We start from the raw sequence: 72089 nt of genomic DNA, 5'->3' as shown, positions 1-72089 counted from the left end.
AAAGGAAGACAGCAGTAAAACGCTAAAGGCCCAGAGCCCAAGTACAAAAGGAAAGGAAGGTGGAGCACCAGAGACCCAGGAGGCTCGAGTAAAAAGTCTGGATGAGGACAATTCAGCCTCTCCCAAGACACAACTTGAAAGAGAGGAACCTACAACATTGAAGGAGGATGAAATCCCCCAAGAGTTGGCAGGAGAAGCCAATGACCAACAAAATCCAGCCAAGAAAGGATATGATGCTTCAGTCCCCCAGTCAGGCCTTGAAGAGAAGACACAGATGGACAAAGAGCCCCGTTTTGTGGAGAGGGGTGCAGTCTATGCTAGTCCTCTGTACCAGTACCTGCAAGAAAAGATACTGCAGCAAATGGACATGACCCAAGCAGGGCAGTAAAATCAAGCTCGATCAGCCAGAGCATCAAACCCAGATCATCCTATCTCCTTCGATGACAGCCAAGCATTACATTCCACCAGGGAACATCTGCCTGGTACAGATCCTGCCCATCCACAGCAAACATTAGCCCCCCAGGCCTCAGAAGATAAGCAGGACCACCTTCAGGGAGAGAACCCAGTACTGCAAAGGGAGGCAAGCACCAAAAAGCAATGAATCGTTTTCACGATTGCAGGTGAAGTTCCAAGGAACTTCATGCATCTTAACATGTCCCAGGCTTCTTCCCTCCCAACCACCCTAGTGTTCACATACACACATGCAGATGCAGATTAATAATAATCTTTTAAATTCCCTTCCTGGGTTTCCACAAATGCAAATAAGAAAGTATTCAACAGTGGGAGCTGCCACCAAAGAAATATCACACCAAACATGCTACCATATGATGCTACTTCCAAGTAACAAAATGGATTTTCTCATGACACAATTTATCGCAATTTACCTGTCATTAAAAATAGAAAAATTCCTGGGGCGCCTGGGTGGCGCAGTCGGTTAAGCGGCCGACTTCAGCCAGGTCACGATCTCGCGGTCCATGAGCTCGAGCCCCGCGTCAGGCTCTGGGCTGATGGCTCAGAGCCTGGAGCCTGTTTCCAATTCTGTGTCTCCCTCTCTCTCTGCCCCTCCCCCATTCATGCTCTGTCTCTCTCTGTCCCAAAAATAAATAAACGTTGAAAAAAAAATTTTAAAAAAAATAGAAAAATTCCTTTCATATTTTTAACAGATGATGATTTCCTCAGTTGATTCATTGGCTTTTTATAATGTGACAACAGTGAGTACGAGACTCCTCAATACCACCTTATAATCATAAAATATCACTAATTCATAGATGCAGATTATTCTGCTTCATATTTCCTAACAGATTTCAAGTTTATCCTAAAACTGTATCCTTCAAGATAATCTCAGATATTGCCATAACTTAAAATAATTTTTCTAGCACCCAATCAGAGTAGATTCGTGACTCTTTGCTAATGTCTGAGTGCAACTAAATCTATGCCATAGATTCATTCATTCATTGATTCAGCAAACTTCTATTAAATCCCACTCCTTACACAGAGTTTTCAGAGTGTCTGGCTCAAATAACCAATCAGAATAATTATCAAGGAGAGAGAGTATACAAATCTAACATATGCTTGATTCCATAAGAAGCTCTTAGAACCTATGATCCACTAAGTCTATAAAATGTTTACTGACATATGGTTTGCTGACAGCATTGTATCAAAATTAGCAAATAAATGACCTTATAATCAATATCTTTTGTTCATTCTTCCCCCCCCCCCTTTATTCGCCATCTAGCGCTGAAGACACTGATCAGAAACAAAAACAATCTTAGATTATTTTAAAAGACTGTAATTGGGGCGCCTGAGTGGCTCAGTCGGTTGGGTGTCCCACTTCGGCTCAGGTCATGATCTCACGGTTTGTGAGTTTGATCCCCACATGGGCTTCTGGGCTGACAGCTCAGAGCCTGGAGCCTGCTTCAGATTCTGTGTCCTTCTCTCACTCTGCCTCTCTCTCTCTCTCTCTCTCTCAAGAATAAATTAAAAAAAAAACAAAACATTAGAAAAGACTGTAATTAAAGGATGATGTCTCAGAGGATGAGGCCCAGGAAAGGAATAAAATAGATATCATATTATGTTTCCTGAATCCAAAATGCCCCATCTCCCATTGCGTCCTGCTTTTGAGTTTCTTCCACTTCATCTCACACCTCTTCCATAATTTAAAATTCTCCTATATTTCTTCCGCCTCCAACATCTTCAGCTCTCTTCACTCTACCTTTGAACATGAATGAATATCCCTATCTAAAATTTTTTTTAATGTTTATTTAGTTTTGACAGAGAGAGAGACAGAGCATGAGCGGGGAGGGGCAGAGAGAGGGGGAGACACAGAATCTGAAGCAGGCTCCAGGCTCTGAGCTGTCAGCACGACACGGGGCTCGAACTCACAGACCGCGAGATCATGACCTGAGCCGAAGTCGGACGCTCAACTGACTGAGCCACCCAGGCACCCCATGAATATCCTTATCTAAAAAAATATATATGCACTCTAATGACCAAGAGACATAAGCCAACTCACAAAAAAGAAAGATATATACTAGAGCTTAAACTAACCAGCCTTTTTCACAAGCAACAGGCAATATGTATCAGGAACCACAAAAATGGCAAAGGGTATAAATAATAGATTTGCAAAAGAAGCTATACATATGGCCAATGAATGCATGAAATCCTCACTAGACTTTAAGGAAATGCAAATTAAAAATAGTTTTTTCAAGAGGCACCTGGGTGGCTCAGTCAGTTAAGCGTCTGACTTCAGCTAAGGTCATGATCTCATGTTTTGTGAATTCGAGCCCCACATCAGGCTCTGTGCTGACAGCTCAGAGCTTGGAGCCTGCTTCAGATTCTATGTCTCCCTCCCTCTCTGCCCCTTCCCTGATCTCTCTCTCTCTCTCTCTCAAAAATAAATAAATATTAGAAAAAAATTTTTAAGTAGTTTTTTCACTTGTCAAGTTATTAAACGTTATTTGTTTCTTTTTTTTTTAATTTTTTTTCAACGTTTTTATTTATTTTTGGGACAGAGAGAGACAGAGCATGAACGGGGGAGGGGCAGAGAGAGAGGGAGACACAGAATCGGAAACAGGCTCCAGGCTCGAGCCATCAGCCCAGAGCCTGACGCGGGGCTCGAACTCACGGACCGCAAGATCGTGACCCGGCTGAAGTCGGACGCTTAACCGACTGCGCCACCCAGGTGCCCCATGTTATTTGTTTCTTTTTAATAAACCCCCCAGTGATTAGAGAAACAGGAACTTTGAAATACAAATGGTAGATGTATAAATGAGTAAAACTTTCAAGATGGCAATTCAATAATATGCACAAATAGGGGCTCCTGGGTGGCTCAGTTGGTTCAGCATCTGACTTCAGCTCAGGTCATGATCTTGCAGTCTGTGAGTTCGAGCCCCATGTTGGGTTCTGTGCTGACAGCTTAGAGCCTGGAGCCTGCTTCTGATTCTGTCTCTCTCTCTCTCTCTCTCTCTCTCTCTCTCTGCCCCTCCTCTGCTCATGCGCTGTCTCTCTCACTCTCAAAAAATGAATAAATGTTAAAAAAATAAAAAATAATATGCACAAAAATATTATTAAATATTTCTCAGATGGCATTATAAGGAAATAATCAGGGATGTGTATAAAAATTCATCTACAAAGATATTAGTCATAGTGTGTTACAGACAGAAAAAACAGAAATAACCTAAATGTCCATCATTGTAGGAATGGTTAACTAAATTATGGTTACTGGATACTGTGGAATGCCAAAAAGTGCAACTGGTGGAAACCTAGAGGCATTGACAATAGGGTGTGCAGAAGATTCAAGGGCCAGATCTTGATGCCCAACATTGGTTACGGGAGCAACAAGAAAACAAAGCACATGCTGCCCAGTGGCAGCATTAGAAATTATGAGGTAAGATTTTCTTTAATTGAGAAATGATTCATAAAATACTAAGCTTCGAAGGATTATAAAATTGTATATGGAGTATGATTCTCTTAAAGATTAACAAATAAATAAATAGGCAGACTATGAGATCAAAATCTTAATAGTAGTTATCTCTAAGTAGGGCAACTGTAATGACATTTATTTCCTGATTTAAGATTTTCTTCATTTTCCAAATTTTCTGTAATGAAAACGCAATACATTTGCAATCCCAAAAACAAATGCTATTTTAATAACTAATTATAACCTTTAAATCTAGTCTCAAGAAATAATGTAAAACAGAAAAAAATGTTCTTCAAGATGTTCACAACATCGTTATTTTTGTAATAAAAAATACATAAAACCAAATTTTTAATAGCTTATAAATAGCATCAAATATCCCTTTGATGTTAAAAAAATATCCCTTTGGTGTTAAAAAAATCCTTTTTATAACATTTATTCATTTTTGAGAAACAGAGTGTGAGTGGGCGAGGGGCAGAGAGAGAGGGAGACACAGAATCTGAAGCAGGCTCCAGGCTCTGAGCTGTCAGCACAGAACCCAACGTGGGGCTCGAAATCACAGAACGCAAGATCATGACCTGAGCTGAAGGCAGACGCTTAACTGACTGAGCCACCCAGGCACCCCTGATGTTTATATATACTCTCTAAAATGTGCATTTATGAAGCATCTGCATCATATGGAAAATCCGTTATGTGGAAAAGCATGATACCATCTGTGCTTACAGCAGGATATCCACAATATATATGATGAAGAGAAAATATACCTAAGTATCTACAATGTTCATCTCTTGGTGATAGAATTACAAGTGACTTTTTCCCCTTCTTTCTAAATTTCTATATTTTCTGTGTTGAGTATATCTGATTTATTTTATAAGAAAAAAATTGAAAAAATAAATAATATTTTTTTAAACATTCTCTTCACATTCTAGCAACCATTCAATTTTTCCCTCCCTCTCTCTGCCCTCTGTTCTATCCTTAATACAAAGCAATGCTTTTTTCCATCATCCAATAAAAATTATTCCTCTGAAGAGGGCATTGCCTTCCATCTGACAAGCCTAGAGACCTCTAACCTCCATGTTTTCAGACCTCTTGTGGCTGATAACTGCCTCTCAATTCCCCAGTCCTTCCCCACCTCCTGTGGGTTCTTCTCAACCAATTCACAAGACTATGGGTTATTTCCAAGGGTTTTTTTTTTTCTGGACTTTCTCTCTCTGAGAACCTCTCCCTGGTCCAGTTACTAATGTCTCTTCCACAGTGGTGTTTCAACTCACCTTGTTCAGATTTAACTGTGCAATTCAATCCAGTTTATGCAATTGCTCACAAGCTATGACCCCTGAGACTGCCAACCACTCCCCATTAAACTGGCTTGTCTTCTCAATTTCCCTCATTCTGTCCTCTCCATCCCCATTCTATCAGGCTTCAAAGGCACAAACTTTGGAATCATCATTTACCTTATTTCTCTTATTCTCCATATCTAATCCACTACAATATTTCCAGAGTAGTCCTTAAACCAATTTTCCAGATCCATCTTCCATTCTCTGCTCCCTTTGGGACTTCAAATACCCTCCACCTAAAATAATGTCTCTCCCTCCCCTTTTACTGAATGCCCAAATCCTGCCCATCCCATGAGATCAAACTTCAATGTCACTTCATTCATTCATTCCAAAATTGTTATTAAAAGATTTATGTTAGGGGCGCCTGGGTGGCTCAGTCAGTTAAACCGCCAACTTCGGCTCAGGTCATGATCTCGAGGTCCGTGAGTTCGAGCCCCGCGTGGGGCTCTGTGCTGACAGCTCAGAGCCTGGAGCCTGTTTCAGATTCTGTGTCTCCCTCTCTCTGACCCTCCCCCATTCATGCTCTGTCTCTCTCTGTCTCAAAAATAAATAGATGTTAACCAAAAAAAAAAAAAAAAAAGATTTATGTTAGTACCAAATACTGGGTGAAGAATTTGAAATACATAAATGACAAGACAAGTAGGTACTCTCTACCTTGGAGCTTACATTCTACTGATGGAGGGGAGAGACAAACAGCAGATAAGGACAACCATAAATAAGATAATCCCAGACAATAAAGCAAGGTAGCATGATAGAGAGGAACAAAGGCGCAGGAAGGCAGAGGCAGGTAGAAGTGCTGCTAGAGAAGACTACTTGAACCTTTCCTGACACCCACCCAAACAGACGCTGTCTTCTTACGACTCCATAGTCTTTACTTGTGCCTCTTTTTCAGATTTCCTTCTATGACTCACAATGACGGGTGAACTTCTCTTAGCTCTCCTCTCAGACTATAAGCTCCTTGATGGCAAGGTTCACGATTTACACATCTTGCTATCCTTCATTAGCATGGAGTTTAGCACCAAATGTGTAGTATGACTTCAACAACTGTTAAGGGGCGCTGGGTGGCTCAATCACGTTAAGTGCCCAACTCTTGATTTCGGCCCGGGTCATGGTCTCACAGCTCATGAGATCAAGCCCCACATCATCAGGCTCGTGCTAACAACAGCACAGAGACTGCTTGGGATCCTCTCTCTCCTCTCTCTCTGCTTCCACCACCCCCAGTTCATGTGTTCGCTTGCTCTGTCTCTCAAATAAATAAACTTAAAAAATAAGTGTTTGTTGAATAAGTAAATAAATCCAGATAATCACTGCAACAGCCTCTTTGCTGGGCCCCCTGCTCCCAGTCCATCCCTCATTTAATCACTCATGAATTTTGCAAAACATTGTTTTCATCTTCTCTCTCTCTGTTCAAGACCTGTCAGTGATGCCTCACACTTTCCTCTGTGCCACATCAAGTCTAAACTGATCAGACTCTATAATCTTTCCCTCCAATTATAATTTATCACTAGTTTCTTTAGAAATCCTGCTGAGGACATCAGATTGGTCATCTAATTTAAATCTTCACCTTGATCATTTAAATCCTATTTTACTAAATTCAAAGGAACATTGTTGGGATTGAATGCATTCTTTCATTTCATTTATACGTATTTATTGAACACGTACTATGTGCTGGGCACTATGGTGGGCACTGAACATGCCCTGGTCAATGGAACAGGCATGATCCCTGCCCTCATGAAGGATGTAGTCCTGCATAAGACAACTGTAAAGTCCTGCAAAGAACTATCCAAAAGCAAGGTGTTAGTCACATTATTTCATCCATTTCCATGCCTGCCTCTGCTTCTGTGGTTCACCTTCCCTGAAATGTGTTTTCATTTCCTCTACTTCCTCAATTACACCAGTCCTTGATGTACTAGACTAAATCCTACCTCTACCAGGAAGCTCACACTGATCCTTTAATTACTGTCATTCATAGCCTATACCACCCACACTAATACTTTAATACTTACTAATATTACTCACTAATTTTTCTCTGAGTGTTATTTCCCCAACTAAATAGATTATAAGTCACTAGAGAGAAAGAATAATTCTTATATTCTAATACCCAACATGTCTCTCAGCAAGTGACTTAACCCCTCTGACCTCAGTACCTGTAATTTTAATAATTCACAGGGCTATTGTAAAGAATTTTTTTAAAAATCCAGAGCTAATATCCAGAATACAGAATATACAAAGAATGCTTATAAGTCAATGAGAAAAAGACAACTTTCTAAACAAATAAAAAAACAAACAAAAGTAAGACATGAACAGGCACTTCAGAAAACAGTGTATCAAAAAGAGCCAATGAAAAGGCACTCAACCTTATCGGATATCAGGTAAGAGCCAGTTAAGCCACACTGAGAACAATTTATATCTACCAAATGTCTGAAATTAAAAAGTGATAATATCAAGTGTATGCAAAGAGGTAGAACAACTAGAACTCTCACCCTGGTAGCAGGAGCATAAGTTGATACACTAGTCATTGAGATAACTATAGGGCAATATCTACGAAAGCTGAATATATACAAGCCTATCACCAAGTAATTCCACCCCAGGTATATAACCCAACAGAAATGCACCAAAAGACATGTTCAAAAATATTCATAGTAGTACTGCTTGTAACAGCCCCAAAGAAAAGATAACCTAAATGTCCATCAACTGAGAGTGAGGCAATAATTTGTTCCATATTCATATAAAGGACCACATTTAAAGGATACAGCAAGGAGACTGAAAGAATTACAATCAGTAATGTACAGCATGGTGACGGTGGTTACCAACACTGTATTGTATATTTGAAAGTTGCTAAGGGAGTAGATCTTAAAAGTTCTCATCACGGGGGTGCCTGCATGACTCAGTTGGGTGAGCATCCAACTTTTGACTTTGGCTCAGGTCAAGATCTCACAGTTCATGAGTTTGAGGTCTATGTCCGGCTCTGCATGGATGATGCAGAGCCTGCTTGGGATTCTCTCTCTCCCTTTCTCTCTGCCCCTTCCCTGCTCTCTCTCTCTCTCTCTCTCTCTCTCTAAATATTTATTTATTTATTTGTTTATAAACAAATTTAAAAAAAAGAAAAAAGGTCTCATCACGGGGAAAAAGAATTGTTAACTATGTGTGATGATGCATATTAACTAGACTTACTGTGGTAATCTTTTCACAGCATATACAGGTATTGAATTAGTATGTTGTACACTTGAAACTAAAATATTATATGTCAATTATATCTCAAAAAAAATTATAGCGACACAAAAAAACAACATAAAAGAACTTGATAAGTACGATGTTGAGGAAAATAAAGCCAGACACAAAAGAATTCATACCAAGTGACTGCGTTTACATCGGGATAATGGTACCACTGGTGAGGAGGAGGATGACCCAGTAAGGGCAAGAGAGGGACTTCTGGGGCACTAGTTAATGTTCTGTTTCTTGATTTGGGTGGTGGTACGTGAGAGTGGCCACTTCATGATAATTCATCAAGTGTGCACTTATGATTTGCATATTATACTTCAATAAGAAAGTTTGTTTTAAAAAATAATCAAGAGCAGAAAACATGAATAGACACTTCTCTAAAGAAGACATCCGGATGGCCAACAGGCACATGAAAAGATGCTCAACATCGCTCCTTATTAGGGAAATACAAATCAAAACCACACTCAGATATCACCTCATGCCAGTAAGAGTGGCCAAAATGAACAAATCAGGAGACTATAGATGCTGGAGAGGATGTGGAGAAAAGGGAACCCTCTTGCACTGTTGGTGGGAATGCAAATTGGTGCAGCCACTCTGGAAAACAGTGTGGAGGTTCTTCAAAAAATTAAAAATAGACCTACCCTATGACCCAGCAATAGCACTGCTAGGAATTTACCCAAGGGATACAGGAGTACTGATGCATAGGGGCACTTGTACCCCAATGTTTATAGCAGCACTCTCAACAATAGCCAAATTATGGAAAGAGCCTAAACGTCCATCAATGGATGAATGGATAAAGAAATTGTGGTTTATATACACAATGGAGTACTACATGGCAATGAGAAAGAACGAAATATGGCCCTTTGTAGCAACGTGGATGGAACTGGAGAGTGTGATGCTAAGTGAAATAAGCCATACAGAGAAAGACAGATACCATATGTTTTCACTCTTATGTGGATCCTGAGAAACTTAACAGAAACCCATGGGGGAGGGGAAGGAAAAAAAAAAAAAAGAGGTTAGAGTGGGAGAGAGCCAAAGCATAAGAGACTGTTAAAAACTGAGAACAAACTGAGGGTTGATGGGGGGTGGGAGGGAGGGGAGGGTGGGTGATGGGTATTGAGGAGGACACCTTTTGGGATGAGCATTGGGTGTTGTATGGAAACCAATTTGACAACAAATTTCATATATTGGAAAAAAAAGTAGTATTAGATTATAACGCAAAAAAAAAAATCAAGATAATATACATAAAAGTGCCCAGCAAACTGCTTGGCATTAGTAAGTATTCAATACATATGTACTATTTCCCAGTGGACCTAGAGTAGTACCAAATCCATGGGAGGCACTTTGCTCATCTTTGCTTAATTCAACAACTGACCATCTACTAAACTATGTTTACAGGGTATATAGTGATGAACAAAACGGACATAATTCTTGACCTCATAGAATATAGGGTCTGATGGAGGAAGAGAGTCATTTAAAAAATTAACAAAAAAACAATGCATAATTACAACCTGCACTAAGCGCTATGAAAACAAAAAACAGGGAGTACTAATTTATTTGTTTAATTTTATTTTTTATTTTTTAAAATTTACATCCAAATTAGTTAGCATATAGTGAAACAATGATTTCAGGACTAGATTCCTTAATGCCCCTTACCCATTTAGCCCATCCCCCCTCCCACAACCCCTCCAGCAACCATCAGTTTGTTCTCCATATTTATGAGTCTCTTCTGTTTTGTCCCCCTCCCTGTTTTTATATTATTTTTGCTTCCCTTCCCTTATGTTCATCTGTTTTTTCTCTTAAAGTCCTCATATGAGTGAAGTCATATGATTTTTGTCTTTCTCTGACTAATTTCACTTAGCATAATACCTTCCGGTTCCATCCATGTAGCTGCAAATGGCAGGATTTCATTCTTTTTGATTGCTGAGTAATACTCCATTGTATATATATACCACCTCTTCTTTATCCATTCATCCACCGATGGACATTTGGGCTCTTTCCATACTTTGGCTATTGTTGATAGTGCTGCTATAAACATGGGTGTGCATGTGTCCCTTTGAAACAGCACACCTGTATCCCGTGGATACATGCCTAGTAGTGCAATTGCTGGGTCGTAGGGTAGTTCTATTTTTAGTTTTTTGAGGAACCTCCATACTGTTTTCCAGACTGGCTGCACCAGCTCGCATTGCCACCAACAATGCAAAAGAGATCCTCTTTCTCCTTATCCTCACCAACATCTGTTTTGTTGCCTGAGTTGTTAATGTTAGCCATTCTGACAGGTGTAAGGTGGTATCTCATTGTGATTTTGATTTGTATTTCCCTGATGATGAGTGATGTGGAGCATTTTTTCATGTGTTGATTGGCCATCTGGATGTCTTCTTTGGAAAAGTGTCTCTTCATGTCTTTTGCCCATTTCTTCACTGGATTATTTGTCTTTTGGGTGTTGAGTTTGGTAAGTTCTTTATAGATTTTGGATACTAACCCTTTATCTGATATGTCATTTGCAAATATCTTCTCCTATTCTATCAGTTGCATTTTAGTTTCGCTGATTGTTTCCTTCACTGTGCAGAAACATTTTATTTTGATGAGGTCCCAGTAGTTCATTTTTGCTTTTGTTTCCCTTGCCTCCGGAGATGTATTAAGAAGTTGCTGTGGCCAAGATCAAAGAGCTTTTGCCTGCTTTCTCCTGAGGATTTTAATGGCTTCCTGTCTTACATTGAGGTCTTTCATCCATTTCGAGTTTATTTTTGTGTATGGTGTAAGAAAGTGGTCCAGGTTCATTCTTCTGCATGTCGCTGTCCAGTTTTCTCAGCACCACTTGCTGAAGAGACTGTCTTTATTCCATTGGATATTCTTTCCTGCTTTGTCAAAGATTAGTTGGCCATACATTTGTGGGTACATTTCTGGGTTCTCTATTCTGTTCCATTGATCTGAATGTCTGTTCTTGTGCCAGTACCATACTGCCTTGATGATTACAGCTTTGTAGTATAGCTTGAAGTCTGGGATTGTGATGCCTCCTGCTTTGGTTTTCTTTTTCAAGATTGCTTTGGCTATTCAGGGTCTTTTCTGGTTCCATACAAATTTTAGGATTGTTTGTTCTAGCTCTGTGAAGAATGCTGGTGTTACTTTGATAGGGATTGCATTGAATATGTAGATTGCTTTGGGTAGTATCAACCTTTTAACAATATTTTTTCTTCCTATCCAGGAGCATGGAATCTTTTTCCATTTTTTTGTGTCTTCTTCAATTTCTTTCATAAGCTTTCTATAGTTTTCAGTGTATAGATTTTTCACCTCTTTGGTTAGATTTATTCCTAGGTATTTTATGGTTTTTGGTGCAACTGTAAATAGGATCAATTCCTTGATTTCTCTTTCTGTCACTTCATTGTTGGTGTATAGGAATGCAACCAATTTCTGTATGTTGATTTTATATCCTGCAACTTTGCTGAATTCATGAATCAGTTCTAGCAGTTTTTGGTGGCATCTTTTGGGGTTTTTTTTAATTTTTTTTCAACGTTTATTTATTTTTTGGGGGGGGGAAAGAGAGAGACAGAGCATGAACGGGGGAGGGGCAGAGAGAGAGGGAGACACAGAATCGGAAACAGGCTCCAGGCTCCGAGCCATCAGCCCAGAGCCTGACGCGGGGCTCCAACTCCCGGACCGCGAGATCGTGACCTGGCTGAAGTCGGACGCTTAACCAACTGCGCCACCCAGGCGCCCCTCTTTTGGGTTTTCCATATAGAGTATCGTGTCATCTGCGAAGAGTGAAAGTTTGACCTCCTCCTGGCTGATTTGGATGCCTTTTATTTCTTTGTGTTGTCTGATTGCAGAGGCTAAGACTTCCAATACTATGTTAAATAACAGTGGCGAGAGTGGACATCCCTGTCTTGTTCCTCACTTTAGGGGGAAAGCTCTCATTTTTTCTCCATTGAGGATGGTATTAGCGTTGGGTCGTTCATATATGGCTTTTATAATCTTGAGGTATGATCCTTCTATCCCTACTTTCTTGAGCGTTTTTATCAAAAAAAGGATGCTGTATTTTGTCACTTTCTCTGCATCTATTGAAAGAATCATATGCTTCTTGTCCTTTCTTTTATTGATGTGATGAATCACGTTAATTGTTTTGTGGATATTGAACCAGTCCTGCATCCCAGGTATAAATCCCACTTGGTTGTGGTGAATAATTTTTTTAATGTATTGTTGGATCCAGCTGGCTAATATCTTGTTGAGGATTTTTGCATCCACATTCACCAGGGAAATTGGTCTATAGTTCTCCTTTTTCGTGGGGTCTCTGTGTGGTTTTGGAATCAAGGTAATGCTGGCTTCATAGAAAGAGTTTGGAAGTTTTCCTTCCATTCCTAATTTTTGAAACAGTTTCAAGAGAATCTCTTCCTTAAATATTTGGTAGAATTCCCCTTGGAAAGCCATCTGGCACTGGACTCTTATTTTTTGGCAGATTTTTTATTACTAATTCGATTTCCTTACTGGTTATGCATCTGTTCAAATTTTCTATGTCTTCCTGTTTCAGTATTGGTAGGGTATGTTTCTAGGAATTTGTCCATTTCTTCCAGGTTACCCATTTTATTGGCATATAATTGCTCATAATATTCCTCATTATTGTTTTTATTTCTGTTGTGTTGGTTGTGATTTCTCCTCTTTCATTCTTGATTTTATTTATTTGGGTCCTTTCCTTTTTCTTCTTGATCAAACTGGCACGTGGTTTATCAATTTTGTTAATTCTTTCAAAGAACCATCTTCTGGTTTCATTGATCTGTTCTACTGGGGTTTTTTTTTTTTTGGTTTCAATAGCATTAATTTCTGCTCTAATCTTTATTATTTCCTGTCTTCTGCTGGTTTTGGGTTTTATTTGCTGTTCTTTTTCCAGCTCCTTAAGGTGTAAGGTTAGGTTGTGTATCTGAGATCTTTCTTCCTTCTTTAGGAAGGCCTGGATTGTTATATACTTTCTTCTTATGACCACCTTTGCTGCGTCCCAGAGGTTTTGGGTTGTGGTGTTATCATTTTCATTGACTTCCATATACTTTTCAATTTCCTCTTTAACTGCTTTGTTAGCCCATTCATTCTTTAGTAGGATGTTCTTCAGTCTCCAAGCATTTGTTACATTTCCAAATTTTTTCTTGTGGTTGATTTCAAGTTTCATAGCATTGTGGTCTGAAAATATGCACGGTATGATCTCGATCTTTTTGTATTTAGGGCTGATTTGTGTCCCAATATATTGTCTAGTCTGGAGAACGTTCCATGTGCATTGGAGAAGAATGTATATTTTGCTGCTTTAGGATGAAATGTTCTGAATATATCTGTTAAGTCCATCTGGTCCAGTGTGTCATTCAAAGCCATTGTTTCCTTGTTGATTTTTTGATTAGATGATCTGTCCATTGCTGTGAGTGGGGTGTTGAAGTCTCCTACTATTAAGGTATTACTATCGATGAGTTTCTTTATGTTTGTGATTAATTGATTTATATATTTGGGTGCTCCACATTTGGCACATGAATGTTTACAATTGTTAGGTCTTCTTGCTCTATAGACCCCTTAATTATGATGTAATTCCCTTCTGCATCCCTTGATACAGTCTTTATTTTAAAGTCTAGATTTGGCACAAAAACAGACACATAGACCAATGGAATATAATAGAAACCCCAGAACTAGACCCACAAACGTATAGCCAACTCATCTTTGACAAAGCAGGAAAGAACATCCAATGGAAAAAAGACAGTCTCTTTAACAAATGGTGCTGGGAGAACTGGACAGCAACATGCAGAAGGTTGAAACTAGACCACTTTCTCACACCATTCACAAAAATAAACTCAAAATGGATAAAGGACCTAAATGTGAGACAGGAAACCATCAAAACCTTAGAGGAGAAAGCAGGAAAAGACTTCTCTGACCTCAGCCGTAGCAATCTCTTACTCGACACATCCCCAAAGGCAAGGGAATTAAAAGCAAAAGTGAATTACTGGGACCTTATGAAGATAAAAAGCTTCTGCACAGCAAAGGAAACAACCAACAAAACTAAAAGGCAACCAACGGAATGGGAAAAGATATTCGCAAATGACATATCGGACAAAGGGCTAGTATCCAAAATCTATAAAGAGCTCACCAAACTCCACACCCGGAAAACAAATAACCCAGTGAAGAAATGGGCAGAAAACATGAATAGACACTTCTCTAAAGAAGACATCCGGATAGCCAACAGGCACATGAAAAGATGTTCAGCGTCGCTCCTTATCAGGGAAATACAAATCAAAACCACACTCAGGTATCACCTCACGCCAGTCAGAGTGGCCAAAATGAACAAATCAGGAGACTATAGATGCTGGAGAGGATGTGGAGAAACGGAACCCTCTTGCACTGTTGGTGGGAATGCAAATTGGTGCAGCCGCTCTGGAAAGCAGTGTGGAGGTTCCTCAGAAAATTAAAAATAGACCTACCCTATGACCCAGCAATAGCACTGCTAGGGATTTATCCAAGGGATACAGGAGTACTGATGCATAGGGCCACTTGTACCCCAATGTTCATAGCAGCACTCTCAACAATAGCCAAATTATGGAAAGAGCCTAAATGTCCATCAACTGATGAATGGATAAAGAAATTGTGGTTTATATACACAATGGAATTCTACGTGGCAATGAGAAAAAATGAAATATGGCCTTTTGTAGCAACGTGGATGGAACTGGAGAGTGTGATGCTAAGTGAAATAAGCCATACAGAGAAAGACAGATACCATATGGTTTCACTCTTATGTGGATCCTGAGAAACTTAACAGGAACCCATGGGGGAGGGGAAGGAAAAAAAAAAAAGAGGTTAGAGTGGGAGAGAGCCAAAGCATAAGAGACTGTTAAAAACTGAGAACAAACTGAGGGTTGATGGGGGGTGGGAGGGAGGAGAAGGTGGGTGATGGGTATTGAGGAGGGCACCTTTTGGGATGAGCACTGGGTGTTGTATGGAAACCAATTTGTCAATAAATTTCATATAAAAAAAAAGTCTAGATTGTCTGATATAAGTATGCCTACTCTGGCTTTCTTTTGTTGACCATTAGCATGATAGATGGTTCTCCATCCCCTTATTTTCAATCTGAAGGTGTTTTTAGGTCTAAAGTGGGTCTCTTGTAAATAGTATATAGATGGGTCTTGTTTTCTTATCCATTCTGTTACCCTATGTCTTTTGATTGGAGCATTGAGTCCATTGACATTTAGAGTGAGTACTGAAAAATATGAATTTATTGCCATTATGATGCTTGTAGAGTTGGAATTTCTGGTGATGTTCTCTGGTCCTTTCTAATCTTTTGTTGTTTTTGGTATATATATATGAATATATGTATATTTATGTGTGTGTGTATATATATATATATATATATTTCTTTTTTCATCTTTTCTCCCCTCAGAAAGTCCCCCTTAAAATTTCTTGCAGAGCTGGTTTAGTAGTCACAAACTCCTTTAATTTGTGTTTGTCTGGGAAACTTTTTATCTCTCCTTCTATTTTGAATGACAGCCTTGCTGGATAAAGAATTCTTGGCTGCATATTTTTCTGATTCAGCACACTGAATACATCCCGCCACTCCCTTCTGGCCTGCCAAGTTTCTGTGGATAGGTCTGCTGCAAACCTGATCTATATTCCCTTGTATGTTAGGGACTTTTTTCCCTTGCTGCTTTCATGATTCTCTCCTTGCCTGAATATTTTGTGAATTTGACTATGATATGCCTTGTTGATGGTCAGTTTTTGTTGAATCTAATGGGGGTCCTCTGTGCTTCCTGAATTTCGATGTCTGTGTCTTTCCCCAGGTTAGGAAAGTTTTCCACTATGATTTGCTCACATAACCCTTCTACCCTTATTTCTCTCTCTTCCTCTTCTGGGACCCCTATGATTCTGATGTTCTTTTTTAATGAGTCACTGATTTCCCTAATTCTTAAATCATGCTCTTTTGAATTAATCTCCCTCTTTTTTTCTGCTTCATTATTCTTTATAAGTTTGTCCTCTATATCGCTGATTCTCTGTTCTACTTCATCCATCCTTGGCGCCACTGCATCCATCCATGATTGCAGCTCAGTTATAGCATTTTTTTATTTCATTCTGGCTATTTTTTACTTCTTTTATCTCTGCAGAAAAGGATTCTAATCTATTTTCAACTCCAGCTAGTATTCTTATTATCTTGATTCTAAATTCTGGTTCAGACATCTTGCTTGTATCTGTGTTGGTTAAATCCCTGGCTGTCATTTCTTTGTGCTCTTTCTTTTGGGATGAATTCCTTTCAGGGCTTCTTGCTCCCCAAGTTCAGCTGCCCATGCCATGCACCTGCTGAATTCTGTGGTTCAGGTTGTGCAGATTGTTGTGTTAATCCTCCAATCAGTTTTCTAGGTGTGTAGGATGGTTCAGTGTTGGTCTGGCTGTATTTTATGGACATGAGACACACAAAAAGCTTCCATGCTGTTCTGCCATCTTGGCTCCTCCAGGGAGTCCTAATTTAAATTGAAAATTTACAGGGGCGCCTGGGTGGCTCAGTCAGTTAAGCGTCCGACTTCCACTCAGGTCATGATCTCACAGTTCATGGGTTCAAGCCTCACATCGGGCTCTGTGCTGACAGCTCAGATCCTGGAGCCTGCTTCAGATTCTGTATCTCCCTCTCTGCCCCTACCTTGTTTGTGCTCTGTCTCTCTCAAAAATAATAAACATTAAAAAATAAAAATAAAAATAAAAATAAAAATAAATAAATTGAAGAGTCACAGAAGACCTCTCTGAGAAAGTGGCATGTCTTCATGATTGATTTCTGAATCCTTGGACAGCAAGGATGGGAAGATCAGCCCTTTGAAGTTAATGCCCCACAAAGCACTTGAAGGTGTGTCAATACCATTCAAGAAGCATCACTCCCACGAGTTATTATGGCAAGGCTGAATACAAATTTACACTTCTTCCTCAATATGCTAGGAAAGAAGTATTTAAGAAGTGAGGAAATAGTGGTTAAGAACATGGGGTCAGGAGTCCACTCATACCCAGATTACAATCAAGGTCTGCCACTCATAGTGTGTCCTTGGGCAAGTTACTTAACCTCTTAGTGCTTCTGTTTTTGTAACTGTCAAAAATGTTGAGGGGCGCCTGGGTGGCTCAGTCAGTTGAGAGTCCGACTCTTGATTTTGACTCAGGTCAGAGTGTCACAGTTTGTGAGTTCCAGCCCCACATCAGGCTCCAAGATGACTGTGTGGAGCCTGCTTGGGATTCTCTCCCTTTCTCTCTGCCCCTTCCTTGTGTGCTCTCAATTAAAATAAACTTTAAAAACAAAAGACCCAAAATGCAGCTTCCAGTGACCAAATCCACTGTGTCCTTATGGTCGGTTTCACCCCACCAGGGGCTGCCATCACTGGTCAGCCAGTCAGTGGCAGTTGTTGGCCACACTGTGCTCCACTATTACCAACCTTCAGTCTTTTTATGGGTATGGATAAACAATCACTAATGGAATCCAACAACATTTCAAGTGTTATGTCATTAAAAAAATAAAAATAATAAAATTTGATCTCTATACCCAAATAATTTACAATATAAATGAGTAAATAAGACATTCTTAGGAAACAATTGGAGAACATGCAGTTAAGTGATAAAGGCCTAAATAAGGCATCATCATTCAGCTCTTACAAGTGCCTCATATGGGCCTATCAGACATGGAACAGGCAATCGGTGTAGAAACTATTAAAAAGGACAAAATTATGGTAGTTAGAGTCACTGGTTTATTCATTCAACAAATAGTTGCTGCACACCTACTACCTGGTAGATATTTTCTAGGTACAAACCTTGGTTTGTGAGGTCAATTTGTTCCGGAAACATGTTTGTAATCCAACGCATTTTATATATCAAAGCAAATTTCCCCATAAAAAATGGGGAAAACTCAGATGATTCATTCCACAATCTAAAAATATTCATATAAAAATGATTACAATACTGCAATATAATACAAAATAATAAAGAAAATACAAAATATAAGGAAAACTAAATAAATTAACCTGCACTTACCTCTGAAAACCTTCGTTTTGTGGCTGGTGTGAGAGAGACAAGAGAGAGGAGGATTATTGTGTAGGACAACTTTCATGATCACTAACAGAATCACTACTATCTATTGGCTCAATGGAATTTTGTGCAAGTTTAATAAGGAACCTATGCAATGACATTTGCTTTTGCCTCCTTTTGAGGACTTCACAGAAATGTTACATTGGATTGTCATTAAACTCAGGGGGTGCTTTTCTAAAAAATTTTGCACTGTTTCCCACGTTTTACACATCTCCCTAATCTCCTTTGCAGTGCGGGATTCCTCCACCTTTTTCTCCTTCTCTGCAAACCAGATGCAGACATAGACTTCTTATAAAATCTTGCAATTTCAGCCACTCGTTTGTACTTCCCAATGATTTCTTTCTCAACTTCCACCGTCATTATCTCCTTCTTACCACCTTTCTTTTCAACCTTTTTCTGCACAGGGGCAATAGTATACACTTACATAGATATTGACTACAGTACAGTATTAATAAACTTTTGTTGCATACTGTATTTAATGTAACTGGCAATAAGGCAGGAGAGAAAAGGGTCTCTGTCTGCAGGCAGCCTGACCTAGAATGAAGCAAAGCATTCTTAAGCTCACTCTTGTATGGAAGAGCAAAGGACAGTCCGTAGGTGCTATGAAGTGACAAAAAATACAATAATGTCCAACATTCTGAAACATCACTGTTTCAAACACCATGGCCTGAGACTGAGCATCTGAGCATGGGAGATGATCGCCCACAATCCCACTCATCTTGCAGAACACTCGCAGAACAAGTTACTCACAATCCAAGGTTTCACTGTGTTAGGAATACATCAGTGAACAAAACAGACAAAGTCCCTGCCCTCATGGAGCCTACATTCTAGTGGGGAAAATAGAAAATAAATAAGCACCTATATAATATGTCAGATGGAATCCATGTTAAGGAGAGTAAAAAGCAGAGTGAGGGGAAGAGGGGGAGAGGCCAGGGAAATGAGAGCATTGCCCTTTAAGACAGGGAGATCAGATGATTTTGAGGTAGGGAGGTGAGGAAGGGAGACATGCAACAGTCACTAGAGGATGAGCATTCCACTAGAGGGAACAGCACATGCTAAGGCCCTGAGACAGGCAAGCTTTGCATGTTCAAGGAATAAGGAGGGCTGTATACCAAGAAGAGTGAGCAATGATGGGCACGGTAGAAGAAAATGAAGTCAGAGGCAGTTCAGACTCAATCAAATCCCCAAAAAAGGCTCCTAGAAGAACATAGATTCAGCTAGCAGGGAACTCAGCTGGCTCCTTTCAAGCCAAAGGGAACACCATGAACAAAGGCTTGGAGGCAAGGAAGCACACAGAAAACCCATGGTGCCCAGAGAGCCTAGAGTATGAAGTCAACCTGATTTCAGATGTAAGCAAACATGAGTGAAGCTTGAATGGTGAAGAGAGGGCTGTGATAAAAATTTCTGGGGAACTTTTCAGGAAGCACTCAGGGAGGAATAACAACCCCAGCACTGTCCTTTCCACAGAGACCCAATATGGGCCCTGCCCAGGAACCATTAGCAAAAAAATTAGAAATGAGATGATTTAATGCAAAAATAGAATCCTCCAGGAAATATCATAAACACGTTTTCCTGCTCTTTATAAACCACTGAATGAGAAACTAGGAAGGTTTCAGAGCCAATGCTGAGGTTGGCTGACTAGATGCAACTACTCCTGAAGGGGTCTCCATGAAAATGAAGGATGAGAGTATTCCTTCATGTCTGCTTCTGGGAAACAGACCATGATGAGAACATCCAAGAGGCATGAGGCAGATGAAGAGACAACAGAAAGACTCTTTCATCAGCAATGTTTCAATTCTTTGAAGAGAGTATGAATAAATGTTAATCCCTTTGTGTCAAGCTGAAAGCTCCAGGTATTGTCAAAAAGCCATAAGAGAACATTGTGGTTTCCTTCAGGTGAGGTGGGGTGGTTTTGAAACACACAATCTGGAAGCCTTCCTCATCATTTTACTAACTCGACTGGAATAAAATGTTGTACTATTGTTTCTCTCAAACACCAAGGTTTTAGTTTACTCTTCCTCATCATTCCCTCCCCCCACCCCACCAACACACACACCCCTTGGCCAGGCTTGGGAGTGGAGTGAAGAGGCGTGGAGTCAGAACAAGTAGAAGATGTAGTTCAGTCTGGTTAAGGAGACAAAACTAAACCATGGGGGAAATATGTGGAGACTGGTACACACATCTTCTTGATTTCCTCTATAAAAATGAAAAGTCAAAGAAAAGATCTGAAAGCAAAACACCAACCTGATACTGGTTGTTACCTCTGAGAAGAGCTAAAAGGGACCAGGAGTCATGGTACTTATCAAAGAAATCTTAGATTTTTATCTGTAAGGTTTTAATTTTTTCAAGAATCAAGAATTTATACATTATTTGTATGTAAATAAAAATGACTTTGGGGCATCTGGGTGGCTCACTCGGTTAAGCATCCAATTTCCGCTCAGGTCCTGATCTCGAGGTTCATTAGTTCAAGCCCCATATCAGGCTCTCTGCTGTCAGTGCAGGGCCTGCTTTGGATCCTCTGTCTCTCTCTCTCTGCCCCACCCCAGCTTGCACTTTCTCTCTCTCTCTCTCTCTCTCTCAAAAATAAACATTAAAAAAATGACCTTGAGATCTACAATTATGTTAATACAATTGAATCGCAAGAAAGAAAAACGTATCCTCTACTGATTTGGGTCTTACTTAAAATCCTTAACAAGCATATTTCTGAAACAGGTCCTCATAGATAAGGAAAGTCAATGAAATGTCACCATTCTTTGGTCAATGAGCTCATGATCTTCTTCCAAGAAGATGCAAAGGACAGGAGTTTTATGTTTCTTTTCCATTATCTGGTCAAGAAAAGCTCGTCCAGGCTCTGCAAGAACATGTCAGAACCCTCGGAGTCCACCTCATGCCCCAGTTCATTTAGCTACACTCCTTCCTAATTGTGAACAAGTTTAGAGGAAGTCTTAAATCTCTGTAATTACTGACCCAAGTGTATTTAAAGGAGCCTCATTCAGATGTAAAAAATGCTTCACATTTAATCATGCTGAACCCCATATTAAGGATAATAACTGGGATTTGTAAACAGCTTTTCCCCCAGATGAGTTTAAAATACAGCATTTCCTTGAGCCACACAATATCCTAAGAACACTCCCAGGACATGATGACCACCCTACCTGGCTGCTGAGATTTCATAAGTTGTCTGAGGTTGCACAGCAGGCAGAGTGGGTTAGGCACCCCCAGCCTCCTACAGAGGACTTGATGCCTTAAAATGACCTGGTAGCCACCTCTCATCTGAACCATGACTGTGGACACTCCTAGGAGTTCCTCCCTTGATGCTGAGGGGCCATGGCCACATCACCGGAAGGCTGTCACAAAAGTTATTCTAACATCAGTTGGCCATGAACTCTGGATCAGAAACTGTCTTCTTTATGAAGGAAGCATGGGCAAGTATAGTGGGAAAAGCACAGGCCCTGGCACAGAACAGACCAGGGTTGAAGCCCAGCATCCCTGCTATGTGACTATGGCAGGCTCTCCATATCCTGAGGTGACAGAGCTGATGATCAGTAAATGTCGCTTTCCCTTCTGCTAGCAAGAACACGTCATATCAGTTTTCAGGGTGCTCTGCTTTTATATTCCCTAATGGAAAATAATAAAGCTTTGATCAAGAGGATAAAAGAGAAGACCAAAATTGAGATTTCAGATATTCTGGAAGAAATGGGGTGGCAATGGAGGGAAGGGTTGGAAGACACAGAAGGTAAGAAAATGCACAGAAAGAAAAGGACAAGAAATAGAGATTGAAATGTTGAATGGAGACAAAAGGAAGATAAAAGGAGACAAAAGAGAAGAGATAATCAGAAAATGAGAAAGAGAGAAAGAGTCTGACCCCAGGAACTAGATAAGCCAAGCTCTGAAGAGAAGGTCAGTAGACCTTATGCATCAGCCCCATGAGCACACGCAAATCCCAGAGACAGCCGGTCTGGCTGCCAAAGACTGGTTTACCAAGAGGGTGGAAAGACATTTACACAAAGACAATTCCTCTCCAAAGAAGTTTTTCAAAGGGAGAATTATAATTATTTGTATTACTGCTAATGAATCACCCAACCACGGCAACTACAGTAGGGAACCCATTCATCAGGCCCCTGCCCCTTAGGCACACAGGGTAACTGGCTCCTCCCAGGTCACAGGGAGTGAGTAGCTTAGGGGGTGGGGGAGTATCAGCCTTCCTCTTGCTCCTTCAGTAGCTTTAAAACATTCCAGCCCATGTCTGAGGACCCTCTGAATATGGGCATGACAGTTTCCTACACAAATTCAAAAATAGTGGAATATTATTGAGTTACATATCCAGAATACCTCTTTTCATAAGCTATTTTTCTATTCGTTTGTTTAATAAATAACATACTTAAGGTGTTCCCTGAAATTAATTGCCCACAACCATGGAGGTGTTCAGGGGGAAAAACTGGGTAGAATTGACATTTCATGTTTTTGTTACAGACTTTGGGGGAAGAAAACTCAAGGTGTCTTTATTACACACAGTCCTAGAAATCACATAAGAGACTTAAAAACAAACAAACCAAATAAGATGTGAAAAGATTTGGGACGCAGGCCTGTGATTCACTATGTTTCTTTGGGAAAACAATCACCTCTTATGGCCTCAGTGTTTCCTTCTACTACATGGATATGAAAGTGTCTACTCATGAGGCCATTCTTTTTTTTAATTTTTTTTAATGTCTATTTATTTTTGAGAGAGAGAGAGAGAGAAAGAGTGTGAGCGGAGGAGGGACAGAGAGAGAGAGGGAGACACAGAATCTGAAGCAGGCTCTAGGCTCTGAGCACAACGTGGGGCTCAAATTCACGGACCATGAGATCATGACCTGAGCCAAAGTCAGACGCTTAACCGACTGAGCCATCTAGGCGCCCCTCATGGAATTATTCTTAAAGTCAGTGCAACTAGCAGAAAAGGAACTATCATGCTCCCCAGAAAATAAATTCACCCATATTCTCTTTAACTGATTTTATAGTTCTTATCAGCTTGTCATTTCCACAAGGCTACTATAGGTTTCTCCGATACAGTTTACTTTATAGCCATTAACAAGATTATAGGACTAACGACCTCTAAGAGAAGACTACAAATTTCAGCAATAAAGATGAGTGGAAATTGTTTTTATTGCCATAAAAGATTCTATGAGCACCTCCAACTACACATAATTCCTTTGAAACTAAGGAACAATATGTTTCACAAAGCTGGTGAAATTGAAAATGGTCTTTAATAATGAAAAAAAAAAAAAAACTTCCAGCCTCACGACAGTGAATGAAAGTAAATAGAAGCAAATAGAAAGGGTAGCAGGCTAGTGAAATTCTATAAAAAACAGTGAAATTTCAAAAGACCACCAACTCTGCAGCCCACAGATCCTCTCCTGGGTCCAGGATTTCGCTGCTAGAAAAGCATGAACTCTACCGCAGGACTAGCATCTTATGCTAGTACAGCTCATGGACAGAGAGAGAGGGGTCATGAGAGGACTGCTGCCAGGTTGGGGAACAGGCCAGATGGCAGCAAGGCAGACCTGTGGTTTTATTCACCATCACATGAAGGCAAGCATGTCATGTAACTAGATGTTTAGGCTAACATACCCAAATCAGATGTGCTATCATAAATGGTAAGAAAGACTTTATCGAGGACTAAAACAGCTCAGCTCAAGAATCAATGTATTTTACTTTGAGGAGGTATGGCCACTCTTGGTTCACCAGGTTTTTCATGAGAGCACTTCAGCACACCGTCAGTACACTCTGGTGGTGCTATGGCCTTACAGTGGGTGTGATGTGCACCTGTCCCTCTGGGGCCAAGATGTGGACAGAGAGAGAAGGCAGTAGGAATGGCATCCAAGGAAATATAGAAATTAAAGGCCCACTGGAGAAGAAACAGGTAGAATGGGGTTTGGTTGGCAATGAATCAGTCCATTAGACACCAAGGGCATTGTCTGCAAAAGATGTCTGGCTAAAGGGTGCAATTAAAACTCCTATATAAGTACCAGGATCCCCAAACCAGGATTCCACAAACTCTCAGCCTACGTCCTCCATTTCTCTTGAAAACCTGGGTAAGTCCTTCAAGAAAAAAATCTATTTCCATTGTTATACCTGTTCTTCTTTCTTAGTGCTCTTACATAGACAATTAGGTTGTGCAGATTGTATAATTTTGCCTTTCTGGAGGATTCTATGAGATTCCTAACCATGACATATTCTTATTCGAATGAGAGAAGCAAAATCCTAGTGGACTTCGCTCAAAATCTAATATTTTCAGAATCCTCTATCATCTTCAAGAAAGAGAACATCTGAAGAAAGTTTCCTGTCTTAGTCTCCAGCCACTGGGTGTCCATTACTAGACTGTATTGGTTAACTCTGTAACATCGCCTCCTCCAGGCTTTGAGTTCTTTGAGGATAGGAACACTTTCTTTTTCATCTCACATTCCCAGAATATGCTACTGCACTGGCACAAAAACAAATGCTTGTTGAATCACTTAATGTATTACTTCTGTCCTCATAGCATCTTGTAGCTACAAAGAGGTCAGGTGGCCAGTAGTTCTTGAAGCTACATCAGCATCAGTCAGGAGACTTTTAAATGCAGCATCCAGGGTCCCATCACAGACCTACTCGACCACTATCTCTAGAAGATGGGACCTAGAGTCTGTTTCTCTGAAGAACCCCTGATGATTCTAAAGTATAGCAAGGCTTGGGAACCACAGACCTAATCCAACATACCACTGAAATTAGGAATTATTCATTTGTTCATGCATCCATCCGTCAAACATTTTCTGAACTTCTATATTCTAGGTTCTAGAAAAAAATATATAAAAAAGAAGAAAATATAAAAATAGGTAAGACACAGTCTTGGCCCTCACAAAGCCCCAGCATCCTCTCTAAAGGAGTAAGAAACAAACAGTTCATATACAATGTGACATGAAGCATAACAGGGGTAAGTACAAAGAAAAAGAAAGTCTCATGAAGATGATTCTCTAAAACTGCTCTTGGGCCAGGTAGTCTGGTATAGACAGCACTCTGGAAAATTCCCATCAACACTGTCCACAGAGGACACTTCAGATAGGGAAGGAGAGGCCATACTATCTTTATTCCAGATGACTTCTGTGTGGTGCATTCAGAGTTACAAGGCCAAGGGGGCCTGTTTATTCTGCCCTCTTCTTTTGGGGGATTATAGTAAGAGCATTATCATTGTAAATGAACGATGAAGTAAAAATGCCAAATGCCACAAATTACTCAAGCTAGCCAGACATTTGGCATTACAAATAGGTTGGATTTTTGCAGTGTTATCTGCCTGTAAGAAATGAAGAAAGAGATTGTAGCAATTCAGGAATATGAAACAGTGGGTATTCTTTGTCACATCCCAGGTGTACATCAGTTGGCAAAAACAGATGCCTCACTGTCTTCTGAGGAGCATCATCAGTATCACTGATGTTTTCCACAAGCATGCAAAGAGCAATGGACACTGTCAGAGGCTGACCAAGACAGAATTTAAGAAACTTCTCCAGCAAGAGTTTGGAAATGCTCTGAAGGTAAGAACAGTCACTCTCCTTGCCCACATACTCTGGCACTTGGGACGGTCTTCTTGGCTCTGGTGGCACTACCCTCTCCTGCTTGTCCTCCTACCTTCCCAGCTATTTCTTCTCAGGGTTATTTCAAGTTCCTCTTTCTCTGCCTGTCACTTAAGGGCTGATGTTCCCTGGGAGTTTCTTTTCACTCTGTGTGCTTCCCCCTGGTAATTCTTCTAACTCTCTCTGCTTCAACCATTCTCTGGATGCTGCACCTTTCAGTCAACTCACCAGTCAGGGTCTCTCTCTCCTAAGCATCAAGTATCCCAAACTCAAACTTTGCAAAGCTCCATCATCAAATCTCTTCTCCTTTTACATTCCATATGTCAGCAAAAACAGCAGTGGCACCCATTCATTTGTCTAATCCAAGAATCTGGACACTGGCCTTGAGAGCTCCCTCTCTGACTTATCCTATCATATCAAATTCAATCACCAAGACCTACTTATTCTGACTTCTCAATAAATCTCTCCCAGACCTGGCCACTTTTCTCCTTAACCGCTGCCCCTGCACTGGTTCATGCCACTAGTGTCTCTCCCTGGATTACTGCAAAAGCATTCTAATTGGTTTCCCCACCTTTATTCTTGCCTCTCTTAATCCCCACTAACTATGATCCATTACCTAACTGCAGCCAAAGTAATATGGTTTAGGTATTTGTCTCACCAGCTCCCATTTCCCTCTGTGGAACACAGTGTGTAGTAATTGCCTGTTTACTTGTCTGTAAAGGGAGCAACCATGTCTGCCATCTACCTTCCATAGCACCTGGAATCATTCTGGTACGTATTTATTCATTCACTCATTCAACCAATATTTATTCAGCATCGGTTCTATGCCAAGTATCTTTCTAGACTCTGAGGAAGATTAGTGAGCAAAATAGATATGCTTCTTGCCTTCAAAAAGTTTACAGACAACAAACAAATAATCATAAAACTATTGGTTAAAAAAAATGAAAAATGTTATGTTCTACTGGGGATTCAGGGAAGGTTCTTTGAGAAAGTGACATTTAAGTTAAGACTTGAAGGATGTGTACAAGTTGACAGGGAAAAGAATGGGAAGAAGAGAGTTCTGGAAAACAAAAAGAATATAAAAAGTCCCTGAGGCAGGAAATAGCTTCATGTGTTCAAGGAACTGAAAGAAGGCAAATCTGGCTGGACAGAAAAATGCCAGGAGATGAAGTTTGTGAAAGGAAATGAGACTGAATCATAAAGAGTTTTGTAGATCATGTTAAGGAATTGAAATTTTTTCCCTAAATGTAACAGAAAGCTGTTAAAAAATTCTGAGTGGAGGAATAACAAGATCTATTTTATAGGTTTTTATACATCATTTGACCTCTGAGTGGGGAACAGATTGTAAGTGGGCAAAAGAAGAAGGAAACAGAGCTACGAGGAAGCTACTGTAACAATACAGGCAAAGATGATGGTAGGTTAGGTTGGGATGGAAGCAATGAGAAAGAAAATAAATAGATGAACTGATAATTACATTTGGAAACTGAAGGCTTTGTGGTCAACTGGATTGGAAGGTAAATGAGAGGAAAGAATCAAAAACAGCTACCAAGCTTATGACTTGAAAAACTGGAAGGATGGTGGTGCCATCTACTGAGATGGGAGGATTTGATGAGAAGTAGACATGGGAAGTCAAGAATTCTGAGTTGGACATTGGACCCTGAAGCTGGAAGCTGAATTTCTTCTCTCTGTGATATATCACAGAGAAGATGTCACCAAAGCAGTTGAGTATGGAATTCAGCAGTGGTATGGAATTCAGAAGAGAGATATGATCCAAAGACAAAAATCTGATTATCATCTTCTAATTGATGGTGAAAAGCTATAAGAATGGGTGATAAGGTAACAAGATTAAATCCTGAACAACTCCAATAATTAGAATTCAGGTAGAAGAGGAGAAATGAGAATAAAAAAGGAAAAGTCCAGAGATGCAGGAGGAAAATCAGGAGAGTGGGATGGTCATGGAATCCAAGAGAAGAGAATGTTTCCAAAGGAAGAATTAGTTAGTTGCGTGAATCGAAGCTGAGAGGTCAAATAAAATGATGACTGAAAAGTGTCCATTGTATTTGACATTAAGAAAGCCATTTAATACAGTGGTAAATATAGATTCCAGGGTGACATGGACTAAAGGATGAATGAAGAGTGAAGAAGTGGAGATATTTGTAAGTAATAACTCTTCCAAGAAACCTGGAGATAAATGGTAAGAAGAGATAATGGGTAGTAGGCAGAAAAAAGAAATGTGGTAAGGTGGTACACAGAAGTATTTTTAAATACAATAGCTAATAAAGCATATTGTTTCAGTATGATGGCCAGTGAAGACTAAAATATTGAAAAGTCAAGAGAAAGAGAGATTATCAGGAGGAAATGTCTCCCATCCAAGTACTAACCAGGCCCGACCCTGCTTAGCTTCCGAGATCAGACGAGATCAGGCGCGTTCAGGGTGGTATGACCGTAGACTATCAGGAGGAATTGTGTCGTTAGAAAGTAAATGGAATGGACGACATAGCACAAATAGATGAGTTTACCTTTGATTGAAATAGGTGAACTTCCTCTATTGTCTAGAAAAAGGAATACACAACAAAGAAGATTAGATCTTTTGCTTAGATAGATGAGACAGTTCTATTTTAGTGACTTGAGTTTTATTTTTGAAATATGAATCAGGGTCATCAATGACAGCTGGTAAAAGAGAGAAGGTATAAACGATTAATAAATATTTCATAAAATAATGTTATATCTTAGTAATACTTGTTAGGAATAAATATTTCATTCACTGCGATTTCAAAATATAAAATTATACATAATACTGCCATGAAAAATGTTATCCAATGGGAAAAATATATTCCCCAATGAGGTAACTAACAAAATGAACAAAAAAGAAATACAAAACAAAACAGTTACATGTCTCCTAAGAAATATTCTAGGTAACAAAAAAGACATAAGAAAACAATGACAAATACACTACTTCTTTTCTTGATTTCTTTTCTCATAGAAAACAAATCATTCTGAAACAACAGAAAAAATCTTCCAACAGCTGGATCAAGATGATGACAAAACAGTTGATTTCAGTGAATTCATTTTGCTCATGTTTGGACTGACAAAAGCCTATTATGCATGCATAAAACCTTTTTTCTGTCCTGAATTAAAGGAGAAGGAAAGAAGATCTGAAAGTCAGGGACAACAAGCCACAGAGCTAGAAGACAGGCAATTGCAGAAAGAAAAATTCCAAGGGAGGGAATTCCAAGAGTCCCAGGATAGTCAAGGACATGAAATGAGAGACCAGATGACAATACCCAGTGATAATGAGAATCATGGAGTGAAAGACCAAAGCCTAGAATCACAGCATGTGAGAGACCTGAGCCCTGAACCACAAGATATTTGGAAACACCAGGTGAGAGGTCAAACCCAAACACCAAAGGATGATAGGAAATACCAAGGAAGAAACCAAAGCTTAAAATACCAGGATGTTGGGTAACACCAAGTAAGAGACCCAATGCCAACACCAACGCATGATGGAGAGCATCAAATGAGAGACTGGAACTCAGAATCCCAAGTTGTTCACAGATATTACACAAGAGACCAGATCCCAATACCAAGAGATAATGAGAGTGATCAAGCGAGACCTCAAAGGCAAGATTCCCAGGATGTTCAGAAACACCAAGTGAGAAACCAAATGTCAACAGCAAATGATGATGGGCAACAATTAAAGGACCCAAGCCTAGAATCCCAGGATTCTCAAAGATGCCATGAGAAAGACCAGGACCCCACACAAAATGATTACAGGTGTCTTCAAGTGAGAGACCAGAGGTTGGCATACCAAGATTATTCAAGACAGCCTGGTAAGGAGCAGATCCTAGAACCAACAGTTGATGAATGTCACCACCTAAGTATACAGAGTCCAACACCAGGGGACATTGGGAAGCTTCAAATGAAAGAAGACAATACTCTAGTAACTTGGGATGCTGCAAGCCAACAAGTGAGAAACCAGGTTCCAGCTCCAAGCAATGGTGGGAGATATCAAATGCAGGAGTACAGACCAGAACCACAGGATCAGTCAAAGGAACAAAGTGGTATTCAGACACTAGCATCAAGAGTTGATGAGAATAGCCATGTGGGAGACCAGAACCCAAAACCAATAAATGAGGGGAGCCATCAAGTGAGATACCAGGTTCCAAAACCAAAGGATGTTGGGAGGTATCAAATGAGAGACCACAGCCCAGAATTCCAGTGTATTGCAAGGCAAAAAGGTAGAAAGCAGACTCCAACATCAAAAGCTGCTGAGTGTCACCAGGCAAAAAACCAGAGCCTAGAATTAAGTAACAGTGACTGCAGACTAGAAAGCAAAAACCTTCTCCAAGAAGGAATGAGATACAGGAAGTTAATGATCAGACCAAAATACCAAGAAATGATGAAAGAAGACACCCAGTGAGAGAACAAAGTCCACAACCCAGAGGCGATGAAGCACAACAAACCAGAGAACGAAGACCAGAAGTGAAAGATGATGAAAAACAACAGGTGAATGCTCAGACCTCAGCACCAATGGATGAAGAGAAACATCCAGTCAGAGGGCTGAGCTCAGATATTCAAAAGAGTGCAAAACAGCAAACTAGAGAGGAAAGACCATCTTCAAGAGAGGAGGAGAGACTGGGAGTTAGTGATCAGACTCCACTACCACAAGAAAATGGAAAATACAGGGTGAGGAGTCGTACCTCAGTAACAAAGAATGATGGAAAACACCAAGTGAGAGACCTGAGCCCAGAGCCCAGGATTTATGGGAGACACAAAGTTGAGGAGCAGAGCTTAGAGCCTAGAAATGACGGCAAACAACAAGTAAGAGATGTAGGTCCAGAAAACATGAATAATGGGAGAAGCCACATTAGAGATCAGAGAACAGCTTTAAGAAACTATGAAAGAATCCATTATAGTGACCAAACTGTAGCACCAAGTGATGATGGGAGGCACCAAGTAAGAGACTTGAGCCCAAAACCCAGAAATGATGGGAGACACCAAGTCAAGGAACAGAAATTAGCTCCAACAGAAAACGGGAGACACCAAATGAGAGACCAAACCCCAGGATCAAGGGATGATAAGAGAAGCCAAGCTGGGGATCAGAGACCAGTTCCAAGACAGTGTGAAAGATTCCAACATAAAGACCAGATCCCTGCCTCAAGAGATAGTGAGAAAAGCCAAGTGAGAACCCTGAGCCCTGAGCCCAGAAATGATGAGGGATACCAAGTTAGGGAGCAGAGACCAACTCCAACAGAAGATGAGAGACACCAAGTGGAAGACCAAACTCCAGCACCACAGGATGATGGGAGACACCAAGTGAGAGATGTGAGGCCAAAACTCAGGAATGATGGGAGAAGCCAAGTTAGGGAGCAGAGAACAGCTCCAAGGCAATATGAAAGATTTCAACATAGAGACAAGATCCCTGCACTAACGGATGATGAGAAAACTCAAGTGAGAGACATGAGCCCAGAGCCCAGGAATGATGGGAGATACCCCATTAGGGAACAGAGACCAACTCTAACAGAATATGAGAGATGCCAAGTGAGAGACCAAACCCCAGCATCAAGGGATAATGGGAGATACCACATTACAGAGCAGAGACCAGCTTCAAGACAATATGAAAGAATCCAGCATAGTTACCAGATCCCTCTACCAAGAGATGGTGAGAGAAGCCAAGTGAGAGACCTGAGCCCTGATCCCAAGAATGATAGGAAACACTGGGCTAGAGATCAGAACCCAGAATGCAAGACTGAAGGGAGACAGCAAGTTAGGGAGCAAAGACCAACTCCAACAGAAAATGACAGATATATAGTGAGAAACCAAATCCCAGTCCCAGGAGATGATGGGAGACACCAAGAGAGAGACATGAGACCATAACTGAGGAATGGTAGAAGTCAAGTTAGAAAGCAGAGACCACCTCCAAGATTTCAACACAGAGACCAGATCCTCACACTAAGGGATGATGAGAAAAGTCCAGTGAGAGACCTGAGCCCAGAGCCCAATAAAAATAGGGGACCCCAAGTTAGGGAGCAGAGACTAGAAACCAGGATAGGAAGAAGCCAAATTAGGGAGCAGAGACCAGCTCCAAAATATGAAACATTCCAACATAGAGACCACACCCCAGTACCAAGAGATGATGGAAGACACCAAGAGACAGGCCTGACCTCAGAACCCAACGATAATGGGGGACCTCAAGTAAGAGACCTGAGCCCATAATCAAGGAGTGAGAAGAAACTAGAGGCTAGAGAGCAAAGGCCTCCTTCAAGAAAGGATGAGAGTCATCTTGGGGGCAACAATGAGAGGAAGCTTAGAAAAAGCATGTCTCTAAGGGAACTGGATTCTGAAACAAAAATGCAGCTTGGGAAAGAACAAGATCAAAGGTCTTTTCCCAGACAAGAAAAAGCTGAGCTTGAAGACCTAGATCCTCAGGGATCAGCACGTACCAGAAAAATTGGGCCAATCAGCTGTGAGGTATACTTTTTTCCCAAACAGAAAGGTAACTGGTTGTTATTGCCTACATGACCCATCTGAAAAAGGAAATGGAAGAAACTGGCTCATTTATACAGGTTTGGGTATGCTTAAGGATCATAGGAAAGGAGGAAGCTATGGCTGCTCCCCAACAAGGGATCCAGATGAAGAATGCTTGTACCAAGATACAGAAGAAAGATGGGAACATTGTGTTTATGACCAGCAGGGCAAACCCTACCATGTTTGGAAATCTAGTGACCACAAGTATGATAAGAGCCCTGGAGTCCCAGATGAGCCTGGCTCCACTGAGGATGAATTCTGAAATCCCTTCCAGATACTCCAAGAAATTCCACCTCCCCAGTTGGGTAAGCTGGTTGATTAGGCATTCTTGGCTTTTTCTGTCTCTATAAATCTCAGACATCTAATTTTAATGTATAATGAGTAGAATACCACAAGTTTTGGGTTCTGGGACTCTAACATTTTTTAGAAATGGCTTAGAGTGGAAGGAAGAATTAAATGTTATATAATACCCTCCAATAACCATATTATTTTAACTTTAATGAATCATAACTTTCAAGGCTTATCTGAAGAGCTTACATATTCAAATTATAAATCTTGTATAAATAACAAATAATTAACAAGCATTGATTTCTCCTTGATTTTCTTCTACTTTCTTTTTTTTTTAATGTTTATTTATTTTGAGAAAGAGAGAAACAGAGTGCAAGCAGGGAAGGGGCAGAGAGAGAGGGAGACATAGACATAGACATAGAACCCAAAGCAGACTCCAGGCTCCGAGCTGTGAGCACAGAGCCCCACGCAGGGTTCAAACCCATGAACTAAGAGATCATGACCTGAGTAGAAGTCGGACACTTAACCAACTGTGCCACTCAGGTGCCCCTCTTCTACTTTCTTTTTAAATTCATCACTCTCAGATTGAAAACTGAGATGAAGGTGAAAAATAGAAAATAAGCAAGTTCATAAGAAATTTGTTTGAAGTAGTGGTAAAGACAATGGACTCTAGAGGCAAACAAATCTGGGTTGAACTTCTGGCTCCATCATACTAACTACCTTTAAGATGTTGGATACTAAGCCTCTTTAAGGGGGGATGGGCTAAATGGGTAAGGGTCATTAAGGAATCTACTCCTGAAATCATTGTTGCACCATATGCTAACTAACTTGGATGTAAATTAAAAAATAAATAAATTATTTTTTAAAAATCCTCTTTAAATATTAATTTCTTCATCTGTAAAACAAAAATGATAAAAATAAGATTATCTACTCATATACAGTATTAAACATAATAAAATGCTTCATACAGTACCTAGTTAACCCTTTTTTTAATATTTTTGACTAAATAGGTATATCTGAATCTACACACTTCAGAAAATGCACATATTTTTAAGCACAAATGCATGTCACATTTTTTATGATAATGCTATAAAACTAGAAATTGTGATCATAAAGGAATATATGAAAGTATTTGGAATTTTAAAAACACTCCTCTCAATAACTCAGGTTGAGAAAGAAAGCAAAATTGCAATTAAGATAACTTTTAAAAAGCAATAAAAAGTTCACAAAATGTTTTAAAAGTCACAAAATATTAAAATCTAGAGTTGCAACCTTAAGCACTTTATTTGATTAACAATGAAGAATAGAAAAGGGATAAACTAAGTATTCAATTCAATAACTTAGAAAATTAAATCACAAAACAGACTTAAGAAAAGCAGAAGGAAAAATAAAGATACAAGTAGAAATTCATGACTAGAAAACAGAATAGCCATGTAACTGATTAATAAATGAAGGAACCTAAGATATTTGGAAAATCATTAAAATGATTCAGAAAGAGGGGCACCTGGGTGGCTCAGTCGGTTGAGCGGCTGACTTCAGCTCAGGTCATGATCTCACGGTCTGTGAGTTCGAGCCCTGCATTGGGCTCTGTGCTGACAGTTCGGAGCCTGGAGCCTGCTTCAGATTCTGTGTCCCCCTAGCTCTCTGCCCCTCCCCCGCTCATGCTCTCTCTCTCTCTCTCTCTCTCTCTCTCTCTCTCTGTCTCTCTGTCAAAAATAAATAAACATTAACAAAAAAAAATTTTTTAATGATTCAGAAAGAAAAAAAAGACAATATAATTATCCTGAAGCCAAAAATATTTAGCTACAGATACAGAATAAACTTTCTTTTTATTTTATTTATTTTAACAACTTTATTCTTAGAGAAAAAAGAAAGAAAGAAAAGAAAGTCGGGGGGAGGGGGAATGTATGGTTTTTCTAGTAAAACTGACTCCAAAAAAGGTATAATCATAACCATTGAAAAAATTGAGAAGGTTGTCAAATAACTACCCTCTCAAAAGCTTCAGGCAAGATTGTTTCACAGGTGATTATTTTCAAACATTCATAAAACATATAATTCCTTACGCTATTTAAAACATATCAGAGAATACAAATATAAAGAAATCTTTATCATTGCCTTCAAAGGTAGATTAATTCCAATATCAAAATCTCAAAGTGCCCCAAAACTACAGCCCAACCCCATGTATAAATACAGATGAAAACCTCTAAACAAAATACTCGGCAAGAGTAGTTTTTCCTTCCACTTGGATGCCAGATGTCAGATGGGATGGTAACTTCAGGGAGGTCACAGCTCACTAAGAGAAATCCATTCACACTGATCTTCCTGGAATTTGGCAGAGAAAGCCAGTGTGATCATCTCCAAGGAGATGTAGATTTTTTTTTTTAATCCATGTTTGGTTTTTTTGTAATTTAAAATAGTGAAAGGAAAATTTATCTAAAATCAACACCTGGCATGCTTAACGGTGAAACATAGCAGGCCATCAATGTCAGGAAAGGCCCTTGGTGCCACAAGTAGTTACAGAGCACCTACCATGTGACAGGCAGTGTCAAGGCCCAGGCTACACGGTGATGGGAGAAAACAGCTTGCAGCTCAGAGCTTAGTGAGGATCCTGAGTGAGGACTGCAACACGAGGCGCCAGAAGAGCTTTGCAAGAAAGAGCAGATGCCACAAAATAGAAAAATAAGGAGAACAAAATTCAGATTGGGGAGAGGGTACAAGAAAGCTTGTCTGAAGAAGGGACAATAAGAAAGACCAAGGGGTTTGCACCAAAACAGGGAGATCAGAAATGAAAGGAATAAAGCACATGAACTAGAAAAGAAGAAGAGAAATGATCATTATTTAAGATACCGTAAGATAATATATATACATAATAAATGGGGTGGGGGTGGGAACACGTGTGTATACAAAACACCCCAACTTCATCACAACAACATGAGGTACATAGGAGTAATTAATATGAAATGTGTATGTGATATAAAACTGGCCAAAGGGGGGGCGCCTGCATGGCTCAGTTGGTTAGGCATCAGACTTGGGCTGAGGTCATGACCTGGGGGTTTGTGACTTCGGTCCCCACATCACATTGGGCTCTGTGCTGACAGCTCAAAGCCTGGAGCCTGCTTCAGATTCTGTGTGTGTCTCTCTCTCCCCCTCCCCTGTTCTCTCTCTCTCTCTCTCTCTCTCTCTCAAAAATAAATATATATTAATTTTTTAAATAATAAAACCACCTAAAGGACATAACAGAAACCCCAATGCATAAAGGCAAGTCTTGTTCTTGGATGGGAGGGCTCACTATTATAAAGATGTCAATTTTCCCCTTATTGGTCTATACCTTGAACAAGAATACAGTTTTAAATATTTTTCTATATATATATATATATATATATATTTTTTTTTTTTTTTTTTGAGAGAGAGAGAGAGAGAGACAGAGTGTGAGAGGGCCAGGGCAGAAAGAGAGGGAGACACAGAATCTGAAACAGGTTCCAGGCTCTGAGCTGTCAGCACAGAGCCCAACACTGGGCTCGAACTCACAAACCGGGAGATCATGACCTAAGCCAAAGTCAGATGCTTAACTGACTGAGCCACCCAGGCACCCCAAGCAATGTAGTTTTAAAACTGCATAAAAGTGATTGAATATTTATCAGGAAATATATAGGCAAGAGTAGGCAGGAAAATTTGGGAAAAGATGTTAATAAGAGGGCTTACTGTATGTTATTATGCTACACTATGCTATTATATATTATAGTATATAATATATACTATATATAACATGCTATATTATATATGGTATATATGTAATATATAATAATATATAATACATATAGTAATATGTAATATATATAGTAATATAGTATATAGTACTTACATATTTACATATATAATATATAATATGTAGAGTAATATAGTATATAGAGAGTACACATAATATGTAGCATATATATAGTAATAGTATATATAAATATATTATTATACTATATTACATTATCATATATTAAAAGCATCACAAGCTAAAGTGATTAAAATACTGTGATAGTAGTGGTAATAATGATGAGGCCTGGGGGTGATGGTGGGGTTCGCAGGGTTCAGAGCTGATGGCCAAGAAAGAATTCTTGAAGATGTCTGTGGTGCAAAAAGGTGATTTTATTAAAGCATGGGGACAGGACCTGTGGGCAGGAAGAGCTGTACCAGGGTTGTGAAGAAAGACTGGTTTTATACTATGGAGTTGGGGAAGTAAAGACAAAAGGGAGGCCTCCAAAGGTACTTTGATATGCTAAAGAGGACTCCTAGGATACCTGAGGCCTTGCTATTGTCACAATAAGGTTGTTTTCCCTCTAGTAAGGCATTCACATTAGCACAGTAGGAGGTTCCTGGAGAAATGTTATACTCTGTATTTGCCTCAAGTATAGGTCAATGGGCTGCAGGTTATAAGGAAATTTATATGGAGGAGTGATGTTGGGGCTCCAGGAAACTGAGTCTACAGGTTACTGGAGATTAGGCTATTGATAAGATTGCCTTTTTCTTGTAATTTACTAAGACATTTGTAAACAGATGGAGACTCATGTCCTATATGACTGTGATCTCTATCAGTTGGCCATTTGTTTTCTTTCCTTCATCCTTGGGCAGCCAGGAGTGCCTGAGGAATGTCACACACACTCCATCTGCAAGGGGGGGAGGGGGGAGGAGGTTGGGAAGGTGCTAGCTTGTACTTTGCCTTCAGCCTGCCTTATGCTCCCTCATCAATAAAAATGAAAGCATGGCCAATGGAACACAATAAAAAGTCCATATCCAAGTATAATTATTGAGAATGTAGTATTCTAATGAAGAAGAGATTTTCAAATCTGGATTTTTTTCCAGAAGCTTGGTTGAAAAGAAACAAGAAAGGTGGTATAGCTAAACAGAGCAGAGGGTCAGAAGAGGCCCGGCGGTGGTTAGTTTAGATTAGTTGGTGAGGAGAAGGCAAGAGTAGAAAGTCAGAAAGGTAGGAAGAGAGGGAACAACATGAAATGAAGACCCAGGGGAGAAGGCTGAGTTTGGGGCCCAGGAGCACAGGGGCAAAGCAGCTTTTGGTCAGAGATGGGCTGATGGGAACGTGCACGTGAGGTGAGACAAGGGTGTGAGGGCAGGGAAGAGTCAAAGGAGACTGTGCCTAACAGCTCTGCTTTCTCTGTGGTGATGGAAACAAGCCACCAGCTCAGAGACTGAGCACTGAATCCTGAGGAAAACCGGGGAGTCAGCTTGAGACCCACAACCACCAGGTGGAGCTTCATTCCCAACTCACCCTGCCCTGTCAGGCTATCACCTGAGGAGGGGACCCAGTCTCAAACTTTCTGAGGTCCCTCCAAGTTACATGTGTAACTGTGCCATAAAAAAGATCAAAGTGCATTGAACCGAACCCAAGAATAAGAACCTATTCTACACCTGTCATTTGCAATAATATTCCACAGAAGCTGAAAGTATGACATTAAGTCTTGACTCAGTGAAGGTGATCCTAACATACCCCAAACACCCTCCCAGGAGTCTGGCTATTCAAAGCCAGAACTGTGCTCTGTCAGCACAGAGCCCACTTTGGATCCTCTGTCCCTTTCTCTCTGTCCCTGCCCAACTTGTGCTCTCAAAAATAAATAAATATTAAAAAAAAAGATAACCTTCCCTAAACATCATTTTTCTCTGCTGGGCTTGTATAGGTGATGAATGGCAGGCAATTCAAGGTAACAGTCTCTGATAAAGGGCCAGAAGACCAGCATCCCACAGATGATCTATTCCAAGAGCAAGGAAAACATCAGAACCAATTCTTACTGCTATTCATTACTACGTGCTTAGAATGTGCCAGGCACCAGCTTCACATAAACTGTCTGCTTTGATCAGGTCAACGACTCTGAGGCAGGTAACTGTTTCGGAACCAGGCTGGAACTCTGGCGGAAAAGCCAAGTGGCCCTCAGAGATCTTGGTGAAGATTTATTTTACACCAGCGGGCTCAGAGGAGACTGTTTCTCCAAAGGTCTGAACCTGGAATGCAAGTGGGGAGGGTAATTTATAGCCGACAGCCTCCATATCTGTAGCGGTTTTCGCGCACAGCAAACAAAGGAAGAAGAAACCGGAGGAGGGGTCTTTAAGCTAGAGACCAGAGTTTGTTCTAGTCCAATCAGCCATCTTCGGTGTACTTTATCCACTTCTCCAACATCCCCCACCTTTGATACCTTTTAAAAAAAACTTTTAGTAGGCATCACCTTTCAGTTTTACAGGTTGGTACTCTAGGAAGGCTAAGATATGTGCAGTAGTTTGGCGAACAACAGTGTTTTCAATAAAACGTACCATGGCATTCAGTATACAGGGGCAGATGGATACAAATTATGGAGAGGAGGGGCCCCACCAGGGCAGGAAGCCAGGATGCCCAGTCTGTGAGATCCCATCCTTTCCATTGATTGATATTTTCCTGTTGTCAATGTTGAAGTCTTTCCTTGAATTCCTTAACCTTAGTTGTAACTATTCCTGACTGGTTTATGAACATTCCTCCCCCAGAAAGATGCAGGTCCCTCCTTTTTCTGAAGTGAGGAGGTCGAGGGTTCACCTATTTTGGAGGGTCACTGCCACCAGAGAGTTTATTTGGCTTTGTAAGGTTACCAGAGAATCTGCCACCTGTTCCATGCCTTCATTTAGCTCTTGAGATAGTCTATGGTATAGTCCTACAGATGAACCTATGCCCCCTCTTCCAGTTCCTATTCCTGTTTCAATTCCTGCTCCTATCAGAATGGGTAGCAGGATTGCCCATTTAGCCCAGGAGGTGGGGCTAAAGGTTGTTAGGAGTTGATCTTCAGTGTATACAGATATCTCTGGGGTTAGGAAGATGGAATAACATATCTGAGTCCAGTTGGCCTCTAAGCATGGGTAGGCTGAATTAGAACATAGGTAGAACACCCCAGGGGTTGAACATAGGGTTGTATTCTTCTTTAAGGTTATATTTCTTCTGTATAGAGAGGTACCATTCATACCTTCAGGGACTGTACAGATTAGATTGTTGGCATTTGTGAGATGGACCCCAGTGGCCAGGGGTCCAATTAAGACAGAGGTGTTGGTTTTGAGATTTTCAGGAGCTTCCCAGGTCAAAGGGATGGGAGTGGCTAAATAAGCCCTCTGGCTGAAGGGCAAGCACATCCAGCAGGTTTGGGTGTGATTATCTATTTTATGGAGGACGTGTAGAGTAGTGTTAGTCCAACGTTGGAGTGGGAAATTGGTAAGCATCTGATTGAGGGCTGAAAGGTTCAAACCTTGGTAGGCTGCCAGGGGAGTGGTCACCTTTATGGCTTGTATTCCCCTATCCTGGGTATCCTTTATAACTTTTTGAAGGGCCCTGTCTTGCACCCCTCCCCCGTCCAAGATTCCCCCATTGAGGAAGGTAAGTGTAGCAAGCTTCCCTCTCTGGAGGCCCTTGTTGTAACATGGGTTCCTGACTTTTGGGGTTATCTCTACAGTCCAATACTTAGTCCTTGGGGCACCAGGTGACTGACAGAGAGTGGGTGTTTTTCTCTTGTAGCACTCTTTGTGGAGAGAGGTGAAGGCGCTGAATGCTCTTGACCCCCTTATTGTCATATAACAATCCTGGGGGCAAAGTGGGTAAGCAGCAGTTGTGAGGATGAGAGAAGTTATCATAATATACAGGCAATACTTAATAATCTTCCCATCCAGAGGAGGTATGTGAGACCCAGTGTACATCTTTTGTCCCATGCCCAGCTTGTTGGTGCAATCTCTATCAGCCCAATAGCAAGAAGTAAGATCAGGTCTATGACACCAGTAAGGGACAAGGGCTAGCAGAGTTGCATCCAAACCCCTGGGCTCGGTCCATATGTTGATTCCTCAAGCTTCTGCCGTGTGCAGGCCAGCCAACTTCTGGGGTGTGGCTGGAGCAGGGCTGGAGATCTGAGGGGCTAGTGCCTTTTTGAGGGTCAGTTTAAGTGGGTTGACTGGATCTGGATCACTTCGCCAGATTGAAGGTTCCTCTGAATTGGTCTTCTTAGCTCTGGAGTGATGGACCCATGGGGTGATACCTGAAACTGAATCCTCTATTTGGTTGTATATCTGTAAAGTCCACCTCCAAGTCTTGGAAAGGGGCAGGTTTCCGGTAACTGTCAGATCAGGTTTAGGGAAGATATGGTTTGCATATTTAGAGATCCATCCTGTTTTCCAGTTGTTTAAATAATCATATGCCCATGGGGTCTTATTATTATCCCCATAGAATAACAAGCATAGAAGATTGCCTATACATGAAATACTGTGACAATTTTCTGAAGTTTACCTCAAGTTGTCTAGTTTAGGCAAACAACAAACATTTAAAGACAATCATAAGTAGAATTTAACATCCATAACAGTGCATTGTTGAAACATAGTTGTTCTCTCTAAACCCCCCCCTTTCCAGAGATAGCCAAATTGAGACCAATGCATTTGTAGAACAAATCCAGTCTTAACAAATCTGGCCTAATTATTTACATAAGCTCAGCAAGAATAGCAATTGATCATAAGGATCTTTTAAAGTTTGCTTTGTTGGAACCTTTTATAAGGAATCTCTGGGTTGAACTTTTAGTAGCCTCTCCAGGCCAGAAGCCAAGCCAAATACTTGCCATCAGACTGGCCTGTAATACCTGTAGAATTGAGTGACTTCCTCTTCATGAGGTCCCCAAGATATCCTGAGGTTGCTGCACCTGCCAGGAAGTGACCTTCTTTACTTACCTGGTGAGGCTGCTGGGAACTCTGTAAGCAAGGCACCAGGCCAACATTTCCAAGGGGCTTTATGGCTCCATATTCTATATAGCCAACCCTAATTCCTTAAAGTTGTCTGGTCATATCTGAGTCTACAAACGTCATCCTCAAATATGACATTCCAGTTAAAGCTTTGGTAAAATAACCAGTATTTCCAAATGGTGACCTGTTATAAGATGAACAGATTCTTATTGAACTTATGCAAACAATTGTAATTGCCATGAAATAAAAAATACTCATTGAGAGTTTTGAATTTCAGGGGACTTTTGTAGAGAGAAAAGATAAATGCTTGTTTACAAATGCATACTTTATGACATTTTTGTATATCATAGATATCTTAAGAGAAAGTTTCCTTAATCTGGAAGATGAAACATTACGGACCCAGCAATATTTTCAACAAGAATCACAAAACTATAATCTTCCTCAGTTAATTTAATCCCACGTTCCTAATTCTTGTTCAATTTGAATGCAGCTTTTTAGTTCTGGAAATTTTTACCCATTTTAGTATTAATCTTAAGGATGTCGAATACCTGTATTTATCCCCAAAGTTCTTTTTATAAATCTCCTTGAAGAAGAAACACATTTTGTGAGAGAATAAGAACAATTATAAATGACAAAATCTCAGAAATAGACATCGTTAAAGATCTGAAGAGAGTTCATTATGATGCAATTGACAAAGAAATTCGGTATTTCTGTGACACATAGCATCTCAAGTCATCAGAATATTAAGTGATGACCTTAAAATAAAACATTAAAATTTTAGGAATTGCATATATTAGGGCAGTTACAGTATTTACTTGTGCAATACAATCTAAGGTTTACCATTGTATGACAGAACTTTTCCAAATAACTTAACATCCCAAATAAAAGGACCTAATTGGTCAAGAAGACTTCATTTACCATTTAAATCCTGAAAAGTTTGTTAAAACCCCAGAAGTCATAAGTGTATCCTAAATAAGATTACAGATCATTACCAATCTTACAATTTTATATATTCAACCAAAGTGGCAATAAAAGATCCCAAAGGTGAATGTATAGCATTATACAGTTGTTATCAAAACCTAGCTCCTTTAACATTCAGAAGTTTTAACTAAGTAATCAAAGACCTGATAGAGATGAGACCTAAAACTTTGATTTTCCCGGAGGATAAACCTTTGTTTGCATTGTCTTATCAAGAGCAGATTAACAGGTCAAGAAAACTTTGTTATTTGAGCAGAGAGAAAAGCAGGATTTCAACCTCATACTAGTGTACTTTTAAAATTCCATTCATCTCAACCTTTTATAACTTTCTTTTGCTTCTAAATTTTGTCCCAAAGCCATTTCTTTCTAAATAACCAGTCTCATTTGGGACAAAATTACTTTCTTCTACCCTCAATGAAACTGTATTTCCATTCCTTATATCTTTCTTATATACCTCCTATTTTCCTACATACAGAGTTGCTTTCTTTGTTTTCATCAGTCTTAAGTAAACATTTAGCAGAATTTTAACTCTTAGGAAACCTTAGTCTCCAACTGAGGACTTAGTAACCAATTGGGAGGTGTTTACATCAGAATTTTTTTAGATGGTAAATTCATGAACCAATTAAGTACAAAGCATGTTTTCCAATAGGTTTGAATAGCCTTAATTTCTCAGCAATAAGAAGTTAAAAACACAAACCTATGTTCAATAATCAAAGCTTTAGCATTCCATCCTATTTGGAAAGTTTCAGGTTACCAAGGATCTTGAAAGTTATCTTAGCAATTACCCATGAAAACTTTGAGACAGACAAAATTATCATTAACAAATTGCAACAGAGATAACATGAGCTTATTTGACCTTTGCAGATAACTTTAAAGACAGGTCCAATAAACTTAAATTAGTTTAAACATTGAATATGTTTCACCTGCATCCTCCTAAAAGTCAGTATTCCCCCATTGTCAATCTTCATTTGGGGCACCGGAGATATAGGTGGTCCAAGGGGGGTGCACTTTGCTCTTTGACCTGGAGGGTGGGAAGAGGAACCAATGGTGCTTGAGACACTGAGGATGGTATAGGGCTACACCCAAGTTGGTGCAGAAACATGAGGGGGAGGGGAAGGCAGAAGCAGCAACTGCTTGGGGATATTCCTTAAAGTCCCTGTCCCGAGGTAGACTAACCACAGTTGGCTCCAATTTTGGCTGTTAACCTGGGAAATGAGGGAGAATCCCTCACACCTATTAAGCAGAGGAACAGGGAGAGAGAGTCAGTGTCCCCTTTTAGTCTGGTTCTATCTTGGCTAGACCAATAAGGTGCCCTCCTCGAGGTTCCTTCTGATCTCCGCTGGGTTTTGGGGACTTTCCCTGGTTGGGACATTTATTCTTTTTAATGTCCTTTCCCCTTGCATCTGGGCATATTTATGGCCTTCTCAGCCCCCTGCTCTGATCCCCCTGAGGGCCTCTTGATATCAGCGGATGTGGACCGGCATTTGGAGAGTGCCTGCACCTGGCTGAGGGCTCAATATGGCCACCAGGACTTGTGGGGGAGGGTTTTCTGGCCTGGAAGGGGAGGAGAAATGGGTGGCTGCGGTGGCAGTGTCCTGGCTTCGAGACCAGCAGGGAGTCTGCCAGGGGAGGAGTTTCAAGCTCATGGGAGAGGGGAAGGAGCCTAAAGAGTCAAGAAGAGGGGAACATAAGGGGAGCAGTGGGTCACTTCTTTGGCTCCCTGGGTGAGTCTCTGGATAAAGCGGCTAAAACATTTGCCTGGCTCTCCTGGCTCCATCCTGACCCCACAATGCTCATGTGAGGCAGAGTCACAAAGAGGGACAGGGACGTCCCCTCCAATGAGGAGACCAGCCAGATGCCCGCCTGGCAGTGTCCTGAAGGAACCCAGGTGACGCTCAGCCCCACAGATCCCAGCCCTGCAACCCATGATCAGAAACATTCTGATATCACCACAGACCAAGCTCCATCCATCATGGAATCGCAGATGGGCCCACTCAGACTCCATGGCCCCCTAGTGACCCCAAGGGCACCTGCCTGTGGAGCCACAGAATCTAACTTGGCAGGCAAGCTAGACCGAGTCACACATTCACATTCAGATATACACCAGAGATTATTATATTCCCTACCATAGAATCCCTACCTGTGAGACTTCTGAAGTCTCAGGGAGTAACCAGTCTCCCTTCCACTCTTGCAAGTGGGCCTAACTAGATTGGGCCCCAGCCTTACCGGTTCCAACTTCGGGTCCAGATCCTCACCTGCCAAGTCTCCTCGAGTCCAGCGGGAACGGCAGAGCGGGGCTGACCTGAAGGGGACAGAGAAGGAGACTGCCAAAATTTAGGCAGGGTGCACTCTCTCCCTTGTGACCCCTCATTCCGTCACCGCCTCGCTGTTCTCCCAAACTGGTGGCAACAATGGGCCAGCGCAGTTGGGTTTCCCCAGTCACAGAACCAAGTATGTTACGGAACCAGGCTGGAACACTGGCGGAAAAACCAAGCAGCACTCGGAGATCTTGGTGGATTGGAGATTTGTTTTACACCGGAGGGCTCAGAGGAGACTTTCTCCAAAGGTCTGAGCCCGGAATGCAAGTGGGGAGGGTAACTTATAGCCGACAGACTCCATATCTGTGGCAGTTTTCGTGCGCACAGCAAACAAAGGAAGAAGAAACCTGAGGAGGGGTCTCTAAGCTAGAGACCAGAGTTTGTTTTAGTCCAATCAGCCATCTTTGGTGTACTTTATCCACTTCTCCAACAATAGAGGAGAAAAACTGAGAAAACTTGAAAGTCACACATAGGTACTTGATCCAGGGTTTGAAGCCAAGTCTCCTGTATTCATTTGCTACAGCTGCCATACCAAAATGTCCTGATGCTTTCTTATAAGGACACCAGTCACTGGATTAGGACCCATTCTAATGGCCCATTTTAACCTCATTACCACGCAGTTTTTCCTCCTCCTGTGTTTCTCTCCTGTACTTTTACACAGAACACTTGTGATACTCTGGCCACCAAATGTGTGGGGGTTTACCAAACAACAAGCAATTCTCTGTGACCCCATCGGGGTGTCCTACAATTCAACTCAATTCTATCTACCCAGAGATAGCATCAGATATACAAGTTAAAGGTTCAGTGCTAAAAGACTGCCCTCACCCTCCCACTGCCCGCTTCAAATGTCAACCACAAATGCAGGGTGTCACCCGTGCCTCTGACTGACCAGCTAAAAATCAGAGGTTTCCACAACCTCTTCTTTGGGTTAATTTCATTTGCTAGAGCGGCTCATGGAACCCAGAAAACGTGCTTACTCACTAGATTACCTGTTTAACTCAGGAACGGCCAGATGGAGATGCATGGGGTAAGGCGTGCAGAAAGGGCGAGCAGCTCCTGTGTTGTCTGGATGAGCCACTGTCCCCAAATCTCCAGGTGTTCCCCAACAAAAGCTCTCTGAACCCCACCCTTTTGGGGGCTTCATTACATAGGCACGATTGATTAAATCATTGACATCTGTGATTGATTCGGCTCCTTCTGCCTCCCCACAGGTCTGGGGGTGGGACTAGAAATTCCAGTCCTGTCATCAGCTGGCCCAATCTCAGGTATTTTCCAAAAGTCACCTCATTAATGTAACAAAGGACTTTTTTTAATTTTTTTTAATGTTTATTTATTTTTGAGAGAGACAGAGACAGAGCTCAAGAGGGGAAGGGCCAGAGAGAGAGGGAGTCACAGAATCCGAAGCAGCCTCCAGGGTCCAAGCTGTCAGCACAGAGCCCGATGCGGGGCTCGAACCCACGCACTGCAAGATCATGACCTGAGCCTAAGTCAGGCCCTTAACTGACTGAGCCACCCAGGCGCCCCAACAAAGGACATCTTGATCACTCTGTGCACTTAGAAAATTCCACATGTTTTAGGAAGTCTGTACTAAAAACAGGGACAAGACCCTTCTTATTTTGCATCACAATGTCACAGCTTTTTAAAGGCCTCATCTCCAAAAAAAGTCACGTTCTGAGGTATTGGGGGTTGGGGCTTCAACATATGAATTCAGCCCCAAACAACTCCCAATGACCTTGCTCTTTCCAATGAACCACAGTTAGTTATGTTATACAGTTCGGTTAGCTATGCTAGTACCACAAGGCCACAAACTTGGGGTGGGGGGTGGCACTGTGTTTATTGTTAAAAAGAGAACCCCAGGTCCAAAATGGCATCACTTAGGTTAAGGTCCAAAGTCAGTAAACCAAGTCATCACCCACTTGCCTGTGATTCCTTGTAATTAGGATATTGTTAAGGCTAAGCCCTCAGGCAAAGGGGGGTTCTTAATGTTTTTATCCCTTAGCCATATTTGTCCTGGGAGCCACCTCTATTGACGTAAAATTACAAGTAGAGGCCTTAGCCAAGCATACAGTGGCCACCTTTTAACAAACCGAACATGAAGTTACCCACAAATTTGAAAAATAGCCCCCCAGAACTTAATGGCTCTTGAAATCCTGACTGCAAGTCAAAGATACTATGCTAATATTGAGACTAAATGTTATGAATATATCCCAGATGACTCTGCTAATATGTCCAAAGTTTTAGCAGATAGGCACACCAGATTTAAATGCTAACTTTTTTTTTTTACAATGGGCACATTACATTGAGCTACAAAACCATCTCTATGATGAATTTGTGGCTGACCACCCATATCAAGCAACTCAGGCCTCCCTTGGTGGGTTTCTCTATCACAAGGTATAGATTGGCATTATTTGTATCAATACATAGCTGATATGATACATCACCCCAATACCAGCATATACAGGGATATTTCAGTTACTAAAAAGAATGTTTCTTGCTGGCATATGGTAAATGTTACAATGGACTCTCCAGGCCATAAAAGGCCTTTCTCTTATAACTATCAAAATTTTAACTGAATATGCCAACCTACAGATTGGCTTACAACAAATTCGCGGGATCGAGCCCTGCAGCAGCCACTGCACTGACGCTGATGGCACGGAGTCTGCTTGGGATCCTCTCTCTCTTCCTCTCTCTCTCTGCCCCTTCCATGTGCTCTCTCTCTCTTTCAAAATAAACAGAAAAGCTTTTATATATATATATATATATATATATATATATATATATATATAAAGCTATCTTAACAATTACCCATGAGAACTTTATGAGACAGACAAAATTAACCATCATTTTTTTTAATGTTTATGTATTTTTGAGAGACAGAGAGGCATAGCATGCACAGGGGAGAGGCAGACACACACACACACACACACACACACACACAGATTTCTAAGCAGGCTCCAGGCTCTGAGCTGTCAGCACAGAGCCTGATGTGGGACTCGAACTCACAAACTGTGAGATCATGACCTGAATCAAAGTCGGACATTCAACCAACTGAGCCACCCAGGCACCCCAAACCATCAATTTAACCCATCTTTTTGCTGACAAATTGCAACAGAGACAACATGAGCTTATTTGACCTTTAGTAAACCTTGGTAGAATAAAAGTTTTATATTTAATGCTGATAACTCTAAAGACATGTCTACCTTAATTAAAGTAACAAATTTAAATTAGCTTAAATACTGAATATGTTGCACCTAGGTCAACAAAAGTCAGTTTGTTCCCCACTGTCAATTTTTACCCAGAGCTCCTGTGGGGAAATCTGAAGTCGGTGGTTTAAGTACAGGGAGGGGTGCTCTTCACCCCCAATTGGGAGGGTGAGAGGAGCAGGGCCAGTAGTGCCAGAGACACAAGGATGCTGTAGGAGCCGGTTATGCAAGCCATGCCCAAGGTGGTGCAGAAACACAAGGAGGTGGAGACAGAGGCAGAGGAGATGAGATGCCACCAGCAAGACTGGAGGTGGATGAAAGCCCAGACAGAAGAAAAAGTCCTCCCGGTCCTAAAGCTCTCCAGCTTGGACAGATGAACAGACACATGTTTTCTTCCCACCAATACAGAGTGAAAGTAGGCAGTGCATGTCAGGCCAGAGAACTCAGGGAACTTCCCTGAAACAAAAGGAATTTCGGCATCTCCTTGGGACTATTCCTTAAGGTCTGGAGGTAGACTGACCACAGATGACTGGCTCCAATTACCATAGCCATTAACCCAGGAATGAACCGCCTCCCCCATACAACAACATTCATCTAGTTCTCTCAACATATATTCCAGATCTGACCCACAAAAGAAGAAGCAAACAGAGAGGAGACGAGTAACTCAGGAAAAAGAGGAAGGCATGTGTGTGATCTTGGCAACAACCTGTTTTCAAGAGAACCAAGCGGAGCACATAGAGAACACGACAGAACACAGGCAAGTGATGGATAAATAGAAGTAGAAGAGCCTGAGGCAGCTGAGCCGATGGTGGATTGAGGGGTGCAGGGTGGGAAGAGGGATGTCCTTGGCCCTGCTAAATGAGTATGGACAGAACAGGATTTTAGTACAGGGCCATAAAGTCCTGACCATATGGGATTTCGGTCCATTTTTCTGGTCAGACTTTCCCATCCGCTAGTTTGTGTTGAGGCCAACAGTATTAACAAAAGAGGCCAACCTTGGAAGGAAGCATACAAGGTGTCCTTTTTAGGCCTTTCCCCATGTCGACTGAAAGAGAGAGCAGGAGAAAGTGACTGAGCAGCTCTCCAGCACAAGGCAGACAAGGATTGGAGACATGGATGGAGAGGGCCCCTCAACCTGCTGTCACCTTATCTCTTCATGGTTGCCAAAAAGATGTTGCCAGGTGAACTGGGGAGACCCCGGGCCCTGGGGCTTGACCCAGCCAGACCCAAAGAAGTCACCAAAGGCTCTTGGTCATGTCACGAGAAAGAATTCAAGGACATACATGCAGCACAGCAGGAAAGTTTATTAAAGCGAAAAGTACACTCTGGATATCTGAAAGCAGGCTAGCTCAAGAGAGAGCTACACACCCCGGGGGTTGGATTTGGTACTGTTTATTTAAATCCAAATTGACTCCAATGTGTTAGGAGACAGCCTAAGAGGGTCCTACGAAACAAGGAGAGTACTTATGGGTCCATTACCAAAATCCCCCTCAGTTTCCAAATGGCGTCCCATCAGGAATACTGCGGAAGTTTCCTGAGGTTCTGAGGGGGGGGGGGGGAGCCATCCCTTTTTCTTGACCAAACTGACAGCTTTGTCCTACCTGAGAAGGGATGTCAACCTTCCTTCCCTTCCCCATTGCATTCTAGACTACTGGTGCTGGTAATTGGACTGAAATGCCGCAGAGATTGGGACTGCTTCTTTCCATTTTGGGGAAGCCAATATATTTGGCGACCAAATAGTACCCTTTGTAAAACTCTAGATCTAGTATTAATGGATGGGGTAGAGATCCTGGCCCTTGTTAAGAAGGGAAGCTATTTTATATCATATTATTTGTCATATATCTAAACTAGAAGTACTTTCAATCTGAGAGCAGGACAGAGCTTGCCAAACAGCCCATGGATAAGGACAAAATGAAAAATATGAAAAAAAGAAAGTAAGGGACTCCTATCTAATCTGGGCCACTTTCTTGTGAGTTTTATCCATGATCCAGTCCAAAGGAAGTGGTGCCCTTGAGTGTTGAGTGAGTGCCCCAACTGGGTAACAGCTCTGACTAGTCCCTTTCGGGAACTTTGATTTTATGCTCATTGAAGGGTCGATTATTATAACCGGGTTATTTAGGAGGAAACCTTACACGGGAATCTTAAGATCAGCAGCCATCCTAATGACATGTATGGCCATCCCATGCCCGCCAAGAATACAAGTATTAAAAGAACAGGTAAAACAGGCAGAGCCCGATTTCAAAGTCCAACACCATTTTGGCCAAGGTACTGGTATCCAGCCAGGAGGCAGGAGTTTGTCCCTCCCCATAGTGTAGCCACAGGCAAGATGTTCTCTCCTAAGCACTCAGACAAGGCACCTTCTGAGGGGTCATAGTATTCAGGACATCTCTGAAAAAAGAAAAAGAACAGGTAAGAAACAAAGACTGGGGGTAAAAAAGACTTACCAAATCAAACTAACACTCGGATTCGCTCCACAATCCCCACACCAAAAGTGTTGTGGGATCGTTTAGCAGGATGGTCAGGAAAGAATTTTTGAGGCATTTTATGGTTCGACTCAGTAAGTTTATTTCAGTAGCATGGGAACAGGACCCATGGGCAGAAAGAGCCACACTTTTGATGTATGACGCTGGTGGTTATATGCTTAGTGCTCGTGGGGGAGGGGACTTCAGGAAGTATTAGATCATAAATGTTTTCTTCAAATTTCTACTCATAAAACTACTTTTGCAGGATTTCTCTGTTGTTTATCATTCAGCTCAATATTAACTATCAGTGACATGTACAGGCAGTCATGAAACCCTTTAAGAATATAGCAACATGGGGCGCCTGGGTGGCGCAGTCGGTTAAGCGTCCAACTTCAGCCAGGTCACGATCTCGCGGTCCGTGAGTTCGAGCCCCGCGTCGGGCTCTGGGCTGATGGCTCAGAGCCTGGAGCCTGTTTCCGATTCTGTGTCTCCCTCTCTCTCTCTGCCCCTCCCCCGTTTATGCTCTGTCTCTCTCTGTCCCAAAAATAAATAAATGTCAAAAAAAAAAAAAAAAAAAAAAGAATATAGCAACAAGCAGGTATTTCATCCTTATAGAAACGAGGCAGTCTTGTAGGTCAGCCTTCTGGGCTAAAAGTGGACATTTTTCTGCTTCTATCCCTCATCAGTCAGCACTAGAAAATGTATTGATAGACCCCTTCCATTCTCCTTAGGGGGCAACCTTGCATAAAACAATAGATTCTTTACTAATAATTTTCTCTTTTCTGCTCCCATTCTACCTTAAAAACCTTCCCTGAGGGTGTCTGGCTGGCTCAGTCAATAAAGCATGTGACTCTTGATCTTGGGGTTGTGAGTTAAAGCCCCACACTGAGTGTGGAGATTACTGAAATCAGTCAATCAGTCAATCAATCAATCAAGCCTTTCCTATTCTATAGTCCTTTGGTGCTCCCTTCTACTTGCTAGACAAGATGCTGTCCAATTCATACATCGATTAATAAAGTCAATTAAATCTTTAAAATATAATCGTTGAATTTTGTTATTTACTACCATCTTAATCTCTCCCTGTATTCCCTACATCTAGCCAAATGTAGGCATTTATTCAATAGATATTTTGACTCTGATGAATGACTCCTAACTTCCTTCCCTATTCATGCTTCCTGCCCAAACCCTCCTCTAGCTGCTCCATGGAGTCTGTGTCTATACCTGGCTCAATGGGCTCAGCGGAGACACTCCAGCATAGATGCTCCTGAATGGCCATCCACAAAGGTCCACATCCTTGTGGATGGCCCTCAGGACTTCATGCCTGGTGTTTGTGCACCACCTTGTGGTGACTGCCTGCAATGTCCCCGGTAGACCCATCAGTAGGCAAAAGGAAATGGGAAAACCTCACTTTGCTGCCTTGGCCCAGGACTGACAGTGAGTAGTTAACATCTTTTATTCTTTCTTGGAATTTCAAAGGGACAGGAAATTCTCCCCTTCTTATGTTCATCAGCACCTGGGGTTGTAGAGTTACACAATGGTTAAATCCAGATGATTTCTGGATAACTGGTGTTGCTGTTCCACTATTCAAAGACACTGGGCATTGTAAGAGGAACCAATGATTAAAAGGCAGCATTTTTGTTGGGGGGCCAGAAGGAACACTATATTAAGTGTGCATTTCAACTTTAAGACATATCTGAACTTCAAAATTGTTGTGACATCAATAAATAGGTCTTAGAATGTGGCTTTTATCTGTAAAATCACCTGGATAGGAAGGGTAGTTAGCCCACTACACATGAAATGAACTACATATTCATTTCAGCACCTGTGATTCTAGACGTGATCACAGCTGACTCTGGAGCTCATTTCAGCTCCTGTGATTCCGGACATGATCACAGCCAAGTCTGTAGGACAGGTACAATTGACCTTGAACAACGTAGGTTTGAACTACATGGGTCAACTTACACATGGATTTTTTTTAATAAATATTTTGGGAAAATTTTGGGGGGATTTGTGACAATATGAAAAAATCACAGACCAACTGCATAGCCTCAAAATACCAAAAAATTTTAAGAGGAGGGTATGATTGTAAGAATACATACAACATACAAAATATGCATTAACCTACTAGTTACATTATTGGTAAGGCTTTTGGTCAATAGTAGCCTATTAGCACTTAATTTTGGGGGGAGTCAAAAATACAAGGGGATTTTTCAACTGTGTACAGGAGAGGGGTCAGCTCCCTGAACCCCGATGTTATTCAAGGGCCAACTGTATTTCATTTTTTTTTCATTTTTTTTCAACGTTTATTTATTTTTGGAACAGAGAGAGACAGAGCATGAACGGGGGAGGGGCAGAGAGAGAGGGAGACACAGAATCAGAAACAGGCTCCAGGCTCTGAGCCATCAGCCCAGAGCCCGACGCGGGGCTCGAACCCACAGACCGCAAGATCGTGACCTGGCTGAAGTCGGATGCTTAACCGACTGAGCCACCCAGGTGCCCCGGGCCAACTGTATTTCAAATGTCACTACCCAGAGGAGCATCTTGCCAGTCACCCTGCAGGAAAACAAAGAAAGGTATATGGAAGGAAAGAACATGACAGAAATTAAGAATAACCTGACCTTCCATTAATAGAGTTGTGCAGTGCTAACAGATGGCTATTCATTTGCTAATGATCATGGCTGTAGACTAAGGACTGACTTCTAACTCCTGTCGGCAGCTTGCTAAGTGCTAACCATGAAGCTAGACATAAGTACTCCTCCAGCCCACCCCATGCTACAAGTACAGGCCAGGGATGTGCATAAAAAATGGAGGGGATTTCTCTACTGAAACTGTTGAGAAAAATGTCTTGAAATTAGGTCAGGGTGGAAGGCAAGACTCAGAGGGTGCACACAAGTAAAATTTTTAAAAATGACTGACAAGCTGTTAGTAATGAAACGAGGAATCTGAGTTGTTCCATCAGGGAAGAGAGAGAACGGGGAGAGGTCCATAAATGGCAGATGGCTGTGTGGGATGTGATATAACGCTGCCCAGGACCCTCAAATCTTAAAAAAAAAAAAAACCCTAGATGCTGTGTGAGTGGTTTTTGGTGGGAATCTGAGAAGAGGCTGAATTATCCCGGTCTAGAAGGCAGAAAGCCAATGTAGGTGGGAGGCAGCCATAACAATGTGAACCCCTCGGGGGTGCCTGGTAGCTCAGTTGGTTAAGTGTCTGACACTTGATCTCCTCTCAGGTCATGATCTCAGTTGTGAGATGGAGCCCCAAGTCAGGTTTCTCACTGGACATGGAACCTGCTGATGATTCTATCCCTCAGAAAAAAGGAAGGAAGGAAGGAAGGAAGGAAGGAAGGAAGGAAGGAAGGAAGGAAGGAAGGAAAGAAGGAAGGAAGAAGAAAGAAAGGAAAAGAAAAAAGAAAAGAAGAGAAAAGAAAGAAAAAAAAGAAAAGAAAAGAAAAGAAAAGAAAAGAAAAGAAAAGAAAAGAAAAGAAAAGAAAAGAAAAGAAATGTGAGTCCCTGAGATGTACCAAGATCACCCAGATTTGGGATTTCTGTTGGCCAAGATTTAGTGTGGGGATGGTTCAAGTTAATTTTATTCAGTCTTGAGAGTTGAAGAATCTGTCTCACCTATGGACAATACATGTCATGGGCTTTTTACAAACTATCATTGCCCTTGACTCTACACTTTAAGCCAGGATGACCTGTCCATTTACCAAACACCCACCAGCACCAAGAAAACACAAAACAGCACCACAGACATTACTTGATAGATATGTCTGGGACCCTCCTCACTGTTTCCATTCTTTTCCAGGTCCTCCTGTCTGCTGACCTTCAGTTTGATCCCTAATTTCTTTCTTTTTTTTTTTTTTTTAAGTTACATCCAAGTTAGTTAGCATATAGTGCAACAATGATTTCAGGAGTAGGTTCCTTAATGCCCTTTACCCATTTAGCCCATTTCCCCTCCCATAACCCCTCTAGTAACCCTCTGTTTGTTCTCCATATTCAAGGGTCTCTTATGTTTTGTCCCCCTCCCTGTTTTCATACTGTTTTTGCTTCCCTTCCCTTGTGTTCATCTGTTCTGTCTTAAAGTTCTCCTATGAGTGAAGTCATATGATATTTGTCTTTCTCTGACTAATTTCGCTTAGCATAATACCCTCTAGTACCATCCACATAGTTGCAAATGACAAGATTTTCATTCTTTTTGATTGCTGAGTAATACTCCATTGTATATATATATACCACCTCTTCTTTATCCATTCATCCACCAATGGACATTTGGGCTCTGTCCATACTTTAGCTATTGTTGATAGTGCTGCTATAAACATTGGGGTGCATGTGCCCCTTCAAAACAGCATACCTGTATCCCTTGGATAAATTCCTAGTAGTGCAATTGCTGGGTCATAGGGTAGTTCTATTTTTAAGTTTTTGAGGCACCTCCATACTGTTTTCCAGACTGGCTGCACCAGTTTGCATTCCCACCAGCAGTGCAAAAGAGATCCTCTTTCTCCGCATCCTCGCCAACATCTGTTGTTGCCTGAGTTGTTAATGTTAGCCATTCTGACAGGTATGAGATGGTATCTCAATGTGATTTTGACTCATATTTCCCTGATGATGAGTGATGTGGAGCATTTTTTCATGTGTCAATTGGCCATCTGGATGTCTTCTTTGGAGAAGTGTCTCTTCATGTCTTTTGCCCATTTCTTCACTGGATTATTTGTCTTTTGAGTGTTGAGTTTGATAAGTTCTTTATAGATTTTGGATACTAACTCTGTATCTGATATGTCGTTTGCAAATATCTTCTTCCATTCCATCGGTTGTCTTTTAGTTTTGCTTATTGTTTCCTTTGCTGTGCAGAAGCTTTTTATTTTGATGAGGTCCCAATAGTTCACTTTTGCTTTTGTTTCCCTTGCCTCCAGAGACGTGTTGACTAAGAAATTGCTGCGGCCAAGGTCAAAGAGGTTTTTGACTGCTTTCTCCTTGAGGATTTTGATGGTTTCCTGTCTTACATTGAGGTCTTTCATCCATTTTGAGTTTATTTTTGTGTATGGTGTAAGAAAGTGGTCCAGGTTCATTCTTCTGCATGTCGCTGTCCAGTTTTCTCAGCACCACTTGCTGAAGAGACTGTCTTTATTCCATTGGACATTCTTTCCTGCTTCGAAGATTAGTTGGCCATACATTTGTGGGTCCATTTTTGGGTTCCCTATTCTGTTCCATTGATCTGAGTGTCTGTTTTTGTGCCAGTACCATACTGTCTTGATGATTACAGCTTTGTAATACAGCTTGAAGTCTGTGGTCCCTAGTTTCAAACCTTCCCTGTCCCTTAGACCCGAAGTGGTATTTTCCCTAGCTCTGGCTCCAACAGTCCCTACATCGACTCAAATTCAACCCTCTGATTTATTCTCTTAAATATCTAGTCTAGCTTAACCACCTTACCTTGAGGGAAACCCAACTCCCATGACCCCATGAAGTAAAAAAGGGAGTTGTGATGCTATAAAATACTACCCCTATAAGTCACACCAAAGAGTCTCACAGTGGTCTCTAGGGCCACCTACCTTATAATCCCCTTATCGGTGAGATTCATTAAAACGCAGAGTCATGGGGCACCTGGGTGGCTCAGTTGGTTAAGCGTCCAGCTCTTGATTCCACCTCAGGTCATGATCGTGGGATTGAGACTCACCTAGGGCTTCATGCTGACAGTGCAGAGCCTGCTTGGGATTCTCTCTCTCCCTCTCTCCCACCCTCTCTCTCTCTCTCTCTTTCAAAATAAATAAACATTTTTTAAAAATAAAATAAAATAATAAAATATACTCCTTATATGACCTAACTTAACCTTCCTTAAACACAGATATGATTCATAACACCAGTTTACTGTTGGTATAAGTATATGGCTTTGGCGGAAGGTGTTTGCTGTGTGCTGGGTGAGTTCACAAAGTCAGTCTTAAACAGTGATGGTGCTTATCTATTTATAGTTGTCTTTAAATTAACATGTTTTCAATTTATACAGGAACATGAAAAGTATTTAACATTTATCATTTCATCCAACATCTGCAAAGCCTCTTACTACAGGAAACTATGAGAGTAGTTACTCTAAAGGACATCAATTGCAACATGACAGGTGGGAGGCAGCCAGTTACTGACAAGAGAACATAACCTGAAGAGAGCCAACTGTCACCCTGATGACTCCAGATGCCAACACAGCAATGAACAGAGTGGCCATGATATTGACCCAAAGAGGGAAGGAGGGTGCCTTATTCCTAGCACCTAGCACAATGAAAAGCACATAGCAGGGTTCAGTAAATATATGTTGAATTTCCTAGACCTAGTGAGACAAGACTCATGGATGGAATAGGGATGGGCACACCCTCATCAGAAATAAACTAAGCAAGGTTGTGAGGGAGAAGGAAGTGCAGGGCTGGGTGACAAGACAGAGCTGCATGAACATCTCTACAATCATGGATGAAGCCGGCTCGGGTGCACCGGGGGAAGACAGAGGAGGGACAAGATGAGGTGTGTTGGAGAGTATCCATGAGCATTCCCGAGGCAGACTGCACATGTGTCACAGGAGAGCATCCCCAGGCTGGGACAAGTGGCAGCACAGCAGCATGGGAAGGCTTCGGGGCCAACTCCACTTCTGCCCCTTTTTGATTTGTGAGTTTTTAAGTTGTTGTTGTTTTTTTCCAGCACACAGTAAATACAGAATAAATAGCAGCTAATACCATGGTGGCAGGGGTAGGGGGAGAGTCCAGAGGGATTTGAACCACATGCTTGAAGGCCGTAAATCCCATGGCTGTGTGACATCTGCGGGGGCAGCCTGCTAATAGCACAGAATGTGTGAAGGTCTTGACTTCCCCTGTTATTCCAATCTCTCACCATGAAGAAAATGGATGGAAACAGTATAGAATACAGAAGAAGTCATTGATGCTGTGAAAGTGATGGAAACTTGGAAGGAAAGCGGCAATATCATCCTGGGTTTTACGAAAGTGAAGAAGTGAGAGACTGGATGTGGTATAGCATAAAAACTAAAATTCAGGAAGGCAGATGTTTAAAAGTTCACAGAAAGAATTAGTTCCATGTTATGCTTAAAAGACTCCCTGAGGCACTACAGATATATGTATGCATTATGCTATATGCTCTTGTCAGCAACGTTTATAAATTACGTATTCCTATAAAATCATAAAATTTTGTCAAGGAAGTTTTCCATTAAGTTCTGCATATTCCTATGTTCAAATTACCAAAGTATTAAAATACCTTAGCACAGAGAATGGACATTTTTCTCATTGGCCTAATAAAATCTTCAAAGAGAGAGAGAAAATGGAGAACCATAGTAAGGGGAAGATGGCCCTATTTAATTTGAAGTGGTTGTAGGACATCCAGTAGAGATGGCCAACAGGCTAGTGGAGTGTGGTCTATGGCAAAGATTTGAAGGTCAACTTGTATATATAGAGGTGCTGATTAAAACCATGAAACAGGGGCGCCTGGGTGGCTCAGTTGGTTGAGCGTTGGACCCTTGATTTCAGCTCAGGTCATCAACTCAGGGTCATGGGATCCAGCCCCAGGTTGGGGTGTTCTTGTCCCCTGCCAGATACATGGGAGAAAAAGGGAGTCCTGAGAGAGAGGGATCAAGCAAACAGGGGAGAGAGGAGAAAACGGAGGCCAAAGTCAGAGAGAATAGGAAACAGGCAGGATCACGGGCAGGAGGGACGCCCAGGCTCCTCCCACTCAGGCGGGTGTGGGGAGGAAGATCTGCTTGTGGGTGGCAGAGGCTGAGGGCTGCGGTGCATGCCTCCCCCAGGAGATGGAAAGGTCCTCTGCAGCGGTGGGAGGAGGACCGAAGGGAGGAGCTCCAGGGGGGCGGGGCGTGAGGAAACCAATTTACCAAGGACAAGGGGTTGATGAGTGGTGCCCAAGGGTGAAGCAGAGCGACAAAGACTGCAGCCCTTCCCCCGGGGCCCAAGGCTGAAGGGTAGGGTGCGGGTGAGGGTAGGGGGAGCGCCTGGTGGGACACACAAGGACTGAAGAGAAATGAGAATGTCTGATTGCTCAGGTGGTCAGTGGAGTGCCGGCTGGGAGGTCGGGAATAGTGGCACAAAGGCAGCTGACAGATGGAGAAACCTGGGGACCAGGAGCTGCGCGAGGCTGAAAACAGAGACAAGGAGGTGAGGTACATGTCAGCACTCAGGGATCCATGACCATAAGAGAAGAACGCACGCGTGTTCTGAGCCCATGCCACCCGCCACAGCGCAGTGTCACTTTACCTTCTCATGCACGGTTGAGTGCTTCCCTAACAAAGCCTCCAAAAGCTGGGAGGAAAAAAGGAAGTAATGATGTTTGACAAACACTGGTGTTGATTGTAAGCTTTAAAAGAAACCCATTTTACATGTTGGGTTTCCCTCTTAGGTAGTTCTATCTATTTGCGAGGATTTATATTTCAGAACTTTTGTTCTTACTGAGAGTTCTTCTGGAGAAAAAAAGGGAAGACTCACTTAAAAAGTAATAATAAAACTCAGGATATTCTGTCTTTAATTACCTTTTGGGTCCACTGGACCCTTTTACAAAAGGAAGCTATATTTTGAGGTCTTAGCAATCATATTTTTCTGTATGTTTTTTAATTTTTTTAATGTTTATTTATTTCTGAGAGAGAGCGACAGCGCACAAGTGGGGGAGGGTCAGAGAGAGAGGGAGACACAGAATCGGCTCCAGGCTCCGAGCTGTCAGCACAGAGCTGGACATGGGGCTTGAACTCAGGAACCATGAGATCATGCCCTGAGCCGAAGTTGGATGCTTAGCCGACTGAGCCACCCAGCCACCCCACATTTTTCTGTATCTTGAAACATTTCAAGATATAAGAAAACAGGAGGGACAGGAATGCTTGGAGGACACCTCACAAGTGGAATGAATCATCACCATGATGTCATCTGTGTCATCCTTCGGTTTTCTTATGATGGTGCCAAAGTATTCCATCATCTTTCCAAAAGTTACTTTTAAAAGTTTCAAGATACCTTATTTATGTGTGGTGTGGGTTTTTGTTTGTTTTCGCTTTTCTTGAACACAGTTGAGAATTGAGAATTTTTCATTTTCTTCACATAATAGCAAAGAGGAGAAAATTGACAAAAGAACACATTTCACAATTATCAAATGAATCAAAAGATAAATGCATGCAAAGGGACAGCAAGCCCTCTACTGACAGCGGTGAAACAGATCGTCTCAGGGAGGTCTCATGTTAGAGTCTTTGGATGACTATATCACCCATGTGGAGAGCCAGGCATGTTCTCAGTGAGGTGGAGTCACCTCGCTGACTACCAGGGACCATTCTGCTGCTCTGGCTGGCTAGCCTTCCTCACACCTCCGTGTGTGTCTATCCCAAAGCCACAGGCTCATCAAGGGAGGTGGTATCCCCTGAGGGAGAAGACTGTTACTTCTTACAGGACATACAAGTAGCTGTGCAGCCCTCCAACAAGCTTGCAAGAATCAATGAGGGGATGATATATATTTCTAAGGACAAAAAAGAGACAGGGTAGTCTCATGCAGTTAGTTATTCCACAGGAAAAGCTACATCGCACAGTACTTTGCCCGAACCTGAAGCACCCACTTTGCAGAAAAAACGTGACATTCTTTCATCTCTTATAATGTTTATGCACTAAATTCTACTTGATACAGTTTATAAGTGGAAAAATGCTAAAGACAGGTGAGTGTAACAAGGCAAATGGGCAGAAAGAGATGATGTAGAAATAAAACATTCATTAGATTGATCCTTTGGTATTTATAAATCTAAAAATGGAAATATTTTGCAATTATGGAACAAATAAGAGGACACACGTGTCATATATACAGATATGTACCTACACACAAAAAAATAAGCAAACATACATGGGTATATTTTCAAATCCAGGAAAATATGGAACAAAAATTTGAGTTTGTCATATTTAAATTCTTATTATAATTTCTAATAAAGTCATTTTTACTATTTCTTTTTTCTTCTGTAAATTATAAAATGACTCAAAAGATATGTAGGTAGAGCAGTAGATTCAATGAGGGAGCATGAGGCAGGCTGAGGGACAAAGCACAAGTTAGCACCCGACGCCCACCCCAGTGGAATATGTGTGATATTCCTGGGACACTCCCACTCCCCAAGAACAAAGGAAAGAGGCTTAAATCCTTGCTATGGTCCTGTACGAAACTACGGCAAATTAAAAACTAAATTCCCTTACTGCCTGCAGCCCATTGACAAGTCCTGGAAACCAGCAGAGTGACCTCCCTCTAGGAGCTCAGCTGCCTGGTTGATGACACTTTGGGGACAAAAGAGAACCTTGGCTTAACATTGTCCCAACCTGGAGGATTCTGTAAATCTACTTCCTTTATCTCAACTGCCCCAGGATATATGCTGGCCAAGCTTATGCCCCCCCCCCAACTATGTATCTGAGGGGATCTCATGACTCAGGTTTTATTAAACTGTGATTAATGGTATTTCCCCAGCAACAGCTAGCCCCTCAAGGTCCTGGAAACCTTGCTTCCAAAATTCCTTAGAGACTTACTCTATCCCCGACCCCCTGCCAACCTGAGGGTGTATAATGATGTTACCCATCATGACCCCAGTGCAGCCCTTGTTGCCCATGGGTCCTGTCCCTGTGCTTTAGTAAAACTGATGAGGTTTGGGGTGTGATAGTGGGGTTCGTGGAGTCCAGAGCTGACGATCAAGAACGAGTTCTTGAAGACGTCTCTGGTACAAAAAGGTGATTTTATTGAAGCATGGGACAGGACCCTTGGGCAGGAAGAGCTGCCCCAGGACCATAAGGAGAGACTGGTAATATACTCTGGGGTTGGAGGAAGTAAAGTGCAGGGGAAGTTTCCAGTGAGATTTTTTTTTAATTTTTTTAATGTTTTTATTTTATTTTTGAGACAGAGAGAGACAGATGGTGAGTGGGGGAGGGGCAGAGAGAGAGGGAGACACAGAATCTGAAGCAGAGCCCAACATCCATGGGTTCATGACCTGAGCCGAAGTTGTATGTTTCACCAACTGAGCCATCCAGTGAGATTTTCACGTGCTGAAGAAGACTCCCAGGATAGTGGAGGCCTAGCTATTGTCAAGCTAGGGTTGTTTTCCCTTTAGCAAAGCATTAGCATTAAGACTATAAGGAGTTCTTGGAGAAACTTACTCTGCCGACCTCAAGTATCTGTCAATGGGCTGCAGGGTATAAGGAAATTTAGTTCCATTTGCCACTTCCTTCTGCCTGTTTCCCAGAATCTCTGTGGAGGGGTGATGGAGCCTTAGGTCCTGCAGAACCATGATCTCTGTCAGTTAACCATTTGTTTTGGGCCACCAGGAATGCCTGAGGAATATCACACATGTCCCACCTGGGGTGGGAGGGTGGTGTTTGCAGTCTGTCAGTTTGCCTTATGCTCCCTCATCAAAATCACCTTTTTGCACCAAAGACATCTTCAAGAATTCCTTCTTGGGGGCTCCTGGGTGGCTCAGTTGGTTAAGCATCCAACTCTTGATTTCGGCTCAAGCATGATCTCACAGTTTGGGAGATCGAGCCCCACATCCAGTTCTCTGCTGACCGTTTAGAGTCTGCTCAGAATATTCTCTCTCCTCTCTCTCTGTGCCCCTTCCCCTGCTTGTTCTCTCTCTCTCTCTCTCTCTCTCTCTCTCTCTCTCTCTCTCAAAATAAATAAATAAATAAAATTTAAAAAAAAAAGAATTCTTTATTGGCCATCGGCTCCAGATCCCACAAACCCCCCATCACCCCAAAACTTCATCAGATAGATAGATAAAAGGGTGCATTGGAGCAGGTAGTAAACGGTGATGATTATTTTCCTGGCATACTGAGAGTTTAAAAGCCTCATGCAATTCCTGTAATCTGACAAGTTTTTTGTTAGTTGAGAAACCTGAAATGAATGAGGTGTGTCTGCCCCACCCTCCCATCACCAGCTCTGGGAACCAGGCTGTTGCACCCCACAGTTGAAGTTACCGGACTGTCACCTACTGAAACTGTGGGCAATGTAGGTAGCTGGAGGAAAGGCATCTCTGGCAGCTTCTGGGGCAGGGCTTCCTGGAATGTTTAGAGCCCCCAAATACCTATGACAATAACGTGTAGAGCCCCCAGACACCTGTGACAATAGGCGGTGCTCACATCTCTGAGTTCTGGCTGCTCAGGTGTCCAGGAAATCAAGTACTGCCTGGCACTCAGAGACCCACCCACAGCCCTCCAGCAAGAGAAAGCCACAGCTCAGACATCTCAGGTCCCTGAGTCACTTCCTGGGGAGGCTCCCAGGCCCTACCCCATTCCACACTCTAAGCCTGCCAAGAGCAAACGTCATCGTTTCCACCCAGACCACCAAAACCACTAGTTTCCTATCCACAGCTAGATCTATTCCTGACCACCCTGCTTGGAGGGGAGGGACAGAGCAGCGAGAGACAGACACAGACAGGAGTTCCTTTCTATTCTTGATATGTGAGACCAGAACAGGGGGCACAGGCAGCGCCCCTCAGCCCACACACACCTGCTTTGTGCCTTAAATTGGCAGAGGATAGGTGCTAAATAAACATTTACTGAATCCATATCTCCCTATCCCCACACTGTGAGCCTCTTTAACTTGCTTTCTTCTGTTTTAACTTTGCCACTTAAAACTCAAACTGCCTTGCTTTGGCAGAGCTTTGCTTTTCTTTCTCCCTCTAAACAGCACACACCAAACCACAAGGAGAGGCCACAATCTGGACAATAAGTGGGAGATCACAGACGTTAGGGGTTGGGGGTGGGGGGCAGTGTTGACTGAGAAACAGGTAATTCCTGTTCATGGGCTGGCTGGTTTGCTTTGGCTCCCAATCAAGGGTGACTAAGCAACAGAGGGAGATTTGGCCAGGTACAGAGAGACCCAAAGTGGAGTCAGGGCTGGGCTGGGGATGAGGAGAGGGCAGCTGGAGAGGCCGGCAGAACCAAAGCAACATAAGGAGGCCATGGGCTCCAGAAATGCCTCACCTCTGGGCTGAAGCACAGGAACGTACCACAACACTTAACTCTTTTGTGTCCACTTGGTGGTAAACGTCTGAGAGGACTTGCTAATTCACAGACCTAAGAAGTGACTTGTTTTATTTATCAAGAGTTTCTCCTCAGGTACGCCTATATGCATACAGGATTTCTGAACACTTCTTAGGGAAAAAAATGAAACTATCTAATTGTCTTTCAATAAAAGCTCACTATTAGGCTTTTCATACTGTATCTGTATTATAGAATACTATGAAGTCATTAAGAAGAATATGGTGGAGGGCGCCTGGGTGGCTCAGTAGGTTGAACATCAGACTTCGGTTCAGGTCATGATCTCACAGTTTGTGGGTTTGAGCCCCTTTGGATTCTGTGTCTCCTCCTCTCTCTGCCCCTCCCCCACTCGTGCTCTGTTTTTCTCTCTCTCAAAAATAAACAAACATTAAATTTTTTTTTAAAAAGAAGAAAATGGTGGAAATATATGCGCTGATATGAAAAGATGTCCGAAATAGATCATTAAGTGAAAACAAAGCAAGTGGTAAATCAGTGCATCCAGTGTGACTCTATACATGTAAGTCTGATAAAACAGCTACTGAGAACACCTCAAAAATACTGATTACAGAGGGTAGTGGGTCTAGGGGGAATGAGAAGCCTTCAGCTTTTCACTGTAAACCCTTCTGTACTGTTTGAATTTTTTTCATGATAAGCCTGTATTTCTTTTTTAATACTAGTGGTTAGTTTAAAGAGACAAAATTAAAATGCACATGTACAGGCATATATACACAATGTCTGAAGGAGACGCTTTATTATAAAGTAACGAAGCACGTGACCTCACAGGTACGACCACGGACAAATAGAGAAAGGCTGAAATTCACTGTCAAGGGAGAAAAATCTAAGATGTGCGGTTTCACTCCAACTGACTTTCACTCCAACACCCATTAATTCACACATTGAAGGCCAAGCCTGTGCTATGCGTGGCGGATTTTTAAAAAACTATGACACGGCCTCTGCCTTCAAGGAGCTTGCTGTCTCTGCAGGAAGAGACGTACGCGTAGATAAATAACTGTCTGAAACAGTCCAGGACGTCCGTGCGGGGTCCTGTGGAGACATCGGTCAGTGCTCCTGGAGGGGGCAAGGCCAGGGGAGGCTGGCAGGAAAGCTTTCAGAAAGAAAGGCAGCTCTCTTGAGTCTTTAAAATGAGCAAGTATTTGCAGTAAAGCCAAGAGACCCAGTTGTAAGTCTGCCTCTGCATCTCACCAAGTCCTGCAACCCCTCTGGGCTTCCGTTTCTTTATCTCTAACCAAATCGAGTCCAAATAAAATTGTTCATTCACCCAACAAATAATTATTGAGTATCTCAGTGGTCAGAAAAATAGAACCCTTGAAATAATAAAAACCCAGAGTGAACAAAGCCACGGCAATGTCTGGTCTTATAATTCAGGAAGCAACCAAAGTCACCTCCACACTGGATCAGCTGAGGAGAGAGGATGGTGGGGGCGGGGGGGGGGGGGGGGGGGGGGGGGGCGGCTATCCTCCAAATCTATACTGTTCTCTTCCTGCCAGAGGCATGGATGTTTCACAGAAGCCCAACTGTTGCCAGGTTGCAGGGCAAAGGATGTGCAGAGAAAGGAAAATCAATTCCAAGAACCAGTCACCACAGCAGGTACTTTGCAAAAATTAAAAATTAAAAAAAAAATTCAGTCAACAGGATAAACCTGTGTTTCAGCAGTACTCAAATCTGCAACTGCAAATTAATGGGTGAAGACAGTGCGTGAAGTCTGGACTTCAAGAAACTGGAGACAGACTCCGAGACTTCTCTGCAAAACAATTTGAAGAGTTTTGAATACCAGGAAGCAACCAGTCTGGATCATATGACAGGAGGCCAGCAAGGTGAAGCAGGGGCACATAAAAGTTCGGGGAAATAAGCAAACCCAAGATGACAAAGTAGAGGACCAAGACAGCAGTAATTCCTGCAACCACACCTGAAGAGTTTAGTCAGATCTCTAAGAGAGACAGAATTTGTTAGCATCAAAACCATATCACTACTACCTTATAGATTGACCATGGTGTTAACCCTTTAAAAACGATATGTAGATTTCTCTAGAGCATGAGTTCAGTCTTTCTCTTGTTCAGTTAAATAAATGAATTCCTTGGGGGAATATTTACTTTAGTTGAGTGGACCCTCTGGCAACCAGTCAAGAGCCTGGCTCCTGGAATAGGTAAAAACGAGAAAGAAGCATCCCTGAGAGAATGATGCCTTGACAATGCTTGCTCCTTCCTGGGTGGGTCACACTTTCAGTAAAAAGAAAGTAGATATTAGTCATGACTACTTCCCTTGGATCTTGAACATCCACATTACAACCAGCCATCTTCCACTGCAATTTCTTGAGGGAGGTGTGCAAAATCACTGTTATTATTATAAAACCTGAACCATAAAATCCCATACAGGATTCCCAGACTTAGTAAGTTAAAGGAAACAACAAAATGCCTTCTAGGCGTCAAATCTTTTCTCCAGGCCCTCACCTTAGGCCTTGCCCTTGATAGATACGCTATCCAGTGACAGAAACAGTAAGGTACTACAGAAAGCAGTGAGGAAACACAATAATTTTTGTAGTGGGCCCCTGTTTCAGTTATCCATTGCTTCATCAAAAATCACTCCAAGGGGCGCCTGGGTGGCCCAGTCAGTTAAGCTTCCGACTTTCGATTTTGGCTTAGGTCAGGATCTCACGGTTCATGAGATGGAGCCCAAATCTTGGAATTCTCTCTTTCCCTCTCTTACTGTCCCTCCTCCACACGTGCTGGCTCTCTCTCTCTCTCTCTCTCTCACACACAATAAAATAAACATTAAAATAATAATAATAATAATAATAACACCCCAAAACTCAGCAGTTTATAAAACAGCACTCCAGCCTCACACAGTGTCAGCTGGGCAGTGTGACAACGTGACAGAAGCCGGAGGCTCCACTTCCAAGGCAGTTCACTCACGTGCTGGCCATTTGGTGCTGGCCACTGGTTCCCCTGACAGGGGTCTGCCCACCAAGTGGCTTGAGCTTCCTCATAGCATGGTGGCTGCATTCCTAGAGCAAGGGTCCCAAGAGAGAACCAGGCAGACCCCATATCACCATTTAACTTAACATCAAGTATCAGAAATCATAGAGTATCACTTGCAAAGTAGGCACAAGCCCACACAGATTCAAGGGGAGGAAACACAGATCCTGTGTCTTTTTGGAAGGAGTATGAAGGTCACATTATAAGAAGAGCACGTGGGAGGGCAACACTGTGACAGCCATTTCTGGAAAATACAATCTTACCTCAACTTCTGTTCCACCCCAACTTGTCTCAGCTAATGAGAGTGGTTCTATCCCTTCAGTCAGTGATTGGCTCTGGGTAGGCAGGCCTAAATTAATTGGGCAATAAGAGTTAAGAGAAGTTTGCTCAGGGCTTCCAGAAAAGAGAAGCAAGTCTCTCCCGCTGGATGCAAACAAGGAAATACACGCTCAGGATGTGCAACCTGCTGCTGGTGGCTGTTCTGTGATTATAGGGTAGCTTGGACCATGAGATAAGAAGAACCTTGTCCCTGACAATGTCACCAGGCTCCTGAATCAATCAGGCCTGTAAGCTCTCCTGTCGTGGGACCTCCTGTTTTAGAGATCGTGAACAATAATTTCATGATTACTTAAACTGGCTTGAATCAACTTCCTATTGCTTTCACCAATCTCTTTGTAAAGGCTGGGAACAAAGCTAGCTAACCAGCCCATTCCTAGGCCTTCTAAGAGCTGGAGGTTGGCAGCATGGGAGCCAGGCAGAGTTGAGACAGAGGAAGTCCCACTGCATAAAAGTGTTAAACCATTAGAAAAGACAGACCACAAGAACCTTTAAACTCTTCCCCTGTCAGAGAAGTCCTTACACCTACGAACCCATCACTTTCTTGTCCTAGACCCAGAGTATGAGTAAGAAGGACTGTGAAAGCCCTCTAGAAAGTGGGATAGTGCCACCAACAAAAGGTATTGTACTAGATCCTGCCCCCCAGGGAAAAACTGGCACATACTTAAATAGCCAGAATTCAAGATCACCTGGAACACAAGCCACAAGAAAAGTGCAGATAAAGGGCTGTAGTAGATCAGTGAGGAGACAGATCCTTTTTAGTTGGAAGAGATAAAGTGAAAGCTTCATAGATAAGGTTCTTTTTTAGCTGGGTCTTCATATAGGTAGAATTTGGACTTGAGGAGATGGGGAAAACATTGTAGATGAAAGGAAAATATCACAAGAATGAAAACCCTCTAAAGGGGCTGGAAGGTATTTCAAATGTGACTTAACACAAACCAGTGAGAATAGTGGCCAGGTGGCCACACTGGAGCAAGTCCTGGAGACCCTCACCACATCATACACTAACCCAAAAGCTACCTGATTACAGGAACTGCATGGCCCAGCAGAGGGACAAGGGTGGCTGGGCTTCAAATGGACAATACTCAGGGGTTCAGACAAGAAGAGAGGCCACTAAATAAGGGTTCAGACAAGAAAGAAGGGAGAGGAAAATTTCAAGATTTGAATAACCAGTGTGGCCTTACCAGTGAGAACCAGCTGGAAGATCAACTCTGCCTGCAGGCAACAGTGAAAAGTACCCTTTGACTGGAGTTTGCAGTGAATGAAGGGAAATAATGGGAAAAAAAAAAAAAAAAAACAGCTGGGATTAGACCATAAAGGACCTTGAATTCCACAATGAAGAATTTAGACCAAATTTTAAAAAAAGCAATACAGACTCAGAATATTTTGAAGACATATTTAGATCCAACAGATTGGATGTGGCTCTGAAATGGTGCAACCTCCTCAGAGCAGAAATTTTAATGTGCATGTGACGGTTTTCTTGTGGGTCATTGTGAAAGAGAAAATTTCTCAACTCTGCCTTACAACAATTGAAGACCTAAAAACAATGAGGCAGAGAACTTCAATGGTTTGCACCCAGCAGCATGAAAGATGTCTAGAAGAACCCGAAGAAAATGTAGCTGTGTGCAGACAATGGGGGAAAGCAAACAGCTAACACCTCCAGCTTGCACAGGGCCCCCAGGGCTGCTCCAGGGAATTAATGAGGGCCAGCCACTGGGACAGAGGCAACGGAAGTGAGGAGGGAAGGGCTTCCAGAATGACACCCATCATATACAAAGTACAGTTTACAAAATGCACTTTGATTTAACCCACACAGCATTACTGCTGGTAGCAATTAACACTGGTATAACACCTCACCATTTAAAGAGCTCTTTTATATTTATTATCTCCTTAATTACTATCCCCATTTCACACCTAAGAAAACCAGAACTCAAATAAAAAAAACAGCTTATCTAGTAAGGGAGGGGGCTGAAACTCAAACTCAGACATTCACATTCCCTGTCTGGCATTTCCATTTATACCACAGTAGCCTCACAGGTTGTGGCTCATTCCTCAGTATTGCAAATGTGCCTTCAGTGCAGGGGGCAAGACCTCTCCTTACAGTTCTTATCTTTGAGAGGTAAACCTTCTAGCCCAGGACTTAAATGGAAGGAGCCTTATCCCAGAGACTGAGAGAATACCCTCCTCTGCATATGCTATAGTTTCTAGAAAGATCCCAGTCCTATTTTATTAACCCAATTAGATTTGGGAATCCTCAAAGGCAAGAACCATGACTTTTTTATCTTTGTATCCTCAGACCCTAGCACATAGCACAGGATCTGGTCCTCGACAAATACTCACTGAATAACTTACTGAATATAAATTTAAGACCCATAACATAAATATATTGAGATTCTCCCCCACAGAAAAGAAAAACAAACACAAAGAGTCAAATGATTCTTGGAGCAGCAAGTTATTTAACATTAAGTCATGAATGTTAAATTACACAGAATTGAAACAGAACGGCCCCTACTCTGAAACTGTATCACTCGTTCAGTCCCACAAACATGCATTGGGTCTTACTGTGCAAATTGGTTTTAATGACAAAGATGAATACAAGAGAGCTCTCATTTCCAGGAACTCACATGCCATCAGCAAATATGAAACACTGGGGCACCTGGGTGGCTCAGTCAGTTGAGTGTCCAACTTCGGCTCAGGTCATGATCTCGCAGTCTGTGAGTTCAAGCCCCGCGTTGGGCTCTGTTCTGACAGCTGAGAGCCTGGAGCCTGCTTCGGATTCTGTGTCTCCCTCTCTCTCTGCCCCTGCCCCGCTCGTGCTCTCTCTCTCTCTCTCTCTCTCTCTCTGTCAAAAATAAATAAACATTAAAAAAATTTTTAAAGAAAATATAAAACATCTATTGACATAAACCATATATATATACACACATATATATATACACATATATACATATATATACACATATATATACACACATATATATGTGTATATATATCTCAAACCCTCCCTTCCAAAACAGAATTTATGAAATACAGCAGGAGGGCCTAGGAGGGGTGTTGGAGATCAGGAGAGCTTCATGAGGAGAAGCTTCACTGAAGGAGCCATAGAATTTCATCAGAGGGAACTGAAATTAAAGATATTCCACAAACAGGGGCACCTTGATCAAGATCAAACCTCTTGATCTTGGGGTTGTAACTTCAAGCCACACGTTAAGTTGATCTTTAAAATATAAAAATAAACTAAAAAGTAAACTTGCAAAAAAAAAAAAAAAAGGATATTCCACAAACAGAGAAAGCTTGAGCAATGGCAAAGAGATATGTAAGAACAGAGGATTTTTGGGTGATAACCAATGATTCCACTTAGCCAAAGCATAGCCTCTAGTAAGGAAAATGGCACCCTCTGCCCCAACCTATCAGTGCCATATACCAGTTTCACTTGAGACATTATAACCTGCTTCACACTCTGCCCTCCACCCCTACCCATTCATCATCCTCAATGAGCTCAGCATTGATGGAAATCAGCCAGCCACCCTCACCCTCACAGCATCTTGACCTCCTTCATGCCCACTCCATGTAAATTGGGACCAGCTTAATGTCCACACTCATGCTTGGATTTTCCATCATTCATAAGGGGTCTACCTACAAACATTAAACTCACTGGAAGATAATGTTATACCAATAACTTCTCACCTCCCCAGCTCTCTCCTTCCCTCTTTTCCACTTGTTCTTTGATTTCATAGAGACTTGGTGCCACCCACCTTCCATGTCTTTGCCCCTTCATTTTCTGTCCTGTACTCAATGTCCAGTGAAGTGGACTACTTTCCTACCCATACCCTCAACTCTTTCACTGTCTTATCCTTCTGCTATATCCATTCTGTGAAACCCTAACCCTAAATCTACTCTCCACACCTCTTTCTTGGATCCAATGGCTAAATTTCTAAGCACACCTGAAGAAATATAGCCACACAATCACACAACCATATCGATTAGAGTCACTGTAAGTTGTAGCTTCCTAAGCTTTTTTAGCTGTCAGTCATTCTGGGTCAGTTCCCCTCTCCATGTCCCTCTGACATCACTGAGAACCTCCTCAAGTCCTCTGGCCACTGCCACAGGTGGCCTTGCCCCCTGCTTCTTGGCATTGACAGTGGCATCAGGGAGGCGCTCCTCCACAGCCCTCTCAAACCTACGGACTATCTACAGCTTCATTCCTGATTTTCTTCTTCCACCCACAGCTCCTGTAGTACCTTGCTCTATCATTTGTATCCTTTCAACATTTGTCTTTCCATTCTGAGAACTCCTTCTCTGTGGCCTGGGAGCCTACTCATGCCTTCCTCCCTTGGAAGGATGTTTTTAAATCCTCCCTTGGCCTAGACCCCTTCTGGCTGCCACTCCCCCTCTCCTCTTTCATAGTCAATTTTCTCAAGTGAGTAATCCACACCCCTGTCCCCCACTCCTAGCCTCCCATTCACTCCTCATTTGCCTTTCTCCCTACCACTACACTAAAACTGCTCTGGCAAAGGTCTCCTCAGATACAAATGCTAAATCCAGGGAACACATGTCAGCCTTCATCACACTCAGTCTCTCTAAAGACCTTCACCTTGTCCACCACTCCCTCCATCTTAGAGGTCTCTCTTCTGTGGACTTCATGACACCAGAGAAGGCTATGGGTGTCCTCCTGCTTCCCTGATCATGTCTCTGTTTCCTTCCTCCTCATTCTTTAAAGATTGATTTATCCACAAAAGCTGGTTGAGCCTGATCAGAAAAGGACTTCATTTTCCTTGTTAGCCACTGCCACCCCAGTGCTTAGGTCAGCTTCACACACAGGGAAGACCCTTTCTACACAACTACTAAGCACATGTACTGACTGTTGGGCACATTGTGGTGAGCAGGGCACTGGTTCTGCCCTCAAGGAGGTTGCAGTCTGGTGAGCAAGACAGCTAAGTAAACAGGAAAGGGCAGTAGAGTGCAGTAAAAGTCACATAACAAGGAACTGTGGGAGAACATTCAATGGATACACCACATGCTTAACACAATTCTGTCTCCCAGGGAGCCTCATGAAAGACACAGTGCCCAAGGTTTTTACTGGAGGCTGGTCACAGAGGCACACCC

General features: G+C 41.9%; 2 protein-coding genes and 1 long non-coding RNA gene across 3 annotated transcripts in view; 2 read left to right on the top strand and 1 right to left on the bottom strand.

Annotated features, from left to right (window-relative positions):
• TCHHL1 (trichohyalin like 1) overlaps positions 1-987 on the top strand; it is a 4873-nt gene extending 3886 nt beyond the window's left edge. Inside the window, 1 exon segment of the mRNA XM_019837858.2 lies at positions 1-987. This exon segment is cut by the window's left edge and continues 1925 nt beyond it. Within this exon segment, the coding sequence (XP_019693417.3) occupies positions 1-601 (601 nt within the window). The 3' untranslated portion in view covers positions 602-987.
• Positions 988-38593: 37606 nt separating this feature from the next.
• On the top strand, positions 38594-48920 carry LOC111561824. Its single transcript, XR_002744731.2, has 3 exons — positions 38594-38931; positions 46174-46227; positions 48785-48920. It is a non-coding gene; the product is annotated as an uncharacterized LOC111561824 (long non-coding RNA).
• Positions 38925-44480, bottom strand: LOC123379066 (syncytin-1-like). Its single transcript, XM_045033532.1, has 2 exons — positions 43568-44480; positions 38925-41053 (listed from the first exon to the last, which is right to left on the bottom strand). Exon 2 carries the CDS (start codon positions 40653-40655, stop codon positions 39498-39500), a length of 1158 nt encoding a protein of 385 aa, XP_044889467.1. The 5' UTR covers positions 40656-41053; positions 43568-44480; the 3' UTR covers positions 38925-39497.
• Positions 48921-72089: the final 23169 nt, after the last annotated feature.

This window comes from Felis catus, chromosome C1 (assembly GCF_018350175.1).
Source record: "Felis catus isolate Fca126 chromosome C1, F.catus_Fca126_mat1.0, whole genome shotgun sequence".
In the NCBI taxonomy this organism is placed as follows: domain Eukaryota; kingdom Metazoa; phylum Chordata; class Mammalia; order Carnivora; family Felidae; genus Felis; species Felis catus.
This window is presented reverse-complemented; position numbering and strand designations above follow the sequence as displayed.

What these genes read in the sequence shown, in the direction of transcription:
- LOC123379066 (XM_045033532.1), bottom strand. Translation starts at nt 40,655, where the DNA reads ATGGGACAAAAGATGTACACTGGGTCTCACATACCTCCTCTGGATGGG.